Raw genomic sequence first — 72,089 nt, 5'->3', positions numbered from 1 at the left:
AATGTAAACTGCCTTTAACATTAATGAGAGCAACACATAATTACGAAAGAAACTTGCCACCAACATTTCTCACATAATGTATTAGCTAAGTTGAGCAGAAATAATTCTCATGGCTTGTGCAGCGATATGTATTAAGCAAGAAGAAGGTGCTTTAGTATGTGCTTTCTTGATACTAGTGAGAAGAAACAATGGATAACTTAATACTGAGAAATAACATTTAAACATATTTTTAAATACCCTATGCTTTTACTTACATGTAGGATCTAAAAAAATATAAATAAACCTACAAAATAGAAGCAGACTCATAGATACAGAGGGCAGACTAATGGTTGACAGAAAGGAGAGCGTTTGGGTGGAATGATGAAAGAGGTAAGGGATTAAGAAGTACAAATTGCTAGTCACAAAATAGTCATGGGGATGTAAAGTACAGCAAAGAGAACATAGTCAATAATATTGTAATAACTATGTATGGTGCCAGGTGGGTACTGGAAATGGCAGAAGAACACTTTGTAAAGGATATTATTGTCTAACCACTATGCTGTACACCTGAAACTAATCCAAAATAATATTGAATGTAAACTGGGATTGCAAAATAACATTTAAAAAACCTTCCAGGTTAGGATATAAGACTGCAAAGCAAGAATGAGTACAGCCCTACTGTGTTCAACACATTAACTTCCAAGGCATTTTCTGAATCATAATCTTTTCATGGCCTTTCATATCATCACTCCAGTTTAGCTAAAAATGTCAATTCGATGCTGATGATTATCATATTCTCTTTTTGTTTATTTATTAACCGTTCACTACAATAGAATCTAATCAACATTAGGCCAAGGACTGGTATCTAGTTTGTTTATTGCTATAGTTCTAAAAATAAAGAACAGTACCTGGTAAATAATAAACACTTAGTAAATATTTTAGAATGAATTATTTTCTTATTTTTTATTTTATGAGCATTTTGAGAAATTCTTATGCTATTAGTAATTCTTCCAAATTTTAGGGGAAACAAGACATGTAAGATAACTATTTTTCACAAGAGATAATTTTCTTCAAAAATTTACCCACAATTCCTAAGAGCTCTCTCTGCTTTCTTTCCTAAAGTAACCCCTTCTTCACACATTCCATGAAAAGCTACACCAACTGACTTGCAGAAAGTGTCTGTTGAAATGAAACAGTCCAGAGTATAAGTTGTAACTCAGTCATATATTAGTTATTGGGTTTTGTAAATCATATAACATCTGTGAACCTCAGTCTTGTAATCACAAATAATTCTAACTTATAGATACAGTATAAAAATTAGAGATAGTATACGTAAGACAAGATCATAGAATCTGGACATAGGTCAGGATCTCAAAAAAAAAAAGAAAAACCATTATTCCAATTCATTTTATCATTATTGGAAATAGTTAAATTTTCTTGATAAGAACAAAATTTAGCTGTTTTTGTTAATTATCTACAAAGTTCAAGGCATTTTGTTAGCTCTGTCATGTTTCTTACTTTTGCTTCTGGAAAGCAGCTACTTAGGGACAGACTACTTAAACCCAATCTGATTTGATGGCAGGCATCAGTCTGTGGGGCTGGTTTTCCTTTCTTCTTTAAGTATAGACAGTCTCCTATTTTCAGTGGTTTTTTTTAACAGTTGTTCAGGTGAGGATGGTAGGAAAGCAAGAAACATTCAGTAGAAACTGGACTTCAAAGTTTGATCTTTTCCCTGGGCTAGAGATATGCAGTAGATACTATCTTCGGCATATCTCTGCAGCAGCTCCTGGTCTGACCCACAGTCGGACCCACCATCATGAGGGTAAACAATGGATATGCTACAGTGTACTGTGTCGCCAGGGATTTTTGAATATTGTGTTTTGAACATGTTTAAGGTAGGCTAGGCTAAATTGTGATGTTTGGTAGATTAGGTTTACGAAATGTATTCTCTACTTACGACATTGTCAATTTACAGTGGATTTATGTGGAGGTAATATCATCATAAGTCAAGGAGCATCTGTATAGGATATGAGGGGTCTCAGAGGAACTGGTAATGTTTACCAGGATTCTTCCTTCATGCTGAGCCTGCATTTCTAAGTTCTATTCCTTTTAGCCCCTACAATGGCTGGAAGCTCCCTGCTCAGCTCCTCAGCCTGCAGACCTCCCTCCACTGGTGAGTTAGCAAATGTCTCCAAGGGGAGAATGATGCTGATGGCTGGGCTTACATCTGAGCATCTCATTTATTTGACTCGGATCCCTTAATTCCTGTCTGCTTTGGTTTTTCTCCAGTGCCTTTAAACACATTTTGTAAAATAATTTGTTCCCTAGCTCTTCTTGTTTGTTCAGGGGAAAGATTGGTCAGCAATAGTTTATCTACAGATATCAACATTAAAATATGTAATATTGATCTTTGCAAATGGTTCACCAGTGTTTTTCAAAATTAACACATACTTTTAAAAAGATATCATATCACATTCCTGATTCATAAATTGGTGAGTTTCGCAAAACATTATGAACCCGGTGAACAAAGATTATGCAGGTTAACTTCTGAGTAATGATTTTCACTAACTGTAATCATTGTTAAAATCTTCTCTATCTTCTTACTATCATTGACTTTAATTTCTAATTTTTAAAAAATATGTATTTTTATTGATTTCAAAGAGGAAGAGAGAGAGAGAGAAACACCCATGATAAGAGAGAATCATTGATTGGCTGCCCCATGCACACCCCCCAAGGGGGATCGAGCCCGCAACCCGGGCATGTGCCCCTGACTGGAATCGAACCCGGGACCCTTCAGTCCCCAAGCCAACATTCTATCCACTGAGCCAAACCGGCTAGGGCTAATTTCTAATTTTTAAAAAAATATTTCATATTCCACATAGGTCTTTTTAAAAAAAGGGTAGCATTTTACAAGCCACTCAAGGAAGATTTGCAATAATATAGTGTGTCCCAAAAATACACACACTGAATGGTTATAAAGTCAGTGTTTATTAACCTACAGTTCATTTGCAAAATTTAAAAGAATCTTCAGAAATAGTAATTATTTTTTTTTCCAAATGGATGACCTTTGTGGTCCAGGCATTTGCTGATAATGTGAAACAATGGAATCATAATCAAGTATTTGTGCGCCCTCAATTTGTTGACTGTTGCCTGTTTTGTACTGCAAATTTATCTTTTATGTTTCCCCATAAAAAAGTCTAATGGATAAGTTTTATTTGTTCAAAGTTTAGTCTGGCTTCTCCCATTATTTCAAATCAGTTCAACCTGAAAATAAAGAGTAAAAATTAAATGTGTTATCAGCTGTTGAAGTGTGTACACATTTTTAGGGACCCCAAAAATGTATATACATTTTGAATAATTATAAAGGCAGTGTTTGTACTTCAACTGCATTTTCAAACACCGAATAGCATTTTAGGATGAATTACCTTTGTTTAAAGCTTCAAATGAGCTATCAGCTGTTAAAGGGTGTATACATGTTCTGGGCACACCCTGTATGGACCAAATGGCCTCTGATGGCTGCTATAGACAGAGAAGAGCTATTTCTCCTTCAAGGCTGGGATAGAAATGCATCTCGTGTACAAACAAGTTTCAGAGCAGATTTGACTGCACTACTTTGTTTACTTAACATGGCTGGCCGGCTGTGAGGGCCTCGGTGTCAGACTATATTAGCATGCACGTACATGTAAAATTAATCACCAGACCTAGCAACTTGCAGTGTAGTCCCCTTAGAGCCTGGGGTTAAACATCTGTCTGGAGTGATGTCTCCTAAAAAGCTTTATGCAATGGCCAGAGGAGCTTTAGAGGAGGCACTTAGTATGGAAGAAAGGGCAAGGCAGACACTTGAGGGGAAATGCTGAGTTTCAGTGGACTGACAGCCTCACCATCATACCAAAGGTTACAACCTTAGACTTAAAAAGCTTTTAAAGCATCTTGCATCTGTGATGCCCGACTGCCTTTAGCATTAAGCACTTAGGACCAGGATACTCTGAGGATATGTCTTTTTTTCAGAGGTTCTTTAGTGGAGATAAAAATGTTTAGATCTTCTTTGTGAAATATCATCCCACAAATCAGAACATATTTGTTGTTGTGTTGGGCTAAACTATTTGTTTTCTGTATGCTTTGTCACTCTAAAGTTGAACCTGTGAGATTTAGGTGCTTTTGAGGTGGTGTAAACATTAGCAAGTTTCCCACCTAAAAGTTGACAAAGATTGTAATGTGTTTGAAGGCACTGTGGTATAATTGAAAAACACGAGCTTTGGGTTCAATTCCGGGCTCTACTACTTATTTCTGTGTGACTGAACCTGCCTTCTTGTCCATTAACCAGCCACACTATGCCATCTCCTTAGGGATATCATCTATAAGTCTGTAGTTGGGATTATATGGATTGATCATGTTCAATTTGCAAAGTGTTCTATAAACATAGTTACTCTGAAACCAGTATAAAATCAATCTTATTTGGTTGTTACCATAACTAATAATCTTAAAGAAATGGAGTTCTGTCCTGAAATCCTACAAATATACATATAATTAATAGTGGGAGAGGGAACATTTAACAGTGGTAGAATAACTCCTTCCACTTAGCTGCTTGAATGCTGCTTGGGAAATATAGCAAAATGATAATAAACTCATCTTATGGCAATTTGTTTAGAATAGTGAAGAAGATTTAGAGACATGCATTGGACAGATTTCCCAGGGTGAGCAGATGTATCACCATTATGAGTCATTTGGAAATGAATAATAGTCAGCTGTCAATGAGTTGAATAGCACAATTTCTTGTTCAATGCAATATTTGCATTGAGTGTTTGAAGGTGCTTTATTAGTGAAGTAAGAAAAAAAATGTTTTTTTACACATGTTTTCTTAAATTGTTCCTTTTTAAAATAATGGACTTTAAAAAAAACTTAAAATGCTCTCAATTTATATACAAGATCTGACAGAATCTTGCTCTTGGAAATAAATGAAATTGAAGTCATAAGCTTTGAATTTTAACAATATTCTGCTCCTGTCACCAGTAACCTTGGGCATGTTAATTAACCTCCCAGAATATTTGCTGCCTCATCTTTAAAATGAGAATTACAAAAGAGATTAACTTGCCCAAATAACGTCTTGTTTAAAGAGTAGATGAGAGACTGTACAATACTTAGACTATTTGCTCATTTGGTGGTGAATTAGCCAATTGGAATTTGAGGAGCACTACAGTTAGATACTGTTATAGATGTTAGGGGTGAAGCTTAACACTGTTGATTTCTACCTCTGCTAAGCAGAATAATGGCCCCCAAAGGTGTTCAGCTTCTAATCCTGCAGCCTGTGAATATGTTACTTTACATAAGACTTTGCAGATGGGATTAAATTAGGGCCTTGAGATAAAATTTTCCATCCAGGTGGACCAGTGTAATCAAAAGGGTCCTTAAAAGTGAGACAAGAGAATGTCAGGGTGATGCAATTTGAGTGCAATTTGACCCGCCATTCGCAACTTTATAGATTAAAGGAAGACCACAAGCCAAAAAAACACTTGGGCAGCTTCTAGAAACTCAAAGATGCAAGGAATTAGAATTTACAGTAAAGTCTCCAGAAAGGAACATGACGAGCTATCTCCTTAATTTTAGTCCAGGAAGACTATGTCACATTATCAGGAGAGAATGAACTGCTGGAGTGAGTATGTCATGAGGGACCAGCCCAATGACATTCTATGTCCTTTCTGAAAGCCCAGTAGACCCAAAGCTCTGTGAAATACTAGTTCATCAGTGAAGGGAGCAGAAGCACTTTTGAACAGTGCTTAGTGACAGCATTTGTTGACTTGGGTGATGATGAAATAAGATTCCGGATATTTCAAAGGTAAAGTTAACAAGGTATTCTGATATGACAGAAAGAGAGTAATCAAAGTTGATAGCAACATTTCTGACCTAAGCAAGTTTTAGGAAGGAGATGCTATCCTCTGCAGTGGGAAATGAAGCAGGATGGTCAGGTTGAATTTAAGATGTTATAGATTCACCCAAATGATGTTAAGTAGTTGGATACATAAATCTGAAATTCCAGAGACAAGTCCACAAGGAAGGCTATCCTACTGATCATATTAAAAGCCATGAACCTTTATGAAATTATAAAGGTATTGAATGTAGCTAGCAAAGAGTAGAGTCCCCATAACATACATGGATCTAGGATACTTGAAGCTTTTTACCTCTTAAGTTCCTGGTTATATAAGTGGGAGAGATATGAGTGACTGACAAAGTTCCTATATTGGATTGGCCCATGGAATAAGGACTAATATAAAGGAAGGACTAAAGGGAAGAATCTCTGAAGTGATCCTTGTTCCAAAACCAGTTAATAAAAAGAAAACCCACATTTCAGTGTGTGTGTATATGGGATGGGGGTGTCACACACTTTATAGCTATGATCAAAACTTGACAGATACAGAAGTTGTAACTTGCAACTGAATACTATTTAATGTTTGAGGTTGGCCAGTAAAAAAGACTTTGTAAAATACAGTGGGTTATCATCAGCTTAACCAAATAGACATTCCTATTGCATACATGATCTTAGGCATTGTCACAAATAAGTATAAAATGTCTAGTACCTGGTATTTAGATTTTAATAGAGAAATTTCTTTCTATCTCTATTTCAATAAATAGAAAATAAGACAAGTGGTTTCTTATCTCCTGTAAGGTACCTTTTCTTTGCTATCCCTCTGAGATCAATTCTTTCTAGATTCACCACATTTTAGCCCACAGGTATCTTGATTATCTCACCAAACCTCAGAATGTCATGCTGGTCTACCACAGCAGTGACTTCATTCTTACAGGACATGCAGAGAAAGAAAGAAGCAAGCAGCATAAAGCAGCATAGATGTTTTTGTAAGATGCATGCATTTTATGAACCTAAGGGGTTAATCCCAGGCAGCCAAGAATACTACTTAATATAGATACATGTTTGAGAGCTGGCTAGCTAGATTGATTGATAGATTAAATATAGCTTAGTAATAGATACACTGTAAATATTGATACAGATAAAGATATATGCAGGTACAATGTTTGTTGCTATACACAAAAATACAAGTAGGATATAATTCTTGATTTCAAAGTCACAGAACTTGGAACCCAGAGAAACGGTATTTTCACCCATATTCAGAATAACATTATAGATGTATTTATTACACCAAAAATAAATCCAGCCTAGAATTTAATAGGGTTGACTGGCACAAACAAAATAAAATGTATAGACATAAATATAACAGTTTTGAAACTTTAGAGACAAAGACATTATTTTATGAGCAGCCAGAATTAAAGAAGTGATATATTATTAAGATAAATAATTGTGAATATCAATATCAAGCCCACAGTGAAAGAAAAATGTGGAGAAAGATAATTGAATTTAAATCAATATAACTTGGCCAAAATGATGTTTTATTTTAAAAGATGAAAGTGAATATATTTCAAATCTAGAGATGAAACTAATCTGTCAGCTGGTAATCGCTATTGCAAAACCCAAAGCAAGAGACTATTATAGCTTATGGAAGAATATGTTACAGAAAGATATTTAGCTTTAATTGTTAGCATAGATTTAGTTTTGTTAAGCAAAGTATATTGATAAAAATAAGACTATATAGTGTGACAACATATAAAATTTTTCTTCCAACCATTTTTAAATACGATATAAAAGAAAAAGATGTTTCAGAAAGTAAGAAGCAGTTTACTTAATCTTCATTAGTATGCATTAAAATATTTACCACGCCCTAGCTGGTTTGGCTCAGTGGGTAGAGTGTCAGCCTGTGGACTAAAGGGTCCCAGGTTTGATTCTGGCCAAGGGCACATGCCGGGGTTGTGGACTCAATCCCCCTCCCATGGGGGACGTGCAGGAGGCAGCCTATCAATGATTCTCTCTCATCATTGATGTTTCTATCTCTCTAGCTCTCTCCCTTCCTCTCTGAAATCAATAAAACATATATATATTTTTAAAAATATTTACCTCAAAAAATAAGTGAATGAAGAACACAAAATAATTATAAAACTATCTTTTATTTTTTATTTATTTTAGAGAGAGAGAAAAGGAGAGAGACATTTGTTGTTCTACTTATTTATGCATTCACTCGTTGCTTCTGGCCAGAGATTGAACCTGTAACGTTGATGTAGCAGATGACCCTCTAAACAAATGAGCTAACTTGCCAAGGCAAAAAATATTTTTAAATGTTCATTAAAATATTAGAAAAGGACTCGATGATACATTGGAGCATATTTTAAGAACTATATAGCAAAAGAAAAGTTTGGGGAAATACTTTCTTACTAAAAATGTAAACAACTATTTTCATGTTATAAATGTTCTACCAGCTTCTATATAATTATTCTAGTTTGAGAAAATAGTTACTCTCACTAAATATCAAATAAATTTAAAAAAGAAAATGACATTTAAAAGTAAGTTTCTAGTATTGCTGAGAATTATATATATAAACATATATATTTATACATATGTATACACATACACAATACATAAATACACACATGTCACACATATGTATGTATACACATTTATATGTAGAGTTGTTCATATGCATACATACATATTACATATACAAATATATATAAAAGTTAAGTTAAATTCAAATGTTCTTAACTCTCCTATAGAAATATATATATCACTGACTAGATTAAAAAATGTAAATTGTCTCTAAGTAGAAGACAAAGGCTAGAAACAAAAAATAATTTAGACTTTACCATGCTTATGCGGATTATAGAAACACATACATTTATAATTGTGGAATCAGATAATATATATGAAATAGGAAAAATAATAAAAGAATGTAAAATACTCTAAAGAATGTAGAATATATAGAAAAAACAAAAAACATTAACAGTAGTGAATGCATATATCAAACAATATAGTGTTGAGATATCTTTAGGAAAATAGTAAGCAAAACAAATCAGATTATATTTAGATACAATTATAATTTCAAAGTCCACTTTCTAATTATCTAATTTACCTGGATTATTAGACTAATATATCAAGAAAATGCAATATGCAGAGAAAATGCAATAGCAAGAGTGAGTCTGGACTATTACAATGTATTAACCAGTTAACATAATACCATTATGTTTAGAAAGGAGAACTATGGATAGGTATAATAAAGTAAGTTGAGCTCATAAAACTGAAATCAAAAAGCTTTGATTAATGGATTGGGATCAATATTAAGAAACTTTATAGAGACATTCTCAGAACACTTTTCTCTGCCCTGTTGTATGCAACAGGTCAAATAATAAGTTAGAAGATGGCATGCTATCAAGTTTAAAGAGCAGCAACAGTTGGATGGATGACAGAATCAGATTCCAAAATCCATTAATTTATTCATTTATTTAGTCAACAATAGTTAACAGTTACTCTTTGATAGAATCATTTATACAAGTTGGCAACTCTATTAAGATGCATTTTAATAAAATTCCTAATGTTATTACACTTAGGATCAAAAGGTCAAGTGTACAAACATAGGACTTATAAAAACTGACTTAAAAGCCTATTTGAAAGAAATGTTTAGTGTTATAGTAGACAATAAACTAAATATCAACTAACAGTGTGTAAAGGTTCCAAGAAACCTAACATGATCATAGGCTGCATTTAAGATCCAGTATAGATTGAAGTGGGAAAAGAATCAACTTTACAGGCCAAAGAATAAATAAGGTCCAAGAATAATCAAGAAACATAATAAAATACTGGAAAAGTCACTAAAATAATTTTTGTCAAATGGCAATTTATTCCCTATGGAATGGTTACAAATTTTAAAGAAATAACCTTTATATCCTATAAACTGTTCCAAACATGTGTGTGTTTATGTGTATATAAATTAGTAGAAAAACAGCCAAAATAACCCAGAAGAATGAGAGTTAAATACCATTTATGAATTTAGATACAAACTAAACAGAATACAAAATATTAGAGTATTACTTAATGATTAAGTACTTAGCAAAGAAAGACATGTATAAATTTTCTGCATCACAATCATGTAAAGTAAATGTTTTTGTTTTCTCTCCCTATAACTTTCCCCCCTATTATTTTCCCCCCTAAGATCTCCATGAACCTTCAGCAATGTTTTAGGGGCTTCTCTCCTTGTAGAGTTGGTGAAAGAGGACCAGGGATATACTTTGTGAGCCACATTTAGAGAATCATCTTTTGGGTTTTAGTTTATCCTGTTCATGGCTCACAGGCTCATTGCCAAAACATTCATATTCCCCTTAAGGTCTGTGATTTTACTACTTCCTTACCAAGCTTGTGCAAGGATTTTTCAATGTTTCCCAAGGTCTCAGTTTTAATTATCTAGATAGACACTATGTCTATGTTCTTCTCTATCAAAATGCTATCACTCTTAGATGTCGTGTGTTGGAACAGAGAATGGGTCTGTCCCATTTAACAACTCTCCTCTAGTTTTTTGCCTCTTACCTAGGGAAAACTTAGATAATACTTCAGACTCTCCAACATTGGCCCAAATATACCACTTTCTACCCTTAAAATTCTCCATTTGGGGCAATTTCACAACATTTTTTATAGGCCCATTTTTTGTGACATTGGCCTTATCAATTGTTTAAAATTTGTCCTTCTAAATCTGCAACTCTATGGATTTTAGCAATAGACATTCTGCTGCTCCATTGTCAGCAGTTGGCTGCATTTTGTTACCATGGGCATATTTTCTTCCCCCCTCCCCCCCCAAAAAAAGAAAAAGAATTCCAAGAAGTTTTTTTTTTCAGGAAATGTTATCTTAGTCTCAATGATAAAAAAAAAAAGTTGATATGGCCATTGCTAGCTATAAACCAGATGTCTGGAGAAGAAGAGTGAAATCTGTAGCCTTAGAGAGTCATTATTAATCTCTGGGGTTGGGCACATATCTCTTCCAATCACAACTGGTATGTTTTAGCAAAAAAGAATGGGTAGAATGGCTACTGGTTAAGAACGAGAAAGTATATGGCATAAATCTATAACATTAGTGCAGTACATGGTGGATAGTATATGATGATAAAATAATAAATCAACATATGCATATATAAGCAAATCTTATTATCTTCAAGTACACCTATTAAATAGAGGTGAGTTAAAATAATAGTTTCCATCCATTCTTTTATTTGTTTAGCAATTAATTTGTTTATATCAGAAATTGTGCTAAGTCCTAGGTATATCATTGTGAATTATCTCTGCCCAGTGAAGCTGAAATTTAATGGTTAACCCAGTGAAAACTGTTTAAATTCTGAGAAATCTAGTGTACTTATAATTTACCAGTCATATTTAAAATAAATACCTGCAGTTGCCTTGGAGATAAATCTCAAATTCTTAATAACATTTGCAAAAACCTAGGGTCATATTTATGAATGTACTTTAATTTTTCAGAAGATTTTTTTTTCTGAACTGTACATGGTAATTTAATGAAACATTGGAAATAGCCAAATATCAAACAGCAAAAGAACAATTTATTAAACTATACTTTATCTATACATTAAAATGCCACATGACTATGAAAAAGATAAAGTTTGAGGCAATAAGCTTATATAGAAATATGTGTATAAAATAACAGTACGTGAAAAAGTGGATAAACAACAACAAATTGATATTAATTATAATCTTCCTTAGCTCTCATAGCTCTGAGCACTCCTCCTTTAAATTAAGAGTGTTTCTTCTTTTCTGGCCAGTGGCTCAGTTGGTTGCAGCATTGTCCTGCACCAAAAGGTTGTGGGTTTGATTCCCTGTCAGGACACATACACAGGTTTCAGGTTCAATCCCTGGTCAAGTGTGTATAGGAAGCAACCAATCCATGTGTTCCTCTTTCACATCGATGTTGGTCTTGTTGGTTGTTGTTTTTTTTTCTCTCTCTACCCCTTCCTCTCTCTCTTCAAAAAATTAATTAATTATAAAGACACATATCTTCAGGTGAGGGTTAAAAACCAGTGTCTCTTTTTCTTTAGTGGACCATTATTAATATGTCATCTTCTGGGAAGATTTCATTGCTCCTTCTCCTCCTAATCAATTAATTGGCTTTTCCTCTTGACACTAAACTTCTTAATAATTCATATTTTATTTGTTATCATCATGTAATAAAATTATACATGCTTCCATCTCCCTGGTTTGTCAACACCTCTTTAAAGGAAAAAAGCAATGTCATCCATCTCTATATTCCTGAGACCTGAGACATGACATGTCATTATTGTGTTCTCAATGTCTACACATAAATCTGTCATAGAAATGGTGCTCACAAAATGTTTGCTGAATGAATTTAGTAAGTGTTCAATAAATACTGGTTGAGTGACTGAAGGGATTCTCATAGAATTGTAATCATATTGATGATCAGAACTGAATTAGAATTTGTTTAGTAAAATTTAATATTCACCACATGCTTTGTTTTCTGGAGAAAATGTAAGACCTTGACTATTTTACATGCAGGAGGATCTCATATGTATACAACTTTGAATATCCTTTATTATTTATCTGTACCTTCCTGTCTGGCTTACTGAAGTCAATATCACATCTGATTTAGTTTGCTTGATTAAGTCTACCACATAGTTGGCCAAACTAGATACTGTTGATGTAGTTCAGTATCCTTAAATAGTATTCTTCTCAGATTAAGTTCCAGGATAATTAATTGTACACTTGGTTTTGATGTGCTATTTTGTTTGTTAGTTTGTTTAATTCTACATGAAAACAAAGCAGTAAAAGTCGTTTTTTTAAAAATCCTCACCCAAGGATATTTTTCCATTGATTATTAGAAAGACTAGAAGAGAGAGGGAAAGACAGAAATATGGATGTGAGAGAAACATGTGAATTGGTTGCCTCCTGCATATGCCCTGACCAGGGCCTGGGCTGGAGAGGAACCTGCAATTGAGGTATGTGCCCTTGACTGGAATCAAATCTGGGATGCTTTGGTCAGCAGGCTGACGCTCTATCCACTGAGCAAAACTGGCAAGGGCAAAAGTCTTAATATTTTTTATTTTTTTCCTCTGAATAGATTTGACAAAAAAGTAGTCATCACCAATGTTGTATGCATACATACATTACAACAGAGTGTGTTTTCTTTAAATATACTGAAGCCTAGGGGCCCGGTGCATGAAATTCATGCATGGAGGGGGGGTGTCCCTCAGCCAGACCTGCACCCTCTCCAATCTGGGTGCCCTCAGGGGATGTCCTACTGATCGCTTAGGCCTGCTCCCCATGGTTCTCTGCTCTCTGCAGACCTGCCTGCTTGACACCACTGCAGGCCTTGGTGTCTGCTCTCTGTGGGGGCCCTTCAAGGGACTGCTTGCCCCTCACTGCCTGCCCCTCACTGCCACTTGCCCCTCACTTGCCCCTCACTTGCCCCTCACTTGCCCCTCACTTGCCCCTCACTGCTTGCCCCTCACTTGCCCCTCACTGCTTGCCCCTCACTGCTTGCCCCTCACTTGCCCCTCACTGCCCTGCTGTCTGCTCGCTCACTGGGGGGGTACATTCCTGCCCTGTCCCCGGCCACTTGCGCATGCACCATCTCAGAGCGCCTGGGTTCTGGGGATGTTCGCACCCCACCCCCAGCTGCTCTGCATCTGCACGCATAGGGCCAGAGTGGCTGGGGGTCGTTCTGGGACCCCAGCTGCTCCTGGCCTACGTGTGGGCTTACAAGCTCAGAGTGGCCTAGGTCCCAAGGACGCCTGTCCCTGGGATGTAGGCTGCTTGGCACCAGAGTGTGGGCAAGCGGCTGCCCCACCCCTAGCCGCCCTACGCCAGTGTATGCAAATTAACTTTCCAGCTTTGTTGGGTTAATTTGCATACTCACTTCTGATTGGCTGGTGGGTGTTGCAGAGGTACAGTCGATTTGCATATTTCTCTTTTATTAGTGTAGATAATGTTTTCAGTCTTCCACTTGAATTGATGATAGGCTTACACAGAAGAGCCACTGAATGAGCAGTTGAAATAATACAGTACAAGTTCTGCGAGAGTCTCTAAAATCAACATTAAATATATTGGATCTCTACTCCAAAGTATTAAGTACAGTGCCAGGGCATTATTTTCTTTCTTTTGTGGTGATTGCCATGTTTTATCCAATAAAGACTGCTATTGATTTAAATGAATGATTCTTAAAAGACACTGACAGCCGTAACCAGTTTGGCTCAGTGGATAGAGCATCAGTCTGTGGACTGAAAGGTCCCAGGTTCGATTCCGATCAAGAGCATGTACCTTGGTTGCAGGCATATCCCTAGTAGGGGGTGTGCAGGAGGCAGCTGATCGATGTTTCTCTCTCATTGATGTTTCTAACTCTCTATCCCTCTACCTTCCTCTCTGTAAAAATTCAATAAAATATATTTTTAAAAAAAGACACTGACAAAGACAGACAAATCTAGAAAATCTTTGTTGTTGAATAAACAATACTATTTTATTACATGTGTTTATACAAATCCCCATGAAAAATTAAATTTGGCCTACTTGGAGGGCCAGGGAAATGTGTGTGTGTGTGTGTGTGTGTGTGTGTGTGTGTGTGTGTGTGTTGGCAGGGGATAAAAGGAGTGATATGAAAAGATACAATGAAAAAGGTGAATTATATCTCCTTTCTTTTAGCCAAATAGTTTAGGTTCAAATGCTCTTGTTTTTGTTGGACCTGAATAGAAAAGTCAAGTATTTTAATCTTCTTTTTCAAAACATACAGTCTTATGGAAATTGAAGTCAACAGCTATTCAACCTCAAGTCACCAGCTAAATACAAGTCTGAACAAACAAGAAAATCTGTTTAAATGAAAGCTTATTTGAATGAAGGCAATGAGTTTTAGCATTTATGTCTGAAGGTTGTTGGTAAAGTAAAGGATCTTTTCCTAGGATGACCTTTCATTGTTGAAAATATTGAAAAGTCAGTATTCAACATGAAATCCAGAAACTAAAGTATGCCACCCATAGAGTCACCAGAATGATGAAAGAATTGAATGCCGTCAACCCAAGAACTCCTCAAGGTTACAGGTTTGACCTTACACAGCACCTAGTGTATAGAAAGTCTTCTAGAAAAATGTATGTGTGGCAGGATGAACAAAAGGAACAAAGAAATCAGTGGTCATCATTTTTCTTGCATTTTACAAAGGCCTTACATAATTGAGTTCTACTCTAGAAAGATTAATGCTAGTTGGCAACATGCATAGCTATGTGAAAGATAGACAAGTATTTGAATATTTTCCTTAACAGTTCAAAAAATTAAGATTTTGGTCAAAACTTGGAATAGCTGTCTCATTATGATACTGATGAATGGGTTGACTATTTTTCTTCATATATTATAATCTGTTTATATATGCTGCAGTTAAAAAATTTAAAATAATGGGATTTGTTTTCCAAATTAGGCTTTCTGCCTGTAAGGTTCTGCATCCAATAAGTGTAATGACCTTAATGGAAACAGTGATTTAAACAATAACTTAAAGACTAGTCATTAGATTTGCAGATGCAGAAAATTAACTATGCTAATATACTAAAAACTTATCATACCCTTACAATGATTCACACTAAAAAAATTTAGGAAGGACTAATATATAAATAAAATGGCAATGTATTAATTTATAATCACGATAGTCTCTCTACCTAACTTCACCCTTAGCTGTATGTCATACAGACAGAATTGGAAATTTGGGATTCTAGCCATTCCTGCTGAAAGAGTCAAGCTCTCAGGTCCTGGTGCTCATATACCACCTTGCAGGAAGGGATTCTCCATCCATCATCGTTCTCTTTTCTGTTTAAATTGGTCATTGCCTCATGTAAGGCTGCATGATCTTTTATCCAGTACTGTACTGTTACCCCAATTTCTGTACTTGCTTTTCTTGTGTGGTACAGTTGTGTACCACACACTGATCTCCAAAACTTTCCTACCATAACCTCTAGAACTATCCATGTGAAATCATCATAATAGGTCTATCTTCAACTTCTTCACTTCTTTGCCATAAATAAAAAGGCTTGCAGCTAAAGATACCACTTTCATTACTGCCCTCTTAAATGCCAGCTGTTTATTTTCTCATACTTGTACTGGGTGGTAAAATAGTGCTTATATATTCCATGTACTCTATCCGTACTTCTAGAAATAAATTATCCACCCTCTTGTAACTCTCTCTCGCTCTCACTCTCTTTCCCCAAATCATTTGAGATCTATGACACTTCATTACATATTCCTCACTGCCTTTTTATTGCCATCATCAACAGGAAAATTCAGTATGCTGCCTATCATTAATAAAAAAATTGGTGACTAGCTCCTCCCTGAAAGTGGCCAGAGGTCACTTGTCCCAGAAAACTCCACAAATTCATGCAAATCAAGACATTCAAATCTCCGTGTTCACTTTAAGAATATTCATGAAAACTACCTGAGCCATCAAGGGTACGCATATTTGAAAAGCCACCAAGTATCTGAAGAATGTCACTTTACAGAAGCAATGTGTGCTATTCCATTGTTACATGTGGAGCTGGTAGGTGTGCCAAACAGTGGGGCTGGACACAGGGCCGGAGGCCCAAAGAGAGTGCTGAATTTTTGCTGTGCTTGCTTAAAACTTCAGAGTAATGCTGGACTTCATGTTTAGATTTTCTGATCATTGAGCACATCCGAGTGAACAAAGCTCCCAAGATGCAGCATAGACCTTACAGAGCTCTTGGGTGGATTAAGCCGTACTTGAGCTCTCCCTGCACCATGGAGGTGATCCTACTGAAAAAGAGCAGAAAAGGAGGTTGCACAGAAGTAAAAGACACCCCAGAAGAAACTGAAGAAACAAAAATGTATGGCCTGGGAGTAAATTCAACATAAAATAAATACTAATAAATAAAAGTAAAAGCAGAAAAAAAACTTTGTGACTAGCTCAATCACATCATCTACACACCAATCCTGCCATTGCCATCCTTGGTGGTACAAATGTACATGTTTACTCTCTCTCCTTAATGTCTCATCTCCAAAACCTTTATCCTCAGCTCCACTTCATATTGCTATATCTCACATTTTGAATTTTGTTAAAAATGAAGATTGATTCTACTGTGTAATTACTAATTCAGGTATCACACTTTCTGAATACAACCTGCTTTACTAGTTATGGTTGTTTATAGACCTCAGTGAAAGTTCCAATTCATTGTCTTTTTAAATTCATATGGTCCTTCAGGCATATCTCTGTCTCTGTCTCTCTCTCTCTCTTTTAATCTTTTTCATTTTTATTTTTTCAGGCATCTCATTCTTGTTATCAATATTCCTTTCCAGTTATAAACACATGAAGTATATCAACTTCAAGGTTCTTTTATTGATTTCTATTGAATTTATTAAGATGACACCTATATATATATAAAAGCCTAAGTGACTGAATGACCAAACGGCCAGTTGACTGTATATTGTATTGTGTGTTCACTGCCCTGTCAAGTTTCCTCCCCCATTCCATCTTTACCCCTGGTAATCACCATAAGGTTGTCTGTGTCTATAAGTTTTATTTATTTATTTTTTGCTTAATCCCTTTACCTTTTTCATTAGCCTCCCAACTTCCTCCCCTCTGACAGCTGTTGGTTTGTTCTTTGTATCTGTGAGTCTGTTTTATTTAGTTAGCTAGTTTATTTTTTATTAGATTCCACATATAAGTGAAATCATAAGGTACTTGTCTTTCTCTGACTGGTTTATGTCACTTGGCATAATGCTCTCCAGGTCCATCCATGCCTTCACAAAGGGTAAGATTTCTATCTTTTTTATGGCTCAGTAGTATTTCATTGTGTAAATGTACATAGCTTTTTTTATCCACTAATTTACTGATGGGCACTTGGGCTGTTTCTAAATCTTGGCTATTGCAAATAATGCTGCAATAAACATAAGGGTGCATATATTCTTTCAATTTACTATTTCGGGATTCTTTGGCTATATTCCCCAAAATAACCAGGTCCAATGGCAGTTCCATTTTTAATTTTTGGAGGTAACTCCAAGGTTTAGAACTAAGATTTAGAAACAAACTAAATGCCCATCAATAGATAAATGAATAAAGAAAATACGGTATCTACATATAATAGAATATTATTCAGCCTTAATAAAGAAATAAATCCTATTATATGTAACAAAATGGATGAACCATGAGGACATAATGCTAAGTGAAGTAAGCCACACACAGAAAGAAAAATATGACTTGATTTCACTTGTATGAGGCATCTGAAATAGTCAAACTCATAGGACTAGGGAGTAGAATGGTGTTTGATGGGTAGGGGGAAGGAGGGAAGAAATTAGCACTTGTTATTCAATGGGCGTAAAATCTCAGTTATGCAAGATAAAAAAGTTCTACAGATCTGATCTACAACATGGTGCTTACAGTTGACGATACTACCAGTTAACAGTACTGGTCTGAACACTTAAAAATTCATTAAAGGGATAGATTTCATGCTTGTTATGTGTGTGTGTGTGTGTGTGTGTGTGTGTGTGTGTGTGTGTGTGTTTCACCACAACACAAAATTAAAATATGTATTGATAGATTCATTGTTAAATATTATTTTATATCTGTATATGAGGTTCTTTACCTCCCAAACTGAATAACATAATATCTAAAAGTTGTATTCTGCATTTTCAAATAAAATAAGCATTGCTCTTCTGTTTACACTTGGCTTTGGCCATCTAATTGGTTATATTTATGTTATGGAAATATACAGTTTAATGACCATTACCTTAATAGCTCTTCTTTTGTGGTGGAGTTTCATTATACCTCTGTGGTTTCCTAGACTATCCCTCATGTTTATGATCCAAATATCCTTTCTCCCATAGATATTTAGCCAAGAATAAAATTTTTATTATTTTCAGTAAGAGATAAGCTAGGCAGAAACTGAGGCTTGGCTTGTTGATTATGTTTTTAGTGTTATTACTATTAGTAGTAGTAAACATTGATTAAGTGCCCATTGTGCATTAAACAAAGCAGGATATTGAGAGTGGGCATGCTTTCACAGGAAGCTTTCGTCTAAAACCATGACCAATCCCTTCTACTACAAAATATATGGTACTATTTAAATTTGTTTTATAGAACTATAAAACTTAAACTGGGAGGAAAAGTTCATTGTCAGCTAATTCGAATTGCCCTGGCAGCTTTGAGTTCTTGTACATCTTTTTGCTGCAAAAGTTTCTCTTTTTTTCAGGAAGCAAGATTCATTTTTAGATAGCTCTAAATGTTATAGAGCCTTTTCTTCTCCTGAGATAAACCCAGGATATAGGTGAATTTATCTAAGATAGGGGCATGGTCAAGATAACCCCTAAATATTAGGGTCATTATTTTGAACACAAGACAGGAATTATTTTTACTCATTTCCCCTGTGTAAAGGGAATGAGTCAGGTAATGAGGATGTCGCTGAACTGTTGAGAGACAATGCAGCATGGGGTATAAGGAGAACCCACAAAACATCTTCATGCCATCATTGCGTCATCTACTAGTAGTGTTTATTTCTTGGTCAGGGTGATAGGGAAGAGAAAACTGTGCCTAATCACAGTGACCTTTTCCTGTATGTGAATGTCTAACTCATTACCAACTTTTTACATAGTGTCAAACTGAGGATATTTTATTTATAGGGTATTTTAGGGTATGCATCTATGATTTAAAGGGATTAATGTATATTGATTAGTTTGTGAATTTGTAAGAAAATAACTCTTTGGATATTACACTGGTTTTTTAGGGTTGCCATAAGAAAATATCACAAACTTGGTGGCTTATACAATAGAAACTTATTGTTGCAAGAGGCCCCGTGTACGAATTTGTGCACAGGTGGGGTTCCTCGGCCTGGCTGGCTATCAGGGTGGATCAGGCAGTCTAGCCCAGTCCTGATCAGGGCGGGGCCGCCCGGCCTGGGCGAGGGACTGCCAGAGGTTGGCTGAAGGAGCATACTGACTACCAGGGGGCAGCTCTTGCATTATAATGATCACTTAGGCTTTTTTTATATATATAGATTAGTTCCTTGTGAGGGCTATGATTGAGAATGTATTCCAAGGCTGTCTTCCAGCTTCTGGTGGTTTGCTGCCATCTTTGGCATTCTTTGGCTTGTAGATGAGTCACTAATATCTTAGTCTTCATATTTAGATAGTGTTTTCCCTGTGTACTCTAGTATATCTGTGTCAAATTTCTCTTTTTTGTAAGGACACCAGTAATATTGGGTTTATGGTCCACCCTACTACAGGATGACTTCACCTTAACTAATTACATCTGCATCAACCCTATTTCTAAATAATGTTACTTTCTGAGGTACTGAAGGGGTGAGGACTTCAACACATACATTTTTGGAGAACACAATTTAACCCATAACAAGTATGTGTAAACATGTGTTTAGTGCTTTTTAATCAACCCTAATCCATGAGCCATGAGTATCCTTGAAAACTCAAATAGATGGATAAAATTTCCAAATAAAGAAATAATTATAAGCAGAATCCCAAAGAAATGCATATCCAGACAATTAATTAGGTGAGTGTCACTATTAAGCTGTTCTACATAATGATTTTGAATTCTCATGTATAAGAGAGCTTCTACTTCACGGCTTTAGCTTAATCTGTGCAGAATCAATGCAACTAGAATAGGGAAAGTTTTGTTTTTTTAAGAAAATGTATAAAGATTCTCTCTAGATCTCACTCATATGTGGAATATAAAGAACAAAATAAACTGATGAACAAAATAGAATCAGAGACATAGAAGCTTGGAACAGATTGTGGAATCTCAGTGGAAGGCAGGAGTGGGTGGGAAGAGATTAACCAAGTAACTTGTATGCATATATACATAACCCATGGACACAGACAATAGTGTGGTGAAGGCCTGGGACCAGGGTGGGTGTGGGCTAGAAGGGATCAATGGGGGGGGGGGGGAAAAGGAGACATCTATAATATTTTCTGAAATAAAGATACAAAAACAAGCAAACAAAAGCTAGGTATTGTTATACTTTAAAAAATAATGATAATAAATGAAACAAAAAAAGAAAGATTATAAAGAATTAGGTTTCAATTATGTAAATGAAAAAAGCAGTACAGATAATCCAAAATAATCAATAATCAAAATGTCTTTTTCTATAGGATGGCAACATATTTACCTTCTAATGTGTAAATTGCTTAGCTTATTTTTGTTATAGGCATTTTCCATGGGCAGCACAGAAAGACGGAAAATGTATGGTTATGCTATTTATTCACTATGCCACTTGGGGCTTGCTAGTTTACCTTTGAATCTATAGTCTATAGATGTAGCATTCTCATATGTAAAGTGGGAAGAATAAGTCAACTCAAAGTGATGCTGTGATGATAACAGATTTTGCCATTAAAATGTTAGTGCTGTTCTGTAGTGTTTTCCCCTTCAGATGTTACTCCCACTTTCCTTTTCAAGAAAGTGACTGACTGTGACCCCCACACATGTTGGTTTTGAAGAAGAGTTAGATATTATTTGTATCAGTACATTTGCTGAAAAAATATGCAGTCACACTGCACTCAATATGGAATACAGAAGATTCATAAATAGAATTAATAATTTCTCAGATTGATTTTCTAATAGCAGCGAGAGTATAAATTTGTTGTAAAATATGGGTCATATGTGTTTTCTTTGAAATACATCTGGAAAATCAAACCTAGAAGATTTGAAGCACACATCTATTTAAAGATCTGCTTGCATTGACCAGACCTCATACCTCCATAAAACCTTAAAACTCCTACCACTTAGATTTCTTTTTGGATATATATACTTATGCTAGCAAAATAATCTAATAAGTATCTGTTCATCTGATTTGAAAGGATAAAAAAATACAAAGATCCTTACTACATAATGGCAAATAAGAGTAGTGAGAGTGTGTCTTTAATACTTTTAAGAAAATTTAAAACTTGTTGAGCTCAGCATCAATAAGTATTAATACAAAAAAAAATCATTATATATCTGGTCACTAAGCCTGCTGAGATTATTCAGTTTTGGTTTTCAAGAATCTAGTGATTATACTTTAGCTCATATCTCTAATATAGGAGAGAATTAGAAATGGTCGCATACATTTCTAGAAAAAGAAATGTTTACGGTATTTTCTTTTTAATATGGCAGTGTACATCTAAAACCCTGTCTAAAATAGGATTATTTCTATTTTCTTGACATTTTAAATTTATTAACTGAGTTTTAATGCAATCAGTTTTCTTAATAAGTTGGTCAGTATTTTTGCATAATAAAAATGACATACTGCTTTTGAACAGTTTTGCCTGCAGTTTTGTTTTTATGATTAGGCTCTGTCAAAAGGTTATTAGCAAATATCATTTATGCAATTTCCATATTTACTTCAATTTACTTTTGTGAATGAGTTGTTATCTTAACCCTGTTTATTTTAAGCTATTCAATATTCCTGAATAGCTTAAAAAGACGGACAGCTATCTCCAGATCTTGAACAGAAAATGAAAAATATCTTATTTGTTGATTGCATGAAACTAAGAAAAGCAAGTTGTTAAGAAAATTAAAAATCCAATACAATTTTTCCAAATAAAAGATGTGACCTATTCATTGGATATCAACTTTTAAAACATTTTACTTTTTATTGAGCACATTAGAAATATTGCAAGATGCTTCATCACGTTGACTTATTCACTCAGTCATTTGTTTTTCTTTGTTAAATTACGATTTTTTTTGGTCCAAGTGCAAAATGGAAAATATTTTATTATAAAGTTGTGTATGCAAATGTAATTACAAGCACTGCATCCAGACGTATCGGAACATTTCTATTCCCTTGGTATTCAGATTTGTTTAAATACTAAACACAGCAAAGGTGAGTCCATAACCTCCTACCTGAGGTTCTCAAATACCAAAACTGGATTTTTTCCCCTCAGAAACTCCTTAATGGCAAAACCTAGCCTCATGAATTAATCTGGTTGTAACACCTGAGGTCATTTCCACTTAGTGTAAGCAGCCAGATGTTTCACTTTATCTATGTTAATATTTTCATTACTGACCCATTGAAAGGTTTTACTTTTCTCAACTCTCCAAAATTCTGAATTCCTAACAAATCTGGCACTAAGAGTTTCCAATGAGAAATCATGAGCCTGTGTTTTCTCTCTTCTTTTCCAGAGGAAATGATACAACTTTATAAATGTCACAAAGGCCTACCCCACTGAATGTGACTTTGTTTGTGTGTTTGCTTTTTTCTGTAGGTATGAAACTTACATAGTTGTGACCCATCTTAAAAGACTGAATTATTGATACAGGAAAGTGTACAGCATTGCAATTAACTCAGAAGAGAGATCCCACATGCTCACTGGTAAGTCAGGGGGTCTACCAATAATGGTAACAATTTTGATAGGGCTGGTATTCATTGTTGTTGGTGATGGCTGTGGGTATTGTTATGATGTAGGTTATTGGAAGAATTCATTTGTGACAGAGAAAATAACTCAATAAACCTAAGTGTCTTTATGGCTTGAGAACATAATTCATTCTGCCATAGTGATTCATAGGTAAGGGAGGCTGGGATGCTACAGGGTCAGATGAGATTTTGGCTTTTAAGATTAAAATGTTCTATGTTAGATGAAGCAGGTCTCCTGGGAGGCACTTTCATCATATCCCCGACGTTAGCAACATTTCTCTGATAGACAAAATTGTCATTTTCCTGGTTTCATTCCATTGGTCCTTGTCCCTTTGCACTACTCTAAATAATTCAATATTTTAGCTCCTGGTAAAGGGCTTCTTTTAATTCTATTTCCTGTTCACATATTATTCAATAAAATGTTCGGTTTAAATTTGCTGTTCTTTAATACCTTTTAATTTTATTCTCTGGATCTCAGTCTATGATTCATCTGGTCAGAGCTACTTAACAAGAATAAAAATACATTTTTACGCAAAAATGGAATCAAATCCAGCAATTCTTTTTTTGTTTTTTTGAACAGTTCTGGGATGTTATAGATTTTTTTCCTGCCAACAGCCAGTTGTTTTCCAAATGTTGCTAAAACAAATAAAACCTAATAAAATAATGACTTTATAATAATTAAAAGTAAAAAACTAGCTGGATTTTTTCTCATTTAACTGTTGCAAATACCAAACTGACTTTATCTATACTAATAAAAGGGGTTAGGGGCAATCAGGCAGGCAGGCAGGTGAGCAGTTAGGAGCCAGCAGTCCCAGAATGTGAGAGGGGTGTCCAAATGCCTGCATTCAGACATCCCCCTGAGGAGTCCCAGATTGGAGAGGGTGCAGGCCGGGCTGAGGGACAACCCCCCATGCACGAATTTTGTACACTGGGCCACTAGTGTTCTATAATTAGCTAACATTTGACATTTTGTTGTTTTCCTTGAATGATTTTTAAATCACTGTTTTTATTACTTAACATCGCCTAATGTATCTATTTAGAAAATTTTAAACTCAATCTCCTTGTACTGTTGCTATGCTTTCTCTGACCCTATTTTCATTTCATTAATTGTGTTAGGGGAAATTAATTGGAAATGTATACCCCCTATTGTTTTTGTACCTTGTACTTAGTAAATTACTTACAAGATAGGAGAGTGAATGTCACATGAGTTCTATTCCTAACAAAACTTGCTATATTATGAAGCAAACAATAGATACAAAGTTAGAAAGGATGTCATGTCCTAAGGCACTGGTGAATCTATGTGGGTGGAGAGAGGCACATGAGACCTGAAGATTGAGGGTAAACTAGTGTCAGACTTCCAGATAAAATTATGATGATGAGGTCACTTTAAATTCATTTGCAAGCTGGTTAAGATGAGAATCAGTGTTGTGCTATGGAAAGGTTTAAAGATGACCACAAAATGTTTCAGCTTCCTCTTTCAAGAGATGGAGACCCGTCTTTAAGCCCTTGAGTGTGGACTGGCCTTGCCCTTTGCTTTGCTCAATAGAATGTGGTGAAAGTGATTTTCTAGTAGTTCTGAGCCTAAGCCTCAGAAAGCTTTCAACTTCCGTTTTAATGCTCTTGAAACACTGAATCTACCATGAGAAAAATCCCGAGCTAGACCATGCTACAAAAGGGGCCCAGAAGATAGCCAGCAACTCCATCAGGACTGTGACGGGCCAACCTGGTCCACACAAGCCCAGGTTAGTTGGAGGATGACCGTGGCCACATGAGTGACCCCAGGCGAGACCAGGAAAATGATTTCCCAGCTGAGCTCAGACTAACGTGCTGACCATGAATTGTGGGCAGCATGAATTTATTGTTATGTTAAGCCACTAAGTTTTGGGACTGGCTTGTTAGGCAGCAAAAGGTAACTAATGCAGATGGATACAAACATGTAGACAGGGTGATAGAGGAAATGCTTTCCAAGTGTTTTTATGAGAATACAGTGTCGGTAGTGTCTCTGGAGGTGCCCGCTAGTCCTGCTCTAACGACTTTTGTACCAAATCAAAATCAAGCAATTGTATCACAGTCAAGCTCATGTTTGCACTTTCTTCAAATGGTAGTTTCTATCTAAAATATTTGACCACCCTTGCCGGTGTGGCTCTGTTGGTTGGGTGTCATCCAGTGCACCAAAAAGTTGCCGGTTCGATTCCTGGTTGGGGTTCAAGTGGGAGGCAGATGATCAGTTTCTCTCATCAATGTTTTTATCTCCCTCTCCCTTCTTTCTCTTTAAAAAATTAATAAAAATGTATCTTTAAAAATAAAATAAAATATTTGACCCTTCAACTTTAATGGGTTTAAACCTGATTCATGGTGTTAAAAAGTTTTGTGTGGTTTTTTTTTAATTTAAACATTAAAAAAATTAACTCGATATGGTGATAGATGTTAACAAAATATTTTGGTGATAATGTCTCAATATACACAGATATTGAATTATTATGTTGTATACCTGAAACTAATATAATAAGTCAATGTATTATAATAAAAAGAAACATTTAAACATTTTATTTATAGCTTTTGCAAGTAGGAAGAATCATAGCAACAAAATTATTAAACTTGCTGCTTGAAAATAATTAGATAGTGATATGTACATTTTATATTTCATTTTAGACTTATATATCAGAGTAATATGTGTACAAATACATTTTTCACTCCTACACACTACTGATTTCCACTTCTCAAAGCCAGTCAGACTAGTCTGTTAGCCCTTTCTTCTAATTATTTTTATATTCTCAAATAACATACTTATAAATAATACATTTTGGCTTTCAATTTTAGATATTATCACTTGATTTCCTGCCATGGGCAAGAAGATTTAGCATTCACATGTACAGGCCTCCCCTTTCCTCTCTTTCCTAATGTATTACTTTGGGTTTAATTAATATTCAAAATTAAATTTTGATTATGACATAAATTTTCTTGAAAGTAAAACCATGCAATGTGTACTTTCTTCTTTGTAATCTTTTTATTTTCTCCAAAGTTAGTAATTGCTTCTATTATTCATTTTCTTAGTTTTCAAAGTCCCTATTACTAATTTATTACCATAGTCGCCTCTGTATTTATAAAACTTGTCACAAAATGATAAAACACATCTGGGAATCAATAAATTCAATGCTTTTCTTTGTAGAACCAAAAGCTTTAAAACTTTCATTTTCGTGTCCAATATGGACTTGTTTTTCTTCAAACTTCTCCTTAATCTCAATCCTGAGTATTTCTTTTCCTCTCTGCCAGGTTGGAGCCACTGTTTCCTACATCCTAGGTCGTCTTTCTTTCTTGCATTAATAACTTATTTTCTTGAGCCCATTCTCTGAAAACTTTATGACAAAGGATAGATAGAAACAGAATCACCTTGATGTGGAAATGTATTATAAAATTGTACACTTGAAACCTATATAATTTTATTAACCAATGTCACCCCAATACATTTAGTATTTAAAAATCTTGAAATTCCATACACCCTGCAGTCTATGTGAATGGTGATGATGCCTAAATATTGGTACTGCACAGTTTGCATAGCTATATTGGCACCTCTGGCATCAAAGTAAATTTTGAGGCACTTTTCTTTACTTTTAAAATAATTGCATTATTTTTTAAAATTTATTCATTTGAGAGAAAGATCAATTTTTTGTTTACTTATTTTTGCATTCATTGGTTACTTCTTGTATATGCCCTGAGCAGAGATTGAACCTGCCATCTTTAAATTGTTGTTTCTTAATGTTTAAGTCCAATTTATTAACATTTTTAAATTTTAGGATTAGTGATTTTTTTTCAAGTTGTTTACCCTAATGTCAAGGACCAATTGAGCTGTTTTCTCTAGATGTTTTTTGAGCATGTAGATATGACAGTGTCCTAATCACTTAACATAATCTCCTCAGAACTCCTTGTGAATTATTATACCCATTTTTACAGGATCTGAGACAAAGAATATACATCTTACCTGAGGTCACAAGGCTAGTAAATGACCTTAATCCCAGACTTTCTGATTGTAGCACTCATGTTCTTAAGCACTAAGGAATTCTATATCATAAATATAAAATCTCTGATGATTAATAGATTTCCCTTAGAATCTCTTAGTTCACTGTAATATGACTTTGACCTTGAATCATAAAATTTCCCAATGGTTAGAAAATTAAGCTTTCCACATTTCAAGTTCTATACTTTGTACAGAAGAACTCCTATAGCTCTTGGAGTTTTAGATTAAACTAGAACTGGGCAGATATTTTTCAAAATGTGTTAGAAGTATTGGAATTGATCAACCATCCCCAGAGGTTTCAGCTCTGGGAGATGAGGCATCTCAAATTATATAACTTAGGTTTTTAAATAATGGAGTGAAGGGTGTATCATGGTGTGGGGGGAAAGTATAACAACTGCATAATGATTTCTGAGAAGAGGAGTTATTCAATCTGAGAAAGAAGCAGAAGCCATTAAATGTTCTGTACTCTAGCCAATGGATAGTCCTTTCATTATTTATGAATTACTGGATTCTAAATACTTGTATATATTTTTAAACCATCACTCTTCTCATTATCTTTTAATTATTTTAATTTATATCTATATATCTATATCTATATCTATATCTGTATCTGTATCTATATCTATATCTATATCTATATCTATATCTATATCTATATCTATATCTATATCTATATCTATATCTATATCATCTATATATCTATATCCTGCTCAAATTTCTTTTTGTTTTGTTTTAAAAAGAAAACCTAATAGTATTAAAAATTATTCCCGTTATCCCTAAGATATATGCTTACTACTAAAAATCCTACATTTGAATGAAGAAAGAAAAAGTAGCTACTAAATGCTGTAATGTAAGCAGATGACTTCTTTAATGAGCTCTGCGATGTCTACTGCTTTCTCTTTAAGGACAAGAAAATGCTACAGGCAATGCAACTTTCTAATATCACTCATGCCTAGAAAGTGTTAACCTGCAATTAGTCAAGCAAGTGCTATTTCTGGGACATTGAACATTTCTGTTTAGTAATGTGACAATCTACTGTTAAAATGTCTGTTAAAAAGAAAAGATAGCCGTTTGAGAAAACTATTTGTAGTCCCTGGGTAATATTGATTATCTATATTTGCCAGTGCCAGGGAAAAGGGAAATCATTGTGATTTGCATATAAACATATTGATAAATATGCTTGACAATGTTGAAATATATTATTTACCCATAATTAAAAGAAAATTATCTGCCAACCAAAGGAAGGGTATAAGTGGCAATGGCAACACAACTCGTTCCTTCTTTATCCCTCTTTATTCCCATCCAAAGCTCATATTTCTACTTCTCTGCAGATGATCTCCCCATGCATGCTCATAGAAGCTTAGAGCTTCCCAGACACCCTCAAATGGCTCTGAAAATTGCTGTGAAAAGAGATTTGCCCATTTCCTGTGAACCAGAATGACTCAGAAGCTAAGCACATATGGGAAGTGTTGAGCCTCTGGATCCACAAAGCAGTTTCTCATTTCTGATAAGTTATTCTTTTTTTACCTGCATGTGATTCTTGCCCAGATAGCAAACAATCTGTACAGGAAGGAAAAGAAGAAAGGGACAACTTGGATCTATTGAGACAGTCTCCAAAGCAGTATTTGATGAGCTCAGGCCTTGCAAGAGAGCTGAAACTGCATTAGTTTGTGGCAAATGAGAATTATCATCTCTCTCTGTCAAGTTGTTTGCATCTTTTGATAGCACAGTGGGCAATATGTACTCAGAATATTTATCATGGCACTTAACCCACTCTGAAAGAAAACTCTAATACCCCAAGGGACAGTTTCCATTGCCAAGATGATATCCAATATTCATCTTGCCCTAAATGCAACCTCTGAAGATAAAGTCCTATTTAAATAATCAATTCTAATCATCCCGCCCAGCAATGTCTGGAAATGACTCCAAAGAAAAGAGGAGCAGGATAATTAACTTTGAAAGAAATCCCTTTTCATATTAAATTTGAAAGTACTTTTTTCTCACTTTCATCCTCTGTGTTTTGCCAGTACATAGTATCAACAAACATACACATCATCAGCACATACCACTCACTGAGCTTATGGAGTACATCAAGGCCTCCACAGGGGACTTGTATTTGTTTAGCAAAAGAAAAAAAAAAAAAAAAGAAAATGGAAATTAAAGAAAATTGAATTCTAGAAAGCAAGTTATAATGTAGTTTAATATCTGTGATTATTTTATTAATGAAGTCGAATTTGCATTGAGAGGAGAGGAGATTTAAGTATGTTCTCATTGTTGGACATAGGTCAGAGGGAAAACTGACTCATGGTGTTAGAAGGTTAAAACAAAAAAGGAGTTTGGGAAATTAACTGGTTATCCTGACATTGCAAAAAAACCAACAGATCTGCACTAAGAGTGAAATAAACACGGCTGAGGACCTGGAAGAACTCCATTTTATGACAAGATGTGAATTACCTTAGTTTGTTATTCTTTATTGATCAAGAAACTTGGCAGTAATGGAATTCTACTTCATTATGGTGCTATGTACAGAAAACTACAGCAGAGCAACAATCAAAGAAATGATTCAAGATTATAATAATTCCAATCTTTGGTTTTTTAAATGACACTTTGCCCTCTATTCTTTCAATTGATCCTTATACAAACCATGTGGGTTTGGCAAAAACTGATTGAGGGTCTTTTAGTGCTTCACAGAAAGTCTGTTTTTCCTTAGTTACGTACTTATATGGGACTTCCATGTTGCACAGTGTATTAGAATCATACACAGCAAATACTGGTAGATCTGAATCTATGTCTCTGTGGATTCTATCTTGACATATCAGATTGGCATGACTTGTGCTTTCCTGAAATACTGTGTCAATGAATACTTTTTGATTCTATGATTAGTATTATATATAGGTCTTAAGACAAAATTCCACTTTCTTCAAAATACTCGTCACCTTTCAAATAGAGCTAATGTCTTCTCTATCCCTCAATTACCCATTGGGCTGCTCTCAGTTTAAGGTAATCAACTTCCTTTTCAAATTTGATGATTAAAGATACATAAAGGATATACTCCCTAAGGCGTTTGGGAAGTTTAATTGTATTTTTGTAATGTAGTTTCTCATAAAAGAAGCACAGATTTTTCAGAAAATAATGAAGTTAAGTAAAACAAGATAAAATTGGAGTAACTATTTCTGATTTTTAAAAATACTGTATTAAGTGATTTGCAGTATAATTGTATGGGTTTTCCTGTTCCTCAATGATGTATGTAATTATTTACTTACACAAATTTTGTTCCTATTTGCACAATGGGACCAAAATCCAACCGTTATTCTCTAACCCTGGTTAACCAAATAAATTGATGCTTGGCATTGTTAATCTCATGAGGGTAGGGTTAAGGGGAAGGTGTTTACCTGCTTTCTGTTGCAAACATACGGGTACCCCATGGGCCAGTAGGGTTGATAAACAAACTTCACCACCACTGTGGTAGGGGATTGGTATGGTCAGGGTTAAGGCCTTATAAAATGCTTTAAATGAGTGCTCTTCTAGGTCATTTCTCTATTGAAGATCCATGTTTATTGCTATGGAAAGTGATTTGTCTCAGATCAATTTCAATTCAGCACCCATTTGCTCTGCTCCTGTACTTACAAGATATAATACTGAACTGTATGAGAAAATGAAGGGGCAAAAGCCTTAACAGTTTATAATCTGGTATGGAGAGATAGATGCCTCTTAATTGCAGTGAAAGGCAAAATATAATGTGACACCAGGTGTACACTACTTCTAAGACAAAAGAGGGAAGAAATTACTTCTACTGAATCAAGGAATATATTAAGGTAAAGTCTGAATTTCCTGGATTATGAAGGAGAAAAATCAGAGCTTAAAAATTATGGACTTTATATTATTACTAGAGGCCCGGTGCACAAAATTCATGCACAGGTAGGGTCCCTAGCCCTGGCCAGTGATCAGGGCCGTTCGGGGCCTTCCAGCTGCCAGCCAGGGCCTTCCTTTGTTCCACGCCGCCCCCTGGTGGTCAGCGCATGTCATAGTGAGCGTTTGAACTCCCACTCGGTCAAACTCCAGAGGGGACAATTTGCATATTAGCCTTTTATTATATAGGATAACTAATCCACTTTAAAATAAATTTATGTCTGAGTCCAGAGAATTCCTTGTTGAGTAAATGTGAATCGTGATAAAGGCAGAAAGGGATCACTAATGCTATCATGGGATTTGCACTGACACATTTTGGGGCACTAAAGTACTTGATAGAACCCTCAAGGAATTCCCTGAACAGGTGACCCATAGTAAGGGTATTTCTCATCTTCTCACTCAGCTTTAACCATAGAGATACAATCATTCAGAAAACACGGTGCTCACTGAATATCATTGACCAAGGAAAGAATGTAAATCCAAGAGGAATCCTGAAATATAAATTTTAATAACTAGAGGCCCAGTGTACAAAATTTGTGCATGGGAGGAAGGGTGTCCCTCAGCTCAGCCTGTACCCTCTCCAATCTGGGACCCCTTGGGGATGTCCGACTGTCGGTAAACCGGCAGTCAGACAGCCTTCTCACAATCCAGGACTGCTGGCTCCTAACCACTCGCCTGCCTGCCTGCCTGATTGCCCCTAACCACTCTGCCTGTCAGCCTGATAGCCCCCTAACTGCTCACCTGCCAACCTGATTGATGCCTAACTGCTCCCCTGCCAGCATGATTGCCTTCAACTGCCCTCCCCTGCCAGCCCGATCACCTCCAACTGCCTTTCCCTGTGGGGCTGAGGGGACTGGGGGACTCTGGCTGGATGAGGTGGGGCTGAGGGGACTGGGGGACTGAGGCTGGATGAGGCTGGATGCTGTGGGGACTGGGTTAGGTGGGGCTGAGGGGACTGGGGGACTCTGGCTGGATGAAGCGCGTCGTGCCTGTCGCCCCCTGGTGGGGCTAAGGGAAGTAGGGGACTCCGGCTTGATATGGCGGGACTGAGGGGACTGGAGGACTGAGGCTGGATGAGGCAGGGCTGAGGGGACTGGGCGCTGCCATCTTGTGGCTGTGGGCAGCACCATCTTGTGAGGGCGTGATGGTCAATTCGCATATACCCTCTTTATTAGATAGGATTTCTCTACAGAAAGTGGTCTCTGTAATGTTCTCCTCTGAGGTACTGTATTTGGAGTAATGGTACAATGAGCTTTTTGGTTATAATGTATATCTGTGATAAGTAGTAAAATATTTATCCAGGAAACATATTTTTGATAATTAGCTTCCATATTAAATGGAAACTTATCGTATGCACATTCTTTCTATTTGTGGATTGTAATAGAATAAGATGGTACCAATCAATACATCAGTAATTAATATTTGATTTTTATTGATTCTGCCTCATAATTTTGATTCTTTGTGATTAATGGCTATGGTATATATGTACAAGACAGCAGAATGGGATAGCAAATATAGGTTTTTACCAGAGTAACAAAGAAAGACAAAAATAAACAAAAAAATATATGGATGTTCTTTACCACAAATGAAGTTGAAATGGGGAAACAAAAGTTCTCAACTAGAATATTATAGCAATGATGTGTGTCATTTACATAGCTATTTTGTATTATGTTCTGCGCTAGGCACCCCCACAGTGGGAGATACAACATTATTTACCATTCTTTACAGGGAAGAATCTGAGGTTGGTAGAAAATTAATAGCTTTTTCACATTTACATGGACAGCAAGTGGTGGAGTCAAAATTCAATTGCAAATTCAATCTTCAACAGTTCCAAAGCTCATATTTTTTTCAATATGCATTGGTCTCAGAGAGTAAAGCTAACACCTATCTTATATATTTCACTACTAAGATATCTTTTACATTCATTCTTGCTTTTGCTATACTTTCTCTGTCCTGGCCTTGGTCTGAACTGATTCTCTCCTGTGTTATTACAATGGTTTCTGAATTGATTTTTCTTACTCTTCTTTCCATCTGTGCCAGTTGTCAGTTTATTGCTTTTTCACTTCAAATCTACCCTTGTTTATCCAGATTGCTGTATTGATATCTGGGCCCTTTAAACATTTCTCCCTTGCCTAGAGGCAGAAAGTTAGGTATTGTCAATAGAAGGCACCAGAGGGACACTACAAAGCCACAGCAGAGGAAAGGGCTCCTCCTACTCATTCTGGTGTTTGTTTGTTTTTTCTTAAATCCCACCAACTAGAACAATGCTTGGCACATAACAAACACTCAAAATAAATGAATGTTTGTCATATAAAGGTATTAGAGCTGTGACATCGGCCTGAAGGAGAGAAACATATACCAGTATGTCAGGAGCTACAGGGAAATAAGCTTTGTGTTAATATAGATAATAATTTTATTACAGTAGAGGTATCTCAACAAGAAATCATATAATACTCATGTAGGTAATTGCTTACAGAATAGTGTTTCTCAATAATACATACAAATTCTAGGAAACAGAAGAGTAAGTCAGAGTGAATGTAGGTTGCACAGTAATTCATATTCCAGGTGAGGAGTTTGGTGGTAGTAACTGTTCAGATTTAGATTTTATCTTTTATTTCATAGAAAAACAATTCATTGGAAAAATATTTACTATCTGTATCCTTAAATACCCTTGTTTTTAATGTACCCTGCCATTATTATTGCCCCTTTTTTCTTTTAAAAATATTCTTGATGCTGCATCAGTTATGTAATAGTTTATATATCTGCAATGAAGCAGCATGCAAGTTCCTCCTTGTCATTTTTAGTCTTAATGACCAGAAAATGCATGGCTACTTGATAGAAAATATAAGTTTAATATGAACATCTTGATCTCAACACTTCAGTTTTCCCTCGTCTTGTTTCTCTACCAAATTCTAAACATTCTCCAATGTTAGTAGACAATAAGGCATTGTTGTGACTCATTTGATCGTCTAAAGTTTCAGAAGTTGGGCTAAATACTCAACTATATACATTTGACCCACAAGTCCAAAGCAATACAAATATAAAACAAGCAGCAACATTGGGGAAAATTATGTATATATGGATAAAATCACTAATAAAGTGAGAACACACTCTCCAGGCCATGTTGGTTTTCTCTCCTCTAGTCTGGAGCACACATTCCTTGCCCATCTACCCTTGTCAGAGGAAATCCCATTGGATTTTAGAATCTGAAGCGTTCTGTAAATTCCAAACAGGAATCTACACCCCAGAACCGGCCAATGGTCCATCCAGTTGAGCATCCTGCTTCCTACTGTGTCAAATGATGGATGTTTTAGAAAAAAAGCCCTAAACTCACCAGGGTGCACCTACTTGAGAAATATAGCATCGCCAAAGAAATTTCTTCTTAATTCTTGTAGCTGGTTAGTTTATTCCATGGTGCCAGAGGCCTGAGACTATTTATCTCCATACTACTATAATAGAGAAACTCTTGTTTCTCCTAAGACACACTACTAAATTTCTCATAAGCATCTAATCCTTAATTGGATCTCATTAACCTCTTCTGATTAACAGCTCACTGTAGAGTGGAGTAATCACCTTTTAACTTTGCTTAAAATCTTTCAGCCAAATGTATATAAAGTAGCTGTATCTCTCTACATGATGGGTTTCTTAATATAACACCTCTAAAAATAATAACCCACTGGAAGTCACCATAAAAAATAGTCTGTAATTAAGTATGGAATGTATTGTTTGCTTATTAAGATGTAAGAAGAGAAAGTTCAATGCATGACTTGTGAATGTTTCAAGGGCTCTCTGTATTATTTACTTAAACCCTTCAGGAACCCCGTATTTCTTTACTAGGGGAAAATTACCACTGAGATAGACTGTATTAATATAAAATATGTTTAACAATGTCCTTGCTTGGAAACTGCTAACAACGTGTTAACAGTTTTCCAGGACACTGTGGACAGTGCATTTTATTTTTTTTGACAACAGGGTTGCAAACCACATTATGCTACTCTGTATAACGCTGTTGAGCTGTTGGTGGAAGGGCTGTAAGTAAACAATCTATGTCATCAAAAGACTCAGCACACTGTCATCGCCTATTAGAATGTGAGCAATGTGGGCAAGGTCAAAATCTCGCATTAGGACTCTGCTTCTGTGGGTTAACTGCTACTCAGGCTTGGAGGAAGGGCATTTATATTTGCTGGCAGACTAATTAAAGCTAAAAATATGCCAGAAGAGTTCTCTTCTCATCATTTTTTATACTTGCATTTATTCAGAGCTATGCTTGGTTTAGTGGTGAGAGCGGCTAGAAAAAAAACACTAATTCTCTAATGAATCTGATTTTTTTTTTCAAATACAGCAGAATTTATCACCTATTTTGAGTGGGAAGCCATAAGCAAATCCCAAGTAATCCTAATATAATAAAAGCCTAATTGCAAATCGACTGAACGGTGGAATGACTGGTTACTATGATGCACACTGACCACCAGGGGGCAGATGCTCAACACAGGAGCTGCCCGCAGCCTGCAGGCTCCAGGCCAGCCAAGGCAGGTGTCAGCAGGGGGCCCCCTGATTGCCCCACTGGTCGCCCTGCAGAGGAAGGTGACCAGCGGCCGTGGTGGGTGGGGCTGGTGAGCGGGCAGCACCAGACTGGCCAAGGCAGGTGCCAGTGGGGTCCCCAATCGCCCCGCTGGTCATCCCACAGATTGGCCCTGATCACCAGCCAGGCCTAGGGACCCTACCCGTGCACAAATTTTGTGCACTGGGCCTCTACTAGTACAATATTTAGTCAAATTCTACGGGTTGTTGTTCTGAATAGAAACATAGCAATAAAATATTTTATCTATTGTTATGTCCAACGTGATGGAAGTGGGATATATTCAGACATCATAGAGCAGGCATTAAGAGCACAGGACTTCCAAATGGATGCCATGAATCTGAATACTGAGCCCAGGCAGTCATTGCTAGATTGGCATCAGGCAAGTCATTTACCTTCTATTACCTGATAGAAGGTAGTACTAAGTATAAGTATATTTAAAAGAATATAAATTTAAGCTAGTTTTCCTAGATAAATGAGTCACTATACTTCTAACATAATATAATCCATGAGGAAATAATTCTAAGATAGATTTCAATTCACTCCCCAAATAAACATTCCTCTCTCTCTCTCTCTCTCTCTCTCTCTCTCTCTCTCTCTCTCTCTCTCTCCCCTCTCTCTCTTTCTCTCTCTTATACCTGTACATTACATACACACACGGTTATACTGTAAACATTGGAAAACATACAGAATTTACATCCTAAATTCATTGGTACGGTAATACTAATAGGAACAATGATTTAGAAAATGTTGTTAGAATTTCCAATCCTAACATAGTACTCCTACTATGTTAGGATTGGAAATTCTAACAACATTTTCTAAATCATTGTTCCTATTAGTATTACCGTTGTTATACTTTGTAATTTATGTAATATGATTACCATAAATCAGTAAATTATATGAACAGAACTTATGCTATAATTAAAGCTAATTAATTTTGAGAACCAGTACAAATTGAGGGTTGTTTGGAAAAAAAAATGAAAGGAAGAAAAACTTGATAATATTTTGCATTTATATAGCTAATTTTATTAGGCTGTTTTTTTTTGTTTTGTTTTTTTTACACTTCAGTCTTGCAAAAATCTTATGAGGTGTGGAAGGATTATTATTATAAAAATTTGATAAAAGAGGTGTTTTTTCCCTCTAGGAATCAGGATCATTTAGGGAAGTGACTTACACATTCCTTTGTACTGTTGCAGGAAATGCTAGACTGATAAAATCTTCCCACTGGATCCCTTCCCCAGGGAATGCACGTAACACTTCTACTTAAATAGCTTTGGAGCTTCATGATTCTATAAGTGTCATCATCGAGTTGTTTTTAATTGTGTATCATTTTCTTTAAGCCCAGAACCTGTATGTATAGACATCCTGGTAGGGTTAAACAGGTTGACTACAATTTGTTTCTTTATTCAGACTTTTAGTTGCAAGGCAGGTGCGCTGAACAGCCACTGTTCCATGCACTTGAGGAGGAACACAGACATCCACAATGTAAAAATTGACAAAGGGTTACCAAAAAATAAAAATAAACACATTATGCCTGGGAATAATTAGCACGAGGCCCCCCGTATGCCTACTGCTGGTTACGTAGAGAAGGCAGAGTCACTAAGAGTCTTGTTGACCAGCCCAACAATCATTTTAGAACTAGTTTTCAGCACTGAGCTCCTCAGACTCATGTTCCCACATTCTCCAATCTTGCTTCAAGGGGGGGAAAAACTGTCACAAAAGAAAGTAGTTTGTAAATAATCATTTCTGAATTCTTATATTTACCAGAAGGAAATAATGTATTGGCAACGACAATTCAATTGGTTAAATTAACTTTGTTTTGCTTTCATCCCTTTATCCCATAGTTTTTTTCTCATCTATATCATTTTTTTTTTTTGGTCCTTTCCCTCTGTGTATTGCACACAAACCACACCTTTTATTTCCAACCCCAACATTTATATAAAGGTGAAATCTCATTACACAGAACAATAGGAATTGTCTTGAAATAACGGTGGCAAGAATGCAGAAGGAGATAGCAGCTAATGTTTCAGGTTGCTCAGTTTGTGATTGCACTTTAGAGAGATTACTACTGGAATGCCAGCTCAAGAAGGGCATTTCCAGGTCTTGATCACTACTCCCATCCTTGTATCCTGGATTGTGCCTGGAGGCACTGAGTGAATATTTACTGAATATTTTGAAGATATCTAAGATCCTCCAAATGATGCAGCAATAAAGATATTATTACATTTTATTTCACTTTTGCTGCTTGGGAACAGAAGCTCAGATGGGATTCATATGTGTCCAAAGGTACAGGAGAGATGTGATAAGCCTGCTACTTGGATCTGCTGAGCTAAGCTTCTGGAAAATTACCTTCACACCATCCATTCTTGGAAATGCATGGAAATTTGTATTAGTATTTGGTACCAATCACTTATTTGCAGTGAGCAAGTAAGTAAATGGATTCATTAGGACTGAGGTATAGGAGGCTATATAACAGGAGCCGGAAATCAAAAAGTCTGATGATAGCTCTATGTTTTCCTTTAATCTACACTGCCTGGCATGGAAAAAGTGGGATGGTGTTGCGATGTAAATTCTATATGTTATCTAATGTTTACAGTATCACTCTGTGTGTATGTAAGGTGTGCAGGTGGGTGTGTTTACGCCCCAAATAAGAGCGAAAGTCTTATTTGGGGCGTAAATTGAAATATATCTTATAATTCTTTTCTCATGGATTATTTTATCTCTTAGAATTATAGTGATTTATCCATCTAAGAAAACTAGCTTAAATTTACATCTTTCATAATATATTTATTACTACTTATCTGGTAAACTCGATTTCTCACATATATTTGCACATACATAACAATGCACATATCTCCATTTCTTTCAATCACTATAATGCATTAAATTAAATATTCTTTCCAAGGAGAGAACTGTCTTATTTTATATGTGCCAGAACATTGTCAAGTCTCAAACAAATGTGTTCTGAATTAAATTGTTGGACATATAATAACTATTTTAGTTACAGAACAATAATAACTTACATTTAGCAAACATTTACTCTATGGTGCTTTGTATAAAAACTCCATCTAATCCTCACTATAATTCTACCAAATAGATCCTATTGTTATTATTATTCTCATTTTTCTGATGATGAAATTAGGGCAAAATTATATGCCCAAAGTTATACATCTAGTAAGAAGGAGAACTGAGATTTAAAATAAGACCCAATTCTCATCAGTTTGTGTGTGTGTTTTTCTGGTGAGGAATGAGGCTACCGCTGACCCCCATGCACAGTATTGGCTATCTCTTAATGAATGTAAGAGTGATGATCAGTGCTATGCTGCTCACTAGTTCAGTAGTCAAAAGCAGGATCCAGGTCTCATGATGGCCAATATAGTGATATTTATACTACTTCACTAAACTCTAAATTACTGTAGATGAAACCACATCTGTCTTATTGAAAGTTGTGTCCCAGAACTTGGTATAAGGCCTCTCAGATAGCACATGCTAAATAAATATTTGTTTGTTGCATTCATGATTGCAAACAACAAAAAAGAGTCTCCTTACATTTCTATAATAATTTGTTCTGAAGTGGAAAGCAGTTATTTCAGACACACATTTGCAGTGGTAAGGCCTCCGTTTCTAAAGGAACACATTCTTAATCGCTTCGTAAACCAATACTCATTAGGGAACTGCGTTTATTATTTTGAATATCAAGTCTTAATAAACTGAGCTGGTTTTTATAATATTGGTTCGCATGTATATCTTGAGCAACCCCAAAGGACTTTGTAAAATCCGAATATAGACACTACATGGTTCATTGCTTACCTAGGCATCTCTAGGGTAAGTCATGATGGCTAGTATTCAGCCACAAGTTGGTGAGAGATATTTGGAAACGTCAGAGCTAGCAAAGAAGATGATATCTACAATTGAAAGCTCACCCAGAGGTTTCAGTGAGGCTAACTCTTCTGAGATCTGCAAGGGGCAGCATGCCAAGTCCTAGCACTATCTCAGCAATCGTACAAACACACATCTACATCTGACAGTGACAATTGACAGATGATCTGTGGGAGCTGGCCAGGAAATGAGGCTGGGTTAGCGCTGGACTGGTTGTCTCCCTTCTGCTTTATACAGTGGGCTGATTTCTGTTAGGTTGTTCAGACAAACATACTTCCCTGTAACACTGGTATGCAGCCACAGTTTGGATCTATTTATTCTATATTCTCATTAGTGTTTTTTTTTTTTTAAATGTGTAATTAAGGCTTTATTTGGAGCCCTAAGATACATAATAAATATGTGGAGCACTTGCCTAAAGGCTAAATAAACATTTCTTTTCTTGGGATAATTGTAAAATAGAACAGGATAAAGAGTTTGTGAGCATTCTAGCAGGAGCTCTCAGATTACCTACTGGGTGCTCTCTGCCCTGAGTGTGATTTTACTCTTGGTCATATGAGAAATGAAGTGATCTCTACCATTCTATTTTATCCTCCATAATTCAATAATATTTTTTTTATTTGGAATATAATTCAACTTTTCTGAAAATATTACCCAGCATACTCAACATAATAATAGCTTTATAGAAGTGAAATGTATAATCCTTACAATCCCATTTATTTTTGGTGCTATGTGGATTAGCTCTTGGCTTTAAGTACGTTTATGTGTTTTAACTATTTGCTATATAGATATCCTTCAAGCATTAGATCTGTTTCCTTTTTTCTTCCTTTTATTTTCTTATGTAAATTCAGTACAGTGAAGTAAGAAAGTGAAAAGTATTAAAATGTTTACATGAACTGAATAATTAGGAACAACTTCTTTGAAACTTCTACATCTGGCTATAATAATTAGAATTATAACCATGGATTATCCAGTCATTAGGCCATGCATCTGGCTATTATAGAATCATAGCTATGGATTATTCAATCATTAAAGAAAAGAATATTTACAATAAAACCACAAATTGCTCATTCAGCTTGACAAGACTCATTGGTCTTGGGTTTGAATGTAAATCAAAATTACAAGATACAATCATTGTTGTCCACCACCAAGTTTATTTAGCTTTGAGAAAAGATACAAGAATTGCAATACATCACAAACAGCAAGAGCACAGCAGGAATCTCAGGTGCAGTACCCAACATCTCCAGTATGTTCTCAGGATGTTGGTGGTAATGAGAGATGGGACTGGATGTGTGGAACTACCTCAGCCCATAGAAGCTAGCCTCATTGGGGTGGGGCTTGGGGTGAGAGGGTGGTCTCTTTTAGCTTGTATAACATGCTGGTTACACACTGCCCTCTGAGATGTGCCTCACTACCATTATTTAGACTAGCTCTATCTCATTAATTACAGGTTACTCAATAAATATTCTTAACAATAAAGTACAAGTGTTCAGTCAAAACATAACATTTATCATGGATCCATTTGCTCCTATAAATTTCTTGACTTATTACTGTAAAAGGATTCTGAAATGCATCAGCCTCAGGTGTTTCTGTGGCTAGAGGAAAGAATGCAGCTAACCCTTAACTAACCTTCCAAATAGAAAACCATTAGCATGCAGATAATTAAAACACATGCAAATATTCAGGAATTAAATAGTAAATTTCTAAGTAAGCCATGGTCCAAGAGAGAGACAAAAGAATACAGAAATTTTGTAGGATATAGGTAAAGTTTGTTTAGAAAAAAGTTAGGATAATATTAGCAAATTAAATCCAGTCAACACAGGGAGAAGAAAAAATAAGAGATATAGTAAATGCACAATAGAATTATAAATCAAAGCTAAGTTTATTTTTTGAAAATAATTTATAATAAAATTGATAGAATTAATGATATACAATGAGAATACACATATTAACAATATTCAAAATTTACACAAATTTGAGGAAAAATAAAACTAGATATGAGGCAGTAAGTCCTCTGATAGTTCTGCCTTATAAAAATGAAAACTGGCAAAACTCACTGATGGTTATAGACATCAGAATAATGTTTACCTTCCGGGGGAATGATATCTGGGACAGGCCCAAGGCAGTCTTCTGCCACGCCGGTAATTCTCTATTTCTCTATCAGGTAGCAGTCACACACGTGTTTACTTTTCAATAATTGTCAAACTGTATTGTTATGATCTGTGCACCTTTCTCTATATAAGCCATATTTAAAAAATGAATTAACAAATATTCTTCCTGGAGCACAGAGGTTATGCTATGAAGTCTTCAGAGTTGTTCTTTATAAGCTTGAAGAGCAGTGGTATCAGGTACTTTTAACCCCAAGGAACCAGTTAAAAAGTGGAAAATTGTCTCGTTGTGCTTCTGAGATAATTTGTGGATAACAAGAGAATTGGAATTGAACTAATGTTCTGAAAAATTACAGTGCTTTGGCAATAGAAGTTCAGCCTTAGGGAGGTTAAATGGCTTTGCCAAAATTTTAAATAAGATATTCAATCATTTTAGCACTGGTTGTATAACTAGTTCAGGGAGACTGAGGAAGTTTAAATGGAGAAAGAGGTAGAAATAAACAATAGATAAAGGAGATTACATTGCCAACAAGATAATGCCCTGAAATCCAATTGGAGCTATATCCATCTTACCTCCTGGGTGTGAAAATAGAACAGAAGGTAATAACTCATAACTATTTATACATTTAAACCATAAACTTTACTTCATAAGTGATGGGCCTGACTATACTTGAACTCAAACTTACTTGGAAAAATAGGAAGCACACAGCCTCACTTTTGCATGAGTATTTTCAGCAAATGTTATATAATAGTCATATTTCACTTATTCATTCATCAATTATATGACACATTCACTTATTGAAGTAGAATTGAGAATCAGAGAATGAATAACAAAAGGTCTTAAGCAAAAAGAGATGTCAGTTATAAAGTTCATTTGCTCATAGGAAATGACTCTAACACATTAGATTATGAATCTAGACTCTGAATCTAACACATGTCCTTTGACTCTTTAATACTGTTGATGAACTCCTTTCCATAAAATTTCAACACCAGAATTGGGTGATAGTCTAGAATGCCAGTATTTGTTTATTCAATAATTTTATTTCAGACACTAGAGGCCCAGTGCACAAAATTCATGCACGGAGGTTGGGTGAGTGTCCCTCAGCCTGGTCTGCACCTGATCAGGCCTAAACCAGCAGTCAGACATCCTTCTCACAATCCAGGACTGCTGGCTCCTAACTGCTCACCTACCTGCTTGCCTGATTGCCTGTAACCACCTCTGTCTGCCAGCCTGAACCCCCTTACTGCTCCCCCCTGCCAGCCTGATCACTCCTAACTGCCTCTACCTTGGCCCTGCCACCGTGGCTTTGTCTGGAAGGACGTCTGGAAGGTTGTCCGGAAGATGCCCGGTCTAATTAGCATATTACCCTTTTATTAGTATAGATTGATTAGTGGCCTTAGTCATTCTATTTGATTTGCGAGAGTTTGGTTCTTTTGTCACTTCCGTCCTTCTTCACTGTCCCTGAGAACACAACTCTTACTATGCTATCATTCAGTTTTAGCCACAAATACCTTACACTCCCCTATCTCATCTTGCTCCCTGCCAAGGACAAAGAAGAGATGCGCTTGGATCTTGTTGGGGGACCCTCTAAAGCAGGTGATCATTCCACAGGAAAAAGATGAAATGGAGGTTTTGTGTCCTAGCTTGGTGGGAAGGGAAATTAAAAGTGCTGGACAGAAGAACTTCCCAAAAGTAGTGTTTCTGAAAGATTCAATCAGGGAAGAAGAGCATTGCAGAAGCCCATTGTTGAGAGAAGGCAGAACAGGCAGGAATTGAAGTAGAACAAAGTAAGAGACCCAGCAGTGACTAAAACCATCCATTAAACAATTATGCTTGTTTAACATGTATAGTAGAGGAAATGTGTGTTTTTATTGTAGTCTTGAAATATTTATATGTTTTTATGTTAGGAATGCTTTTTCTGTCTTATTGAATTTGCTTCATGAATAATTTGACTTATGAATTATACATTTTATATATTTTTTATAAATATAAATATATCACAACACTTTCTTTAACCAAAAATAAAACATCAATGTTTGGTATTACACAAAACAGATACATATATATATATATAATTTATAGATGAGAAATATGGGTAGATGAATGAAGATCACTAGAAGATAAAGCATATTTAGAGCAAAAACAAAAATTGGAAATAGAAGGTAAGTAGAGGCAGGTTCACCAGAGGCAGTGAAAAGTGACAGTAAGTCTGACAGTGATAAAAAGAGAGAAAAATATGTCTAGAAAATATATAAGAAACAAAACAAAGCTATCTGGTTAAGGACAAATATGATCCCCTGTGAACCTCTCCACCACAGCCTGGGACAATTTTCACATTCATACTGATGACCCTGAGGGGTAGGAAAACTTACTGCCCTTATTTTTTAAGGAGGCATCAAATACTATCATTCTGGGTTTATAAGAATAGCTGGGTTTCAGATGTGCCAAGGAAACTTGCAACATTAAAACAATTTATAATGTAATTTTTTGAATATTTAAAAAATGCACTTATCTGTGTCTCTCTTTGAAAACCATCTCCTAGTAGAAGTTCATTGAATTTTTCTGTTTGAATAGAAGAGGGTTCATCTTGTTAAGGCACTTTTTTAACTGCGCACTTCATGAATCTCCCCAGGAGGTCCACCCTGAAAACAGCAGGATTGTATTCCCCAAGGAAATGTTACTCAAGCTTCTACTGACAGGTGTCCCCAAGTGAACCTTTCTTGTTTCTATCAAGGCTCTAATCGTGTGGAGACTTGGAGAAGTTCAACAAGGGTTTATGTCTCTTTGCTTAGAAATATTAATGTAATAGAGATTTGTGAAATCTGCATTGGTACTTAGTATCAGTTAAGGGAGATTTTATTAAGTGTAATAATAGCACTGATTTTATGTTTTAGTTTAAAATATTATAAACATTTTTATATTAGTAACTATTATATTTTTTTTTCTCTTGGCTGGAGAAGTGTCATTTATTGGGCCAATTAAGTGATAGGCTTCATATACATTCATTAAATAAGTCTGTAACCAGGCAGATTATAATATTGTCTGAGAATGGAAATTGATTAGCACATGAATTATTAGCATAGTTAATATAGTGTAATTTTTTACACTATAGTTTAGTTTAACACATAACTACAACACTGTTCATGAAGACATAGGAAGTAATGTCTAACACATATATGGGTTCTGTAATGTACATATTATAACATTATAACATGTGCAGTAATTGAAAATTGACATAAAGCAAAACTTTTTGGGAGTTACTTTAATGAAAATGAGTAACTTGCAATGATCACATCTTCAATTATAATTCCTCATCTGTTAAACATTGATTTTTTTTTCTTAAGCATTTTAAACATTACAACTGAAAATGTCCTTAAACCACTAATTTCCTTGCTAATATTTCCCTCATATTAAAAAAAATATAAATTCTAGCTATCCAATGTCCACACACATTAGATTTCAATTAGTGGAGCTCTGAGGTGTGCATTTTTTCCTCAAGGAAAATAAAGATATTCTAGAAATAGTGGTGATGGCTGTACAATAATGTGAATGCACTGAATGCCCCTAAATTGTGCACTTAAAAATTGTTTAAAATATTTAAATAAATAAATAAAAAACAACCCCTCTATAAAGAAAAAGGTCTTATAGAAAAAAATGTAAAATTTATAAATATTAAGCTTATCCAACAATCCCATAAAATAGAAATAACCGAGAAGTCAGTAAAAACTATTTAAGTGTTTAGCCAGCCTTTGAAGTGCTTCTGGGATGTAGAATTGGTAGAAAGGCCCCTTTTGAAATGTACTAAAGGAAAGAGGTCCAGATGTATTTCTGTAGGAATAATCAGAATTTTAAGACCTCATAATTATTGTTTATTCTGTGTTCTCTGATCTTCAACTTATTTAAATAGATTACTCAGAACAAAACTAGAAATAAACAGAGATACAAGGTCATATCTACTCACAGGTAAATTTTAGGTTGGCTCTCTCATTAGATATCTAAAGGGGCTCTGCTAAATGGGAGCCGTGTGTATGAATTTGGCAGGTAGAATGAGCTGAGATTCAGAGACTACCCAGGATGCACATGCTGTCAGTAGTTACTATGAAAGTTTAAAGAGTTCTAGAGAATGCTGATGTCAACAGCCCAAAAGCCTGGCTTATCTATATATATAAAAGGCTAATATGCTAAGTGTCCAATCTGGACAATGAGGTCACGTAGCAATACCCAACTTCTTCTCCCTCGCAACAACTAGCCTCCTTGCAGTTTCTTTAGCTCAGGAACACAACTTGCTTTATAGCCAGGTGGAAACATTTCACACTTTAACCAAATATCTGTGAAGCATTTTCCTGTGCCTCATCTCATTTGGTCCTCCTAAAAGACCTTGAAAATGACTTCAGGTTTTCTCACTGCACAGAATATAGTCAAACACTGCTGCAGTTAAATATTTTACCCTTTGTTCTTCTTTCGTGATCTACAATAATAATCTGCTTTGTGTTGATATTTACTGCTGTGTTGCTGAGAATTACCTGAAAGAGAAGTTGGGTGCTTCATTGGGCTGGAAAAAGTTTAGCTACAGCAGAAAGCAGGTCGAATTAAGCAAGTTTATTCTCTATATATAAAAGGCTAAGTTGACTTGATCATGGGCAATACATATAAAGCCTTGCTGGTGCCAATCACATGTGTGTGTTTTGACCTGTCATTGTGGATCGTGAATTTGGTTGACACTTCTATTATAGAGAAAGGGCTAATAGTGATATTAAAATATTTCTTCTAATTAATTTATTTTCAATGTACACGAATTCATGCACCGGGCTGCTAGTTTCTTTATAGTTTCATGATAGTGTGAATTATATTACTATTCTTTACTAGAGTACTGCTATGAGGCCTCCCGTATTTATAGGATATTCTATTATTCAAAGTGTATTGCTCTCATTAGTTAGCTGCTTCCAAACCAGAGACCTGTGATCCCCCTTTTTCTCCTTTGGGTCTTCGAGTTTTATTTGCATGTATAATATCTGCTTCACTCAAGCAACAAACCATCAAGACTTTCCTGATAATAGGAGCCTTAGGATTTTTATTTACCCGTTTCAAAGTCTAAAATATACACATTCAGAACATACGTTTCTAGTCCATGCAAAGGCTTCAGAGTTATTTTTTAACATTTATCACTACCAGTGATTTGCCTTTTCGTTTATTATCTTGTTCCTCCAGTGAAGTGTAAGTATCATTGGGAAGGCTATGGGACAAATTTCTAATTTATTTTTCACTTTGTGTGTGTGTGTGTGTGTGTGTTTTGTTTTTTTTAAATATGCTCCACTGACCCTTCACAGAGAGGAAGAGAGAGTGAATAGAGAGTCAGAAACATCGATGAGAGAGAAACATCGATCAGCTGCCTCTTGCACACCCCCTACTGGGGATGTGCCCGCAACCAAGGTACATGCCCTTGACCGGAATCGAACCTGGGACCCTTGAGTCCGCAGGCCGACGCTCCATCCACTGAGCCAAACCGGCTTTGGCTGTGTATGTGTTTTTAAGATTTACCAATGAAGAAGTTAGCAAGGCAGGACTGAGCACAGGAGGGAAAAGCTGACTTGGAAGGCAGTTGTGACTGAGATTTAGTTGATCCTACAAAAAGCTCTGGAGCTGATATGACCTTGCAGAGTGGTTGCTCCTAGTGGGGGTGGAACAGGGAGTGAGGAGAAGGAAAGGTAACCTTGGGTCAAGCAGTTCCTATGGTCAACAGCAATTCCCAAGGATGGATGCAGTTGTGAGCTAGCAGCCTCTGATGTTCACAACACCTGGAGCACAGCTGTGTCATACCTGACATTTTCCATACTTTGTCATATCCTGCAGTTTTTACTATAGGGGGCTTTGGCTTTATGTGATGTGTTCCTTCCTATATATCTAAAGCTTAAATGGTACCTAGCAGATAGCATGTGCTCAGTAAATAACTGCAGAAAGAAAACAAATGATCAAAGTCTTGTAACTTATAGTTTATTAGATCCACAGATTGCTGAAAGAATTAACTATGAATTATATATAGTACAGACTGAAAAGAAAAACTGTCTTAGTGTTCCCCTTATTTAAATAAAGCATAGATACAATGTTATGTTTAATATAAAACTATAATAGAGAGGGATCAGTGATTTTTTTCAACATACTTTCAGTAGATAACGGAGAAATGCTTTTGAAAATCCTAATACTATATCAAAGGAACTCTCATTATTAAATGGGAAAAGAAGATAAATACTGTATAGTTGAGACTATTTGAAATTTTGTAATTTGCAATAAATATCTGTGAATCTGATAGCTTTGGTAATAGATATGCCAGTTTATATGAACATTTTTCAAATAAAACTGTTTTAGGAAACCAGTTTATAAACCAATCAGATTTTACATTTTTAACTAGTACCTTAATTTATTGGTTAGTAAATTGTGTGATGTCTTTGGTTTGAAAAGTTTTATTTCAAGTAATTTAATTGAAATCCTCAAAATATTTATTGTAAGCTCAACCATTTCAGCCATTCTAATAAATTCTAAATCTATTCATGAACTAGTTGAGTGCTCATTTCTGTAGATGCATGTTAAAATTGGAATGATAGACAAAAGAATATTATGGCTCCAGAGAAGCATGGAATGCATATATGTGAAGTATTATAAGTGTATCATTTATAGAGAGACAAAAATATGAGGCTGATCAAATTTCTCCTGGCAACACTTAAAGCCATATGAGAATAGAGCAACATTGATCAGATATTCAGGAGAAAATTGTCAGCCATAGCGTAGAAAGTCAGTCAAGCTTGCCTAAAACTCTCAAGTCTATTGAGAGTTCTGCACCTGTTAAAAATCAAGGAATATTTCCCCCACGATCTCTTTACAAGAACACTACTTGAAAATAAACTAAAGCCAATGAAAGGATGTCTGGGGTAACTACATACAGGACTGATATTGGACATTTAAAAAATGCTTAAGTGTAACACTAACAATAAAACAAATGTGGAATTTGGTTGTAAACAGAATGTAAATGTAGATGCTCTGTCGATGTAACAGTAACACAATACTTAGGAGAAAAGAGGGTAAAGAATTAGGAGACAGAGTAAGTTCAGTGTCTCTTCTCTAAGAGCTGACAAGTTAAGTGATAGATTCATAAACATTAGGAAGTATACTTACACAATGAATATTGAGGAAATGTGAAAATGTGGAGAATGTTAATTTACCAGTGTTCATTTAGGCAAATAATAGATTAGCTAAAGAAATAGAGAAATTCATTTTTATATAGCAAATTATTTTATAATATAATTGTATAAAATATAATTTTAAAGGTACAGAATGAATACAAGGCCTGGTTGGGTAGCTCAGTTGTTTAGAGTGTCCTCCTGATACATCAAGGTTGTGTGTTCAATCCCTGGTCAGGGCACATACAAGAAGCAGCCCATGAATGTGTAAATAAGTGGAACAACAAATCATTGTTTACTCCACCTCAAATCAATAAATAAAAAATAAGAAAATAAATAAAAATGTAAAAGTACTGAATTAATACAAACATTCCTATATACTAGTATTAGGGGGCCTACACACACATACACACCCAGCAATGAAGTTTGACCTAGATTATTATGTTAAAACTATAAAATTGGAAATTATAACTTAAAATAATCTGACAAAAATAATATGAAATATATCTTCCATGCAATAAATTTAAACTAATTTAAGAGTTTCAATAAAAGAAATGATTTATCAAATGGGACACAAACTAAACCCCAAATCTAGGTTATAAATTTAGAATGGTAAAGAGACACAGATAAAATAATGATTTAAAAAGTTTGAAAATAAAAGAAGCAACAATATAATATGCAAATGAAAATAAAAAGGAAGTCTGAAATTCAGAGTATTATCCCAGACTTTTGAATAACTCTACTAAAGAGCATAACATCTATATTTATAAAGCAGATATTAAAGGTAAACTTTTATAATTCAGTCTCCAGTAAAAGGAGACTTCATGTCTCTCCTAGTCCATGAGAGACTCCATAAGTAAGGGAAAAAAATAAAAATAAAATAATTCAAACTGATTTGACTAAGTCTGAATATAACTAATTCTGAAAACTATAAAAATAGAAAATATAACTTTCAGATGTTCACTGAACATTCAAAAGCATTAACCACACGTTAGTTTGCAGCAAACTAATCATAATGCCAAATAAATTCTGTAAATTAATAACAATACCAGAAATAAACTGATCCTCCCAAAGATATTAATATACTAATATACTATGTATTAGATTACTTTTGAGTAAAAAAGAAAAATTCAAGCACAAATAGCAGAATTTCAGGAAAACCAAAATAATGGATTAAAAATATCATTATTCAAAACAAAAAGGACCAAGAAAAATTAGTGCTGTAAGGAAAATGTAAATGATTTTAATTAGATGAAAAATAAATATAATTTATTAATTATATTTATTAAAATAGAAAGAAAACAAATTAATGAAATTTCCATACAACAAAAGTTAGAAAAGTCCCTGAAAAGAACATGAAGGAAGGAATTAATAAATGTAAGATAAATTAGTTTTTAAAAATTAGTAGAGTTGTAAATAGTTATAAATGCTCATTTTTTGAATGAAAATAACAAAATAGAAACATCAAACCTAACCTAAATAAGAAAACGTATTTTAAATGCAAAATAATAAAAAATGAGGAGGAGAAAAACCAAGAGTTAATTAAAACAATAAGAAGGCTACATTGCACAAGACAAATAAACTTGAAAAACTGGATAAAAATGGATGTTTTTATAAAGATATGTATTACCAAAGTTGAATGCATGGGGGATAAAAAAATTTAAAATGAATAGCTTCTATAGTGGAATAGAGGGTAGGATATCTATAATAATAAAAGCATAACATGCTAGTTAGACCAGACATCCTTCCAGATGACCTTCTGGAAGAAGCCAGGGCTGTGAGGGAAGCCCGGGTCTCAGGTGCCAGAAGGAAGGCCAGGTCCAGGGTTCCAGAGGGAAGCTAGTTCTGGCAGCCGGGGGAAGGAAAGCCTACTCTTGCATGAATTTTGTGCATCGGGCCTCTAGTAAAATGATAAAGAAAACAATTTACATGCCACAACAAACTGAAGCACTTCATGAGAGGACAGTCTCCTTTTGGAGAACTGCAAATTAGGAGAGAAGGCAGGAAGCTTTTATAGGATAAAGGATAAAGGATAAAGAACAGGGAAGAAAAGTATGGAAAATATCTGATTGGGGCCACATGGTCAACCTGATTCAGGGTGAGAAGGTCCAGAGTTGGTGTGGTGTTTGGGGATTGGCTGACTGGATATACTGAGTTTATGGTCCAGTGCAATGTTTATAGGAACATGAAAGTTAAGTTCTGGTTTTCAAACATGGCACTCAGGGCAGGAGTGACTCCAGGTTGGTCCTAGAAATTTGTCTCATCGGTGTTATAAAATTTCTACTCTCAACAAAATACCACCATAGCCAACAATTTTACAAGGAAATTTCAGTTAATATTTAAAGAGATGATTCCCAGGCTATTTAAACTATTTCAAAACATATAATCAGGAAGGAAAACTTCCAAGCCTCATGTATGAAGCAAGTATAACATTGATTCCAACTGTTAACATATAAAAATTAAAAGTTTCATTTACCACTATTAATAAAAGTCATAAACAAAGTACAAACAAAATTCCATGGAACATAAAAATAAAAACACATGACTAACTAGTGTTTATTGCAGGAATGCTAGTATGTATTAATATTAGAAAATATTTTAATAAACCAATGAAATGGCAAGGGATAAAAATACAACAATCATTGTTAATGGAAAAACAGTCTAAATAGGAACAGATATTTGTTAACAGCACAAAAATACATCTTTCTCAAACAAAAACCAAGAATATACTTAAGGAGAAAACAACATGGTGAAATCCCACTAAAGGCAACAATAAGACATGGATGTCTAGTCCTGACTAGTGTGGCTCAGTTGGTTGGAGTGTCATTCTGTACACTGAAAGGTTGTGGGTTTGATTCCTGGGCATGGCACATACCCAGGTTGTGGGTTTGATCCCAGGTTGGGGTGCAAAAGAGAGGTAGCTCATCTATATTTCTCACCAATATTTTTCTTGCTCTCTTTCTCTCTCCCTCTCTTTTCCTCCCTCTCTCAAATCAATAAAAACATATCTTTGGGTGAGGATTAAAAAAAGAAAAGAAGTGGATGTCTACACTGACCACTAATATTGAAAATTGATGGCAGATATCTTAGATGAGAAAAAGAAAAATGTGTAAGAAATTAAAAAGGATGGGGTAAAACTGTATTTGCAGATTATATGATCTATAATAATAAAAGTGTAATATGCTAATTAGACCGGATATCCTTACGGACGAAGCCAAGCCAGGGCTGCGAGGGAAGCCTGGGTCCCGGGTGCCAGAGGGAAGCTGGTGCTGGCAGCTAGGGGAAGGAAGGCCTACTTTTGCATGAATTTCATGCATCCGGCCTCTAGTTATATAGTAAGATAATTTATCTAAGTTGCAGTAGTATAAAATTACATACAGAATCAATGGAATATATTTATTAAAAAAATTGGAAGATATAATAAGAAAATTCACTTATAATGAATAATTTTAAAATAAGGAAATATTTAGAAATAATTTTAATATGCGTAGACTGACATAAAAATAAAAACTCCCACTCTAGGCAAAATAACAAGAACAAAAGAAAATAACAAGTAGATAACAAATTTTTGTTTTAAAAGACAAATAATACAAATGTCAATGTGATTTAGTATAATAATATTCAAATAAAAAAGTGACATATTTGTTATTTAGAAAAGACAGTTCTGAAACTCGTGAAAAAATTAAAAATTGGTATCTGCTTCAATATGTACAAGAGCCTAGAAGGAAATAAAAATTAAAAATGAAGAGAGAAGGAAAGTAGGCATTTGGTGACAAGAATTTCTACTTTCAGCATTTTAGACAGAATTTGCCCCTGTAGATTCCCAACTGAGGATATTAATTTTAAAAGTTGTTTAAATATTTTCTATTGTTAGTTATAGAGATCAAAACAAAACTTTCCAAAATTTGGAAAAATGTGAAATTTTATGACATTAAAGCTTGTTCTGCATGCGTATATGGAATGTTATTAATAACAATATTGTATAGTAACAGTCTATGTGTTTAGTCTAATGACTTGATTTAGCTACTTTTTCTGATAACCCTGTCCTTCAGGATTGTAAAATGATAATTCAAGCTAGCATAGTATCTGGGACATTATTTTATGGTTTCTTTTCTGCTTAATGTACTGATGCAACTCTGGGATTAATATATCATTTTATTCCCTCACTTTTTCACATACCGAGGTTGATGTTTAATCTACATTCAGAATTCAGTTTCTTTGAATTTGTCCCAGACTTTGAATTGCTGACTACCTTTTTAGGGGTTACTTATTTCAGAACACAAATAAAGAGATTCTAACTGTCTGAGTTTTTCTGAGGATAGATAAGACTTTTGCAGGTTTCGGAATTACAATGATAAATCTTCATGTATATACATGATGGTATCACACCACAGACAAAAGAGAACAAGCCTTGGTAAATCAGTACTTTTTTCAGTTGATTCACAGCTTTTTCACTAGGGTTTGGATTTCATCCAAATTGATCTTTGCATACATTCCAGCAACTCAACTAGACAAGTTCATAGTAAACAGACAGAAGCAAAGAAATAATGAAGATGAAAGCGTTTTTGCATGTCTGGCCTAACCTTGGGCAATGTCACTCTTAATAATAACAGATGGTAGTTACTTCCTCTTGAAGTCCTGTTTGCTGATGTTTATACATGACGAAAAATTGGGATTTTTAGTGAAAGGCTGACAAAGGCTATACTAGATCATCTCACAATATGGCATAAACTTGCATCCTTGGTAACTATAAAGGCAGTGTATTCTTGTTGCATTGTAATTGCATTGCATTGTGTATAATCTGAAACCCCAGAGCATTTAAAATACACACGAGAAACAACAGGAAGTTAGCACTGAGCAAATAGTGAAAGGTTTCCATGTCAGCAAGACAGTCACTGGTAAGTATTTTTATCTGTATAAACGAAAACATAAAAAAATCTTTAAATTTAAAAAAACATAAAAATAAAAAGGAATTATACACTGGGATTCAGAAACAAAGTATTCAAATCCAGTCCCCCGACATCCCTCCCCTCTGTCAATCATCAGTCTGTTCGATGTATCTACTAGTCTGTTTCTAGCAGCCATTTACTTGGGTCTGCTAGTTTCTGGTTTTGAAAGTTAATGAAGACCAAAGGAGGACAGATGAAACTGATTCTGCAGAGCCTGGATGTCTCTCCTTCTTGGGCAGGTGTCATATTTAAAAAAATCTCTCCATGAGCGCTGCCCTTGACACTTGTTTGATGTCAGTCATATCAAATGCCTTACTTATAATTATCGTATACCCGAATTCAAAGGGAATTTATGAACTATAATGATATAAATATAGCAAGGTATAAAAAGCTCAGAAGGAAATAAAAATTAAAAATGTATATGGCTATATGTATATAGTCATATACATTCAAATCATCTTATATAATAAAAGCCTAATATGCAAATCGACCAAATGGCAGAACGACTGGCCAGCCAAGGCAGGTGCCAATGGGCAGAGGGAGGGGACAGCAATGGGAGGAGGCAGTGGACAGCAGCAGCGGGGTGATGGGGTCAGGGCCAGCTGCTCACTGGCCAGGCACAGTCCCCCGGTTGCCTCCCGCAGAGGGAGGCCACCAGCATTGGTGGCGGGGCTGCGATGGGGGGTGGGGCCGGCTGCTCGCCAGCCAGCACCGTCCCTCGATTGGCCCACTGGTTGCTTCCCACAGAGGGAGGCCAGACTGCGACTTAGGCTCGCTCCCTGGAATGCGGGTTTAAGTCATCAGTTGGATATCCCCCGAGGGCTCCCAGACTGTGAGAGGGCACAGGTTGGGCTGAGGGACACCCCCCAGTGCATGAATTTTTGTGCACCGGGCCTCTAGTTCTATATAATAAAAGGGTAATATGCAAATCGACCAAACAGTGGAACAAGTGGTCGCTGACACGCACTGACCACCAGGGGGCAGACGCTCCCTGTATAGGCAGGAGCTGTCCCCTGGTGGTCAATGCACTCCCACAGGGGGAGGGCCAGTCAGCAGAAGCCGGGCTGATGGCTGGTGAGCACGGTGGCTTTGGGAGCCTCTCCCACCTCTGTGGCCATGGGGAGCGAGCCTAAGCCATCAGTCAGACATCCCCTGAGGGCTCCCAAACTGCAAAAGGGCACAGGCCTGGCTGAGGAACCCTCCCCACACTGAGTGCACTAATGTCATGCACCAGCCCTCTAGTCTATATATATATAAAATCCTAAGTGACCATTATGACAGGAATGATCAGAATGACTGGTCAGCCAGTTGCTATGATACGCACTGAGCACCAGGGGGCAGATGCTCAATGCAGGAGCTACTCCCTGGTGGTCAGTGCACTCCTACAGCCAACCTCCTGTGGCCAGCTGGCGGCATTGGCATCTGTTCCTTCTGCTCCTGGCCCGGTGACCATCGCCTTCTCTCCTGACCTCGCTGGGGCCTTTTGTCCCCAGGCTACAACAGGGAACTGGGAGTGGGTGGTGGTAGATGCAGCCCCTTTCCCGGGGGAGCCAAGAGTTGGCTCTCTCCTTGGGGCAAGCGGCCAACCTTTTGCACCCTGTCTCTCCCCGCCAGCTGGCAGACTCCAATCAGCCTGGCCCTGATTGGCCCTGATTGCTGGACAGGCCTAGGGATCCCACCCATGCACAAATTCATGCACCAGGCCTCTAGTATGTATATAATATAATAATGAAAAAAACTGAGTTACAGAGAGGATGAATACAATTATTCATATAATGCTATACTCCCCTCACCACCATTAGATAAGTTAATAGCAAAGTATACCTAAAACTCAATTTCCTTATTTATAGTTGAGCATTTCTTCAACGCTATTTCTATTTCTAACAGTGTGGTGATAGCCAGCAGGAAAGGAGGCTGTGTGTAGGTGGAAATGGGCAAAGAGCAATATCAAAAGGAAACTTTTTAAGAAGATGAAATGCTCATTATCTTTACAGCAGTGACTGTGTAATGGCTGTATATATATGTCAACATTCATCAAATTGTAGTTTAAATGTGTGCAGTTAAAAAGTGTTGATTTTCCTTTAATTTACTCGGTGATCCTAATGCCAGGCTGAGAACCAGAAGAGAATAGAGTAAGTGAGGGTTGAACTGAGCAAGAGAACAAGTGCAGCTTTAGAGGATGCTTTCTTGAAAAGGATACCCAATAAACAGTGCCAACCATAAGGTACACTATGTGTGTGCTCCAGAATTAATGGGATCACATCAGGACATGGCGGTAGAAGCCTTTAGGCAGTAGTCATTCTTGTCAGGTAAATGGAAGCTTCCTGTTTCCAGAGATCTCTTTCTGAGTTGATTTATGGATTGATGTTTGGTGAAGATAAAGGATCTAGTCTTAATCCTTGGGGCTTTCTTATAGCCAGTAGTAAAGCAGAGGAAAATTGTAAAGGAAAGAAAACTGAGAAAGAATAGCTCATGAAGTAAGAGGGAAAAAAACAGAGAATGTGAAGTTTTGAAAACCATAAGAAAAATACATATTTTATGAACTAGAAAGAGGACACTGTTAAATGCTGTTGATAGATCACTAAATCTAGGGCAGTGTTGGAACTCATCCCTGGCACACTGAGATTGATTCCAAATCTCAATTTCTGATGAGGAGAAGATTGTATAACCTGCCCGTCCTAGTTATGATTGGCTCAGTGGTTGGATGGAGCTTATGACTAATACCTTTGAAGTTGGGATAGGGCAGTGGTCGGCAAACTCATTAGTCAACAGAGCCAAATATCAACAGTACAATGATTGAAATTTCTTTTGAGAGCCAAATTTTTTAAACTTAAACTTCTTCTAACACCACTTCTTCAAAATAGTCTCGCCCAGGCCATGGTATTTTGTGGAAGAGCCACACTCAAGGGGCCAAAGAGCCGCATATGGCTCGCGAGCCACAGTTTGCCGACCATGGGGATAGGGGAAGGCTAAGAGGTAGAAACATTCCTCCTATGCCATCAAACTGGCATAATGTTACTGTTAAAGTGGGCACCTGATAAATATTTGTTATTTCATTACCACATCAATAGAAGCAAGAAATTTGCATGTGATAGTAGGCTTGAATACTGCATATGACTCTGAAAAAATGAAGGGTAAAAGATATGATTAAAGTCTATGAGATTTTGAAGGATCTGAATTGAATGAATGCAAACATCCTCATTAAATGCTTCATTATTAGTATGTTGAGTCTCTCTTTAATCTTGAAATAAACAACTGTGAATAAATTAAGGCAATAAGACTCATGATAAAAAGGTTAATACACTTTTGGACCTAAAGTGGCAAGATGGGCTGGATGTATAGGTAAGCTTGAAAAACAAAGTGTTGAGAAAAGTTGATAAATGATGAATCCAGAGTAGAAATTTTAATATAATTCCATAAGCAGTTGGGGACAACCCTACAGCCACTTGAGGTTGACATTATGGAACATAACAGCACCCTTCTGTAAACACCTTCTCATTTTCCCCCTTAACACCATGATGATCTGAACTGATGGAGGTTATGTCATCTCTCACACATTTTCAATTAAGGACAACTATTTAGAATGAGACCACAACTACTCATAGACTTTGTAGCAAAGAATGTTTCTCCTCTGTTTGGGAATATTATCTTTAGAATCAAGGACATAGCTTCAGAGTGTACTTGGCTCCCCAGATCAACTAAACCAAACTTGGAAATGACTAAGGGATGCTGCAGCCAAATAGTTTTCACCCACAAGTCGGAGAATATAGATTTTCCTATGATTGAGTTCTTTGAATTTCATGGGTAAAAGCATTTTGAAGAGAAGGGGGAGATAGTTTTTGTTGAAGATCCTAAATTTGAGTCTTCCTATAAAATTCAGTTTATTTTGTGATGGCTTTATATTAAAAATACCTTACAACCTGCTGGACATAGTATTTTACTGAGTTAAAGATTTTCTCTAGATACAAATTATTCAATTATATATTAATAGTTATTATCAGTCAATGATATTACAAAGCATTCATATTTTTCCTTAGTATTTTATTTGATTAAAATTTATATCTAAATTTTTACCTCCTTTATACTAAAGAACTCAGGTTCCAAAAATTTTATTAGTGATTTATGTATATATTTTATATAGATAATTTAGAATAGGAGACTCTTTTTATATTAAATGTTAAACTTAAGAAGAGCAGAAGAGTTGTAAGCCATGTCCATATTAACAACCAATCTTGATAAAAGCATTTTACATCAGAAGTGTTTAATCTAAACCTAAGTTTGGAGTCCAAGTACTTTTATAAAAAAAAATATTAAAATGCAAAAACTTCAGTTGGCCTACAATTCTAGAAATATTTTCTAAGATTGTAATTTTTGAGCCAATATGCATGAATAACTTATATTCTATAAAACCTTTCTACAGAAATAGATTCTTTAAAAGAGGGTTAATTGCTAGTGTTTTGTTTGACCTGACAGGACAGCCAATGTTTTCCATGTTCCTGTGTCAATGTGCCAGCACCCCCTGGTGGGCATTGTTAAAAATAAAATGTAATTCTACTGATAAGAAAGGTTAAAGGTGTTCAGTTGCATTAGGTCTATTACGATGGAATGCATTTGCACAGTACAGATAGCTTGCATTTTTTATTGAGTATTATCAAAAGACTATCACATAACTATAAATATCCTAATTAGAATACCACCAATTATTATTGCCCTGAAACATCTGTGTATCTAAAAAGTTTACATATACATTGACTTTATGTAGATGTGTTTTTATGTGTACAAAGTAACAAGCTCTTCATTTACATTTGTTTGACAACCTTTTTAAAAATAGTTTAGATTTGTGCTATATATACTTGCAATGTGGACAAGGTTTTGTCTCCTAACTGGGGATATTACAATATAGAAAAAAAAACCAGCATGAATTTCTGCAGAGACTGATTTTATTTGAACTCTAATTGCCTCAATTATCAGCATTCTAATCTAGAGCAAATTACTTACCCTTTTCTGAACCTAATTTGATTCGTCTGTAAAACAAGGGTAAATGTGTACTGGCTCTGACTAAGTTAAAATGGCCAATCATCTCCCCAGTTTTTTAAGCAATATTTTTCCCTGTAGTTTTGTGGCATCTGTGCTTTACAACAGAAATATTTAAAATGTATAAAAATGTACACATTTTTATTATTGAACACCAAGAATAGTGCAAGGAATTGTAAGCACCAAAATGCATTCTAGATCGTGCTTTGGGCTTAAATAAACACAATGTTAACAACTGGATGCTTATCTTGATAGAAATAAATTATTTACCTTTCCTGTATTTTCCAAGGAAACTGATAAAGATCAGTTATAGAGAAATTACAATAACCGCTTAGCAATTAATTGATAGGACATACAGGAGCACTAAAAATAGCCAAATCCAGTGCTAGAGCTTATTAATGAAATGAGATTAAACTTGATAGCATTTACATAAATGCTGTTTTAGTGAAACTATGTGTAGATGTAAAAAAAATAACCTATTTACAATGTATTTCTTTGCCTGGCAGCAGTGGCTCAGTGGTTGAGCATCAACCTATGAACCAGGAGGTCATGGTTTGATTCCTAGTCAAGGTACATGCTCAGGTTGCAGTCTTGATCTCCAATCACGCAGGAGACAGCCAATCAATGGTTCTCTCTCATCCCTGGTGTTTCTATATCTCTTTCCCTCTCCCTCTCTAAAATCAATAAAAATTTTAAAAAATAAAATGTGTTCCCAAGGCTTTAGGCTATCTCTATACATACAAACTATGTCTGAATTAAGAGGCCATTTAAAAGGATAAAGTAAAATACTATCATGAAAAATGAGTGAAAATTTAAAAATATTGGGCAAGTTTCCTGGTAGCAAGGTTTGAGAATTGTTGAATGGCTGAGAGCATGGAATAAAAGGATTGTGAGGCACCAAATACTCAGAGTGCAATGACGAAAAGAAGAAATAAAAAAGCCAACTCGATTTGCATTTATGCCCTGTGCTATCTGGAAGCTGTCCAGAACCATTGTTTTGGTGACTGCACTTCAGAATTTCTTGGTTTCATGCTTTGGAAACAATCTGGTTTCTGGTTCATTGGACAAAGTCGATCCTCTGTGACCACAAGTGGTCTGTGGTAAAGCCTTTCACCAATGGACTCCAATGCTCATTTGCATTGGCTATGCCCTTAATTGAGCATATGTTACATGTTGTATTTACATAACTGTTCATGTTTCTATATTCTCCTCACTGCTTGATGAGAATCTTCTCTGGGCATCAATGTCCTTTTTCCTTTTACTGTCACATGTTATAGATAAAATGGACAGATTTTCCAATAAATTTTCAGATTTTCCAATGAGTTTGCACCTATAAGGTGGAGTTTCCCAGACATTTGTGGTCAGAAGAACCACCTGGAATGAGGGGAAAAACATAGATTACCAGAATTTAATCCAGAGACCTGAATCATAATTTTCCTTTGGAGGTGATTGGGAATCTATGTTTACAAGACACAACCAAATTTATTCTTAAGGTTGTTTAAACATATGGTTTATTTAACTGATTTAATTCACAACAAATGTCTATAAAGGATGTGAACATAGATAGCTCAATTTAAACACTAAGAAAATGCTAAAAGTATAATTGGAGTGGCAGTCTTTCCCATCACTTTAAGTATTATTTTCATCCTTTAGAATGGGTAATAGAATGGACTTTTATTTTTCAAATTATTATAGATTTTAAAAATATAACCAACAGATAATTTAATAACTCAACATTTTTATTTTATTTTATTTCTGATGAGAGAACACTTCTTGTCAAAGTGAAAAAAAAAAAAACAACAACACTAAAGCATCAACAGCTCTGCATTTGTTAACTGGATATCCTGATTTCATGTAAAACGCTGAAAAGTTGTGAGATTCTTAGTTAGCAACTATATTAGCTTTCTATTACTACTTCACTAATTATAGCAAATTTTGTATCTTAAACTGATAAAATTTTTATCATTTCACAGAATACCTGCCTCAGAATTCCAGTAGATTTTAACTGGATCCCTCCTCAGACTCTTAAAAAGCTGAAACCAAGGTGTCAGCCAGCTGACTGCTCATTTGGAGTCCTGACTAGGGAGAGATCTGTTTCCACGCTCCCTGTGTTGGCAAGACTTCCCTCCCCTGTGGTCAGACTGCAGTTCCCATCCAGTTCCTATTGCCTTGCTGACTGTGGGTGTGGGAACACTCTCAGCTCTTAAAGGCTCTGCACAGGCCGCTGTATGTGACCGTGTCTCTCTCTCAGCAACGGATACTTTCCTTCATGTCAAATCCTTTTGACGCTTCAAATCTCTGATTCTTTTTGCTACCAACCCAAGAAAACTACGATTTATTTTATTTTTGTTGTTGTTGCATGTGTTTTTGCTACTTTAATTATGAACAGATTCAAATAGTTTTTTCTTGATTAAATTTATGGAAATATTTAAAATAAATATAGTAGTAGATGGTAAAGGGGACATCTGTTGTCAGTTGTCATTTTGAATAGCTGCCTATTTTATAATGATGCTTTTTGGATACAAATCTGAAGAATTAGAATTCTAGATGATTTCCAAATAGCTACTAACATTCATTTTTTCATCAGCATCTAATAAAGATAGGTGATAATGGCAAACTATAATGTAGTTCTCTCTTTCAACTACTGCTAAAGGGCTCATGTGATTACTATATCAGCCTCACCCAAATAATCATAATTTAAGTTCAATTGACTTGAGACTTTACACCTGCAAAATCCCATCACATCAATACCCAGAGTAGTGTTTGACAGCTTGGGATGTCATCTTAGATTTCTGTCTACCACAAAAGCTCATATATTGGAGCATTTTTTCCCCGCATGTAATGATTTAAAAATATGTTACAAAGTCTGGCCCTAGATTTCTACTGGACTTCCATAGTTCCTAATAGAGCCAAAATGAAAGAAACCACACATCTTAAGAATATTCAAACACTACTGTAAGATTTTGGAGAAATGTTTCTACACTGAGGTCATAACCTTTTCTGGTCAATAATCTCTTTGAGAATCTGAGGGAAGATTGGAATCTGTTCCCCATGTCCCCAAATATATACATATATTTCAGGGTTTTCTGGAATCCCAAAGTAAGAGTTTCTGGTCTAATTAAAAGGGAAAAATAAATTAATCAATAGCTGTTCGTACCTCTGATACATAAAGCATCATTAAAGAAGAAGTGGCGAAAGAAAGAGTAATTGTACAAGTGTAGAAAAACAGAGAAGGAATTAGAAGAAAAAAAATGAAAATGGGAAAGAAATATCAAGAGAGAGAGGGAGGTATAGGTATCCCTTTAAAGAGTGGTTCCAGTCACCAATTCATGATCTAGTACCAGAAATTTCATTTCACTACTTCAGTACAGAATAGGATTTAAACATGAGTTAATATGTGTAGGTGGATATTAGTGACATAGCATTTTGTTTATTATAATATAATGTAATTAGGTATTTTATAATTATATATCACAACATCCTGGCATTTTAAAGTCTAGTTTTGAATTCATTTTTATGCAGATTAAGAAACTCTATAAAAAGACAGCATTGGGACATAAATGGCCCATTTCATAATGCTTTTAGAGGGTTACTAAACATAGTTTCCTGAGAGTTATGGTAGAGTTGCATTTGGAAAAACACACAATGTTAAAGCCTGGACAACTTGTGTTCAGACAACTGAGCCATCCTTTTTGCATGAATGGCTTTAGGCAATTTAAGTCAACTTTTTCTGTGTCTCACTTTCCTTACACAAAAACTTGAGATCTACTTTCAGAAACTTTTGTGATAATTGAATGATTAAATGTCTAGGATGCTGTCTGGCTCATTGGAGGTACTTTGAAAATGTGCAATTTCTTTTATTTTCCCAAGAGTATGACTGCTGGCTAGTAATAGTCCTGGATTTTTAAAAAATTTCTACGTATTTGTTTTTTGTTTAATGCATAATATCCAAAAGTTATCAATTTAAAACCTCTAAAATATGTCCAACTTCTCTATTCCTAAATAATTCACACTGTGTTTTGAAGTAGTTTCTTTAAATTCCTTTAAGAGCTATGAGGAAGTAGAAAACTTTGTAAGTAAGACTAGAAAAGGGAGGAGCAGAAAACATGACAAAGAAGTTAGGCTGAAGTAACTTGTGTGGATTCTGTCAGTTGGGTACCTGGCTGGGTCAGAATGAAGGTCACAGAGGGCACATTATTTTTACTTTATAATTGAGCTCAGGGCCTTCCCTATTTGCTTTGGCCTAAATGCAATTATGTGTATCATTTCACTTCTCTTTTTATCAATTATATTTTGAATTCTTTTAATAATTCCAACTGCATTTATATTTTACTATGCCCTTTTCTTTAAAAAAGCAAACAAATGGGCAAAAAGAGATGAAGCTATATCTTCAGAATCAGGGTTTAGAAAATGTTAACAACTAATGTTAACGAAAGACTGGTTCCTCAAGACACTGGTTCTACTAAAATGTAAAACATACATTTTATTTATTTATTTATTTATTTATTTATTTATTTATTATTTTTACTTTGCAAAGCACTTTATTAGCTCACACCTGTCTACTCATGTGAAACTAGTGTATGCCCTGGGAGGCCAAGGGTAATTCTCATGGTGCCCTGAAATGAAGCACTGAGATTGTCACATGCCCAGGCCATCCAGTGGGCTTGCTGGGATTTCCTTGGTTCCCACTTGTGGACCCCTCTAGGGTCCAAGATGAGATCAGAAGTGTCTCTTTTATCCATCTTTTCCTGGCCTCCCTTCTCCCTAAAACATTCATTTTAATCTAGCTCTGTTAGAGATCTTTATTTGACAATAAAGAAAATCATTTCCCTAAAACACAAACCAAAATATTGACTTAGAGAAGATAGTTAGAATCTACTAGCCAATTTTGAGTGACTGTGTCACACCTTGGGAGACATGCTATGCCCAGCTAAATTTGAAGGAAGGAGACAAAAGACTGAAGTTAGCTGACTAACAAGAGACTAGTTATTAAGGAAGAAAAACAGATGAAATCTTCCTTTGTTTGCAAACAACCTAATGTGTCCATTTGGAGAATCTCATTCTGTTCTGTTCTCTTTCCAGTCAGTGTGTAGCTGTAATTTATCACACATTCATGATGCAAAGAAGTTATGACACCTTGAAAAGTACCTGAACCAGACTTAAAATACAGCTTATTCAGATGACCGGATCCCAGGATCTGAATCTGTTAGTAAAACACTTAAGTTCTAAATGCTGAAACTTCTCATTATGACCAAATAAAATAAAATAATAAAATAAAATACCACGTGGAATGAAAGCAAGGGGATTCTTTGGAGAAATAGATAAAACACCCTCAGTGGGTAACTAGTGGCTGCCTCCTCCAAGGTTTTGTGAAGGGAGATTTAATTTCTTTCTCCTGAGACACAAAATGGCAGGTCCAGGATGTGTGTTAATGTGTAACAGTGATTATCTTACTTCGCTGCTCTGTGGTAAAAGCACGCCTGGTTTGTGGAAAGTTGAAAATTAAATACAGACATCAGAAGGATGGGGTAAAAGGGATTTGTTAGGTGTTTGCACTGAGATGCTAAAGAACCCCCATTAAGTTACATGTTGTAATAATTAAAACCTTGCTTTGAATTGGTTTCAAATCTTAAGCAGATCTAGAGAAACTAGAAAGGGAATTAAGAACTAATTATATTAAAGTACTAAAGATCAATTTTTCATGGATTGGTGCTTCATGTTATTGTTTCTTTAAAACACCGAAGGTGAATATTCTAAGGACATATCAAAGGATGCTTGTCCAGAGCTCTGCAATATTCATCAGTATTACGCATTTTTAATGAGTTTGTGTGAACTTACTTCATTTTAGTATTACACATTGTACCCACTCTGACGTTTGCTGTTCTTAGCAACAACAAGTGCCCAAAGAGATTTATTTTTGTAAAAGTCAGATTGGCAGTGTGAAAGACTGGATTTCAAACCAGTATTTTCCAATTCTGAATGGAAGATGATATTCATATATGATCAAAAAAAATAGAATAAAATCCAGTCAGCATTATTTTATTCTTTCCTTCTTTTTCCTGAAGAATAACACTGACGTTTGATTAGACCAGCCATGCAGTGAACTCCACCTTCAAAATGAAGAGAGCTTTCTGTCCCTTCCCTTGTACTTTTTGGTAACTTTGGTGGCCCCTTGAGTTCTCCCACACTGGACAAGGAGGCTGGTCCCCACATGGAGTGTCCGTTTATCATTAATTTTGTGACATTATTTCATGTCTGTATCATGCTACAGGATTTCTTCTATCCTGTTGATTTTGACTTCCTCTGACAGATTGAGCTTACTTTGTTACATATGAGAGTAAGGGTGAAGGGCATTTTCCAGAACAAACTGTGGCAGCCATGAGAGTGTGCCTTGAAGGCTTTGGAAGAAAGAGAATGTAATGAGGGAAGGGTACTAGCTGCATCTGTGTTAAAAAAATTCATTGTCACATTGAGCAGAATAAAGTTATCCTATATAATAAAAGGCTAATATGCAAATTGTCCCCTCAACCAGGAGTTCAACCTCTGGCTGGCCCTGCCCTCAATCGCCATCCCACCCTGATTGAGGGCGGGGCCTGCCAGCCAACTGCCTGAGGCCCCTCCCCTCAAACGGCCCAGCCCAATTGGCCCTGATCAGGGCAGGCCGGACCCCACCCATGCCAGAATTTGTGCACAGTGCCTCTAATATACTAATACTAGTTATAAGCTAGAGAAAGAAAATAGGAATGCTTTCGGAATTGTTATAGAAGCTCAGAATATTTATAGCATTTCATATCTGAACAAACAACAATGGGACTAATGATGGAAATATGGGGATTTGGTTTCCTCTTAGAGTGCCAAGTATCTGTTGTCATAGCAAATTTAAAATTACATGAGTGTTTCTTGTTTACTTATTGGACTTTATTAAGTCATATCATCTAGGCTATCTAAACATACTTTTAGTATATTTAAAAAGGTATTGAATTTAAAGTTTATATCTGAGCTTACAGGCAGGGCATGGATGAGTTGAGTTAAGCTCTATTATATATTCAGTTTATTCCAACTGTTATTTGATGTGACTTTTCTTTTTGCTTATCTCCAGCTCAGCAGCCAACCTTCACCAAATTAAAGGCAACAGAAACCACTATCATAAAAGATAAAAAGCATCCCTAATCTAATAGGCTCTACTGACATCACTCTCTTCTTCCTATAGAAAAAGAAACAGGTTCAGGGGAGCTTTTTCAGAGTTATGTAGGAAATATGTGTTTTCCTGCTATATACTATGCAGAATGGTTAGCAGGAGGAAAGAAAGCACACATTTATTTTAAAAGCAGAGCCCCATTTACAACTAAACTTTTATAATTTTAAGTCCCAACAGTTATTTAAATAAATTTATTTAAAACAAGTTAATCAAAATTAAACTGAAGATATTCTATCTTTAATGGACAGTTTTACAAATTAAATATTTGGTGGTGACACATATAATTTTGCTATATATTATTTTTCTATAATTTCTAATTATTCTGTGTTTAAATTACACAATATTTAGATATGTTTAAATTATATTTGAATCGAATCTTAGTGGAAGCCTGATGTCTATATGATGGAACAAGGAGATCATAGTTTAAAAATGACTGAGATAATGTTTATAAATATCAAAGAGAACTAGATTATCCTTTTGTTATATGTATAATATATGCATACAAAACATTTATAGATAACACATATTTGTGGTATTCATAATTATTTATTTCCTCTTGGAGAAATGTGCTTAAGACTATGCTTCCAGAGAGAAAAATAAAATGCCTAAAATCAATTAAAATGGGGTATGGGATGAGGCATAAGAATTCAAACAGATGTTTTGTGTATATATTACCAAATACATTTTCTTTAGATTAAATTGCCATGGAATATTTATTATATGCATGCACAAAATTAAAGTTTAGTAGATCTTATTCACCTCACTGAATTAACTTAATTTCACAGAATTGTGGAAACAGTTTTGACTCTATTTTAGTGCTTTGCACAGTGGTACTATCTTTTTCACATTAGGTCACTTCACTTAGAAAAGACAGACTTCAGGGTGTCATATTGACCTTCCTAATTGCATATTTTTAATTAGTACAGTCTTCGTCAATATTTAATCTTTATTTAACTACACTGTGATACTCAACATATGTACACATATGTTGTGTGCATGCCTGTGATCTTTATTTTCAAATACAATGTTACTGACAGTGGTGTTGATCCATGTGTGGATGTGGCTGGGAAAATGTATGCATCATTAACAATACTTCCCACACAGAACATAGTGGGTGTAGGGCTACTTGAAAAATCTGTTATAATTTGCTCTTGTCTTTTTCTGTTTGGTGTGAAATCTTTACCCAGAAAGAACTAATCTATATTGAGGTCAAGACTACCACTAATAAGAAATTCTTTTTACAATGTAGGGCATAGCAGCTGCAGGAGATACAGAGAGAGAACTGGCAGGTTTGTGCCATTATTGTTGATCTTGATCCATCATTTAAAGTGCAGGAGGATTTATTGGTAGAATTGATGAAACCATACAAAACAATTTTGCTGAAGTATAGCACGGGCAGATACAAATGGATATTGATTGCGAGTGGGAAAATAGCATGATGCGCTCACACTTTGTGGAAATGAAATGTAGTAAAAATTCACAATTCTTCAGTGGTTAAACTATACATCCAGTGAATGCACAATAAATGTTATATGCAGTGTGGATGTTGTGTTACATGGATACTGTTTTTGAGTCTCCCTGAATGTCTTAGTTAATAGTGAGGCAGACAGTGAAAGCACTGCTATTTATTGGTGCTTTTTGGCAATGACTCTAAGCTGTTTCCACCTTCTAAATCCCCACAGTGGCACTGTGAAGATTTACATTTATAACAAGTATGGAACCCTGGAGGGAGGGTTGTAGCTATGAAATTTACCTCTTAGCATATCTTTGGCAAGGAAGTATGTGACATTAAATTTCCCCCCAAACTCTCCTCACCTTTGAGAAAAATAATGTTCTTAATTCTACCAAAGAGCTAGAAGAGCTAGGACGGGTCCAAGAATCTGCCAAGAGGGGAAGACTACCAGGTGCTTAAATGGCAAACATCCATGGGATACAGTTGAATGAATAAAGATGAATGGGGATGAAACATTTAATTTGAAATGAATTCAAGTGAAAATTAAGCCAGACTATGACTGAAATATAATTTAATCTCTTCATTTTGCTCTAGTTAACCCCCACAGATAAAAATATGCACTGAGAAAACAGGAACATGGTATAATATATATTGTAAAAACATATGGTGAGTATCCAAAGAGAAGTGTCAACCTCAGAACCAAGCAAACATAGTGCTCCCACTGGACACAAATTAAGCCTGGGAAGCCTGTTAAGTGCATAGCCAGAAAAAATATGGCATATAAGACATGGGAAAGATAAACCAAATAGGGAAAGATAGAGCATAAAGTTGCCAAACTTCACCAGACATTTTACCAATGTGGGCCCCATTCTTTCACAGATAGGTAATCATATCTGCCATGGAAACCTACAAACTAAGGCTTGGCATAGAAAAAAAGTACTCTTTAGTTTTTATTCCTTTCTTTTCCTGTGCTTTTTTAAGGAAACAAAACTATTAATAGAAGCATAATCGGAGGTTAGACAGGATAAAGGGTTGAAGCCCTTCACAGGTCATGACTGTAGAAACATTTTTATGTTGTTGATAGTGGAAAATTATTGAGGTGCTGTTTATCTTGGATTTTCTGAGAGTTCTAAGAGTTCTAATTTCAAATACTGTCTTCTGTTTTAGGCCATGTGTCAAAGTTTGAAGCTCAGTACTTAGAAAATGCTGTTCTCTAGAGATAGTCTATTAGTCATGGTTCTCCAGAGGAATGGAAGCTGTGTGTGCGTGTGTGTGTGTATGTGTGTGTGTAACATACAAATATATATCATAGGTAAGATGTATATTTGTGTGTAACATACAAATATATATATATGTATATATATATATATCATAGGTAAGATGTATATCTATATATATTTAGAGAACAAGAGATACAGAAAGAGAATAATTAAAATTGATTGATAGAGAAAGAGAAAGATTTTGCATAGTTGGTTTTGGCAAGAGCTTATTTGAAGTCTTGAGTTGAAGGCAGTCTGACAGAATTCCTTTCTCTTCAGGGAAACTCAATATTTTCTTTGAAGGTTCCCTACTGATTGGATGAGATCCACCCATATAATAGAGAAAATATTGCTTTACTCAAAGTCTACAGATTTAAATGTTTTTTACATCTAAAATACACCTTCACAGCAACATCTAGACTGGTGTTTGACCAAACAACTGTGCACCATACCCTAGCCAAATGGGCACATAAGGTTAACCATGGCAGCTAATAGGAAACAGACTTAACACTGTAAATGGGGATCACCCAAAAAATTAAACAACACTGTGAACTTGTCACCCTAAGGCCAGAGAGTGTAGGGAGAGAGAATAGGTATTTTGTCAGGAATATTTAATATTTGCCAAGTATCTATTTGCTCATTGTAATTCCAAGTTTCCCAGACTGTTATGTTGGGATTGTCTACAATGGATTCTATGTTTGTTACTTCTAGACTGAAGTTATTAAGAACTGGTATATATTCTCCATTTTTTTCACTATTGCAAGATGGAGGAAAGGGTGTCTGATCTGCCATAAAAATTATATGAGAGAAAGTAAGCCTGTATTTTTTTATACGCCATACAGATATCAGGAGTTTTCTGTTATATCAGCCCGGTTAACACAGTGTCATTTATTTTGTATCAAAAATAATTTATTCTCATTAAAAAAAGAGATCCACTTTGTTGAATTTTTTAAAATTAATATAAAGAAGAAAATTAAGATTAGATAAACAGCACTTATATCTTACTGCATTTTCTTCCAATATTTGAATCAATATACTAAGTTAAAAATGTAGTTGCTCTTAACTGTGACTCATACTGACACACATATATGCAATTATACCCACACACACAGACACATTTTGTCCTTACATTTACAGACATAACATTACTTGTTGTGTTTGATTTCATATCATTACAATTCTTAAAGTAAATTAGATGATCATGAAAGACATTGTTAAGAAAGTATATAAGATCCAATTATATTTATGTGGTTTCCAACATTATTTAATTGTAAAATTATCTGAAATAAACATCTGTGTTATTGACAAAATTGTATTACCAATTCACCCCTTTATTATTCAGGATGTCACCAGTTCCCTACTCATATTAGTCAGCTTCCTAACCTTACCTGAATAATTCTGTATATTTGTATCCCACAAATGCAAAAATCAATAAATTAATTCTACATGTTTAATAATATTTAATGGTTTTTAATATAACATTTTGTGCCTAAATATCTTAAAAACAGTATTGTAAAAGTACAATGTTATTAAAATACTTCTTAAAGACTAAAAGATAAGGGTTTATTTTATATGGATAGACAGATCTTATACAGTTGTTAAGAGCTACATAATAATTATATAGATCTTAACAATCTTAACAGAATCATAAGATAATAATAGAGCTGAAATTTTTTTTATGACCTAGTGACATCGTAGTTACCGTAAAGTCCTAGTGCAATGCATCACTCATTCATTTGTGGTGATGCTGGTGTGAACAAGCCTACTGTGCTCCCAGGAGCATAAAGGTAGAGTGCGTATAAGTATATGCAGTACATAATCGTTGTTAATGATAATAAATGGCTATGTTATTGGCTTATGTATTTACTAGATGCTCATTTTATCATTATTTTAGAGTGTACCCTTTTACTTAAAAATTTTTGCTGTAAAGCATTATGTCATGTAATGCTGCCAGCAGCCTCACATACTTCATGCTTACCATGTCTCTTGATTGCATTACTTTCTCTTGGCTTGATTTCATTTCATGTTTTGTTCATCATGGCTCCTAAGCATACAGAATCCACTGCTAATGTTGCCAGTAGGAGGCCACATCGAATAATAGACCTGGGAATAAAATTAAAAGTGATTAAGGACTACGAAGGTGAAAAATCAGTGATGGTTACTGCTCACCATTCAGGCATATCTTATTCCACCACAACTATCATCTTGAAGAACAAGAACAAAGTAGTGAAAGTTATTGAAGGATCTACTTCATTTAAAGCAATGAGATCAATGAAAATTTGTGAAGGGCCCATATCAGACATGGAGAAACTTCTAATGACCTGGGTTAGGGTCCAGACACAGAAGCATGTCCTTCTCAGCAACATAACCAAAGCAAAAAGTTTGTTTGCAACGTTGAAAGAAAAGGCTGGACCCAACTCCAATGTTGAATTTCCTGCCAGCTCTTGGTAAACTATTCAAGAATTATTATTCATCTCCTAATGTGAAAGTGAGCGGTGAGTCTGCAAGTGCTGATGTGAAGGTAGCTAAACAATTCTGGAAAATTGCTTACCGGAGCAAATATTCAGTATTGATGAAACCTCCCTGTCCTGGAAATGAATGCCTAAATGGACTTTTATCCATAAAGGGGCCAAGTCAATGATAGATTTAAGGCTTCTAAGGACAGAATAACAGTCTTGCTTGGGGGCAATATTGAAGGGTACAAATTGAATCCCTTTGTGATCTGGCACAGTGAGAACCCCTAGATCTTGACGCATATCAGTAAGCACACACTGCCAGAGTGCTATAAGAGCGGTAAGAAGCCCTGGATGACTCAGCTCCTCTCCTAATATATCCTCCCGAGTTGCTATGCTAGCAAAAAGGGGAAGTTCTGTTTGGAGAATAACATATAAGATTTTGTTTACTGTTGACAGTGCTCCCAAACATCTTCTTTTTATTAATGATCTTCATCACAATATCAAAGTGGTGTTTCTCCCTCCAAACATTACCTCTTTGATCCAATCAATGAATCAAGGAGCTATAGAAGCTTTTAAAGCATACTATCTGAGACAGACCTTTGCCCAGGCTAGTGCTGCAACTGAGGAAGACACTGAATAGACACTGATGCAATTCTGAAAAGATTACAACACCTCTCTCTGCATCAGGAGCCTTTGTTGGGCAGGGTTGATGTCACCAAGGAATGTATGAATAACTTTTGTTGGAAGAAGATACTTAAGAGTTTGGCCATGATTTCAAAAGATTTGCCAAGGATGAGAAGTTTGCAAAAATCAATAAGGTTGTGCCGAAATCGGTTTGGCTCAGTGGATGAGCGTCGGCCTGCGGACTCAAGGGT

The sequence above is a fragment of the Eptesicus fuscus genome, chromosome 5 (genome assembly GCF_027574615.1).
Source record: "Eptesicus fuscus isolate TK198812 chromosome 5, DD_ASM_mEF_20220401, whole genome shotgun sequence".
Classification (NCBI taxonomy): domain Eukaryota; kingdom Metazoa; phylum Chordata; class Mammalia; order Chiroptera; family Vespertilionidae; genus Eptesicus; species Eptesicus fuscus.
The sequence above is the reverse complement of the archived record's forward strand: the minus strand, read 5'-3'. Positions refer to the sequence as shown.